The sequence below is a fragment of the Miniopterus natalensis genome, chromosome 9, assembly GCF_054644295.1.
Source record: "Miniopterus natalensis isolate mMinNat1 chromosome 9, mMinNat1.hap1, whole genome shotgun sequence".
NCBI classification, from domain to species: domain Eukaryota; kingdom Metazoa; phylum Chordata; class Mammalia; order Chiroptera; family Miniopteridae; genus Miniopterus; species Miniopterus natalensis.
The window spans coordinates 4,719,714-4,788,252 of record NC_142089.1 but is presented as its reverse complement, the minus strand read 5'-3'; the positions used below and the strand labels follow the sequence as shown (position 1 = coordinate 4,788,252).

Here is a 68,539-nt window from a genome sequence, read left to right as displayed (position 1 = left end):
CAGCCTCGCTGCTGACGTACCAGGTGGGCTGGAGCAAGAGCAGGGCTGTTTCTACTTAAGTCCCATCTGGAAAGCGGGATAGAGCAGCCAGAGCCTGCCAAACGCAGGCGGCACATCCAGGGAGAAGCAGCCCCTGCAGTGGATGCGGGGGGCTGGGAGGGCAGGGGCTGGAGCCCGGGATTTGGGCACCACACGGGGAGTCGGTCTCAGCCCCGCCCCTTCCCGGCTGGGTGAACTCAGGCTAGTTCCTTAACCTCTCTGAGCCTCACTGTCAGCCTTTGCAAAGTGAGGAGGCCCTTATCTCCCAAGGTTATTGTGGAGAGTAAATAATTCAATGTTTACATATTTATATTCATATATTTATGTAAAATATATAAATACATATATTATGTATAATATATATACACTTGAGCACATCTGTATATCATTTTGCATGTGGAGTAAACCCTCTGTCAATAACTATTACTATTACTACTGCTGCTATTATTATTATTAATATTATTATTACTATTACTATTACATTAAAGGGAACAGCAGAGCAGAGAGGTGAGGAAAATTAAGAATGGAAATAGTTTTTCCCTTGTGCTTAACCAACGTTTTGAACCCAGTAGACGGAGGAGGACCTTCTTTAGAACCTATTTAAAGCACAAGAAAATGGCTGTTTTCCAGAAAGAAAAAAAAGGCCCCATAACTTGTCACACACGCACACACACTTGCTTTCCTCAGAGTCCAGCCGACGTGCGCGCAGGCCGCCCAGAGCCGCGCCCGGTGCGCTTTCCGTGCGCCCGGCCCCTTGGACACGGCTCCCACCTCAGAGTCTAGAACCCGCCAGCGGGGAGCCGACAGCTCTGGAAATTGCAAGAACCCTGAGATGTGGGGAAGCACGCAGCTCCCGATTCCGTCTGCCTCCGTTTCTTCTCCAGGCACCACCTGGGACGGAGCACAGGGGTGTGCGTGGACGGGATGGGGGCATGGACAGAACAGGTTCTGGGCCCCAAAGCCCAGCCTCCCCCCTGCTGGATGTGTGCCCCTGAGCCAGTCCCCTGACATCGCCAAGCCTCCGTTTCCCCATCTGTAACGGGGGTCACAAGAATCTTCTTACTTCACTGGGCAGAAGGAGGCAGAATCGGGCAGGCCCGTAGGCCCTCCCTTCTCTGCTCTGCCTGTATTTACGGCACAAACTCCAAGCCCATCTTCCCTTGGGACCTTCCCTTTTGATTCTAAAAAAGTCCAGATGGTGACTACTCCCACCTCCTTGTGCTCCCTAATGCGAGTGAGCCCTCCGCCCGACCAGGACAAGGCGTCTACACGGGCCTGCGGGGGGAGGAAGTCACAGACATCTTATTTCAACGATCTAGATGCCCAAATCCGGATTTTTCTAACATTTAGAAATGATCACGTATTACTGATAGAATAAAGAAGTTTCGGAAATAAAGATGTAACATGCAAAGGCGAAATAAGAGGCAGCCTGGGAAGCCGTGAGGGACACGAGAACAAACTATGAATCAGTTCCCTGGGAAGGAGGGGTGGTCGGTTCGCCACTAGGTCCTTGGTGGGTCCCCGGGATATGTGCCATCCGGTGCCGTGGCCACAGGCCACGCGTGGCTACCGAGTACTTAAAGGGTGGTCAGCCCCCATCTAGATGTGCTATACGTGTAAAAACAGCAGACTGCAGAGTTGGTACAAAAACAAAAATCAGAAGAATGTGAAATAGCCCATGAATAACTTTTATATTGATTACGTCTCAGGTTAAAATGATAATAGTTTGGCTATATTGAGTTAAATGAAATATATTATTAAAATCGATTCCACCTGTCTCTTTGTGCTTTTTGCCTGTGGCTGCTGGAAGATTTTAAATTCCGTACGTGGCTGGCATCCTGTTTCTACTGCACGGCGCTGCCCTGGAGCATCCCAGGGGATGGGGAGGGTCTGGAATCCGAGTTTTGGGGTCAGAAAGTGAGTAGATTAAGGGGACATGAAGGGGAGTGGGGGGAGAAGGTGGCTTTTTCAGGAAATTGGCAGTGAATTAAAGAGGAAACGTGGTAAATGGTTTGAGGGGAAGAAAGGGCCCAGGAAATGTATTTTAGGATGGGGATCTGGGGATGCTGGCTGAAAACTGGGGTCTAAGTGGGAGAAGGCAAGTCTGCCAGAGAGAAGACGACTATCTGAGCCAGTCCAGAGGGGATGAAGCAGGGGGGCTGACGCTGAAGAGGGGGCCCCTCGGGGGCTGGTAACACAGTACAGCCTGAGCGATGTCACGCGTCATACACGCGTGGACCAAAGACTGGGGGCCAACGTTAGCACCCTCTGGGGAGCGGGATGACCGTTTCCCCCCGAGTGGGTTTCTCTGCATCTTCCATCTCCATTGTACGAGTATTGATCTTTATCATGAGCCAGATAATAATTTTTTTCTTTTACAAATCCAAGAGGCCCGAGAAGCTCCTGGTTCAGAGAGGGACATGCAGAGGCGTTGTTCTGAGAACCCCGGGACTCCCCCCAGGCTCCACCTGGCTTCTGGAATCTGAATCTTGGGGTGGGGGCTCCAAGCGGTTTCAAAGGGAGCCCTGCTCAGAGCCTCTGTGGCTTCGCAGCGCAGCCCATAAAGCTGCCTGGAGGCACCGCGAGGCTTTGAATACACAGATGTGGGCTTTCTTTCCAGGCCGTGGTGCGTCCGTCTCGGAGATCAATGGCCCCTCTGGGGTTGCTGGCTCAGCAGCCAGTCCTCGGGCAGCGCCAAAGAGGCGCGGGAGGGCCGCTGGGGAGTCTCCCAGCCGGGCCTGAGGCTGAGGGGCCAGGGTCAGCCACCACCCTGGCGGGCCCCGCACACCCCAGGCGCCCCAGAACTGCCTATGGCCGTCCATTCCCTGAGCCCTCTGACCTTAACCCCCGGCTTCTTGGCAAGAGCTGTCCTGGGTCATCGTGTTCCACTTTGAGCTCAGGGTCAAATGAGTTCATTCTGATGTAGGGCGCAGCGTGCGCCCGGCACCGAACGATTGCCGGACGAGCCTCATCCCCCTGAACCTTCAGAGCAACCCTGTGGATGCTGACCTATTACTATCCCATTTTACAGATGAGGAAACTGAGGCTCGGAGAAGTTAAGCCACTTGCCCACAGGAATGAAGGCCCAAGGCCAACAACAAAGAGGCAAAATCAGAACTCAAACCGAGGCGTGTTCACTGCAGAGGGACCCCGAGCTCTCTTAATTACCAGCCCCAGGCCGAGGCCTGCACACCTGAGAGTCTGGCAGAAGCAGGGTTTGGACTCTAGGGAAGAGCAGAAGTTTGCATTTCTCTCTCTCCATTACCCATCGGGAAGGGGGAGAGTGTCTGGGGCTGGCCTCCTGGAGAGGGAAGCTCAGGGGAGGCCCTTTCAGGGACGGGGCTCCTGAGGGGGGCCCGGAAGGTGCTGTGTTCCAGCAGCATCATTTCAACTTGTCGGAACTTGCCGAATAAATTACAAAATACAGCCCCAAATGACAGAATAATGAACCATTCATTTGAAATGTAAAACAAATAGGTAACTCTCTGGTGAGAAGGCAGAATAAATGGCATTTGGATGGCATTTGGTGATTAAATTAAGCAGGAATGAACTCGTGAATAATGTGCCCAGAGACGGCTGGGGAGGGTGATTTTTATTCCGGAGCTGGGGACCTCGAGCCCCAGCTGTTCTCAGGAACCAAGCCTAGGAGCCCCGCTGGGGGTCGCGAGCTCTGCGATTGGAGGTGGGCGACCCGCTCACCTGCTTCACCAGAGGCCCACCTGGAGAGAGGACCAGCCTTGTTCCGCAGGGAGCCCAGCCCAGGTCTGTGGGTGCCAGGGGAACCTTCGAGGACACCCAGTCCACTTCTGTCATTTCACACCTTGGGAAGCTGAGAGCTAGAAAGGTCAAGACACTTGTCCAAGGGTGACCAGCAAAACCAGGGCTGGGTCTTCTGACCCCCAGCGCAGAGACCTGCCTGCTGTAATTCCACATCTCTTCGGCCCTGCAGGAGGGGGTCTCCAGAGATGGACCCCCGTGACTTGCGGTTCACTGTAATGGAGCGCGATAGAAGCGATGCCGCTTGACTTGCAAGGTGAGGTCACAAGACCCCGTGTCACTCCCAGCCAGGACTCTTGGACCACTCGGTCCCGGGAAGGTCGGCCCCCGTGAAGCAGCCCAGCTCTCTTCCATGCCATGAGGAGGCCCAAGGAGCCATGTGGAGAGTCTGCATAAAGGAGCGATTGCCGGGCAGCCCCGGCTCCTGAGCCTCTCAAATGAGACACCAGACAAGAGCATGAAGAAGCCATCTTGGGCCTTGGCCGGTGTGGCTCAGTTGGCTGAGCATCGTCTCGTGCACCAAAAAGTCATGGGTTCGATTCCCGGTCAAGGCACGTGCCCAGGTTGTGGGTTTGGTCCCCAGTCACAGGAGGCAACCAATCGATGTTTTTCGTTCTCTCCCTCTCCCTTCCTCTCTCTCTAAAATCAATGAAAACATGAAATTTAAAAATTTTTTAAAAAGAATTCATCTCGGAATCCAGCCCTGTCAAGCGTTTGAATGACTCCAGCCCCAGCCACCATCTGGCTGTAAACACATTCGAGTCCCCAAGGGAGAGGCACCGAGCTGATTCTAGTCAACCCACAGAAATGTGAACGTCAATAATACCAATTCCTATAATAAATCTTCTTATATATATCCTATTGGTTCTGTTTCCTTGGAGAGCTGACTTATACAGCTACTAAATTTGGGGGCAGTTTCTTGCGCAGCAATTTATAATCATCATATAACTGGCTCTTAAAAGAAGGCAGAGGAGTTGTCAGAAAGCTAAAGCGGCGGGAGACCAGGGTTCGCAGTCCCCTCCTTCTGAGTTTAATGCGGGTTAAACTCGACCTCTGGGCTCCCATGGGAACCACCACTCCCAGGTCCGAGGGAGCCTGTCAGAGGTCCCCGAGAAGCGGATTCCTTGGCTCATTTACTCATTTACTCAACAGATCTGAATTAAGTTCCGTCGTGTAAGCAGTAAAGACACAACTGCGAGAAAGCAGGCGCTGACTAGGCTTTCGAGACCCACCATTCTGCAAGGGAAAGACACCAAGTCACCTTGAGGTCAAGTCACAGCAACGAGTGCTCTGACCAGAAAAACCAGGGTTCGGTGAGGAGGGGCACAGGCCACCCTCCCACGCCCCCATCCAGCCCTGATTACCTCAAAGGAGATGGCACATGACAAGGGACCTGGAGTCACTACAAGTGGGTGGGGCTTGGTGCTCAGTAAATGACACTGTGTTTAGTCTCATCATTACCGCTGTCGTTAACAAAGGTGGAGGGGATCTAGTTAAGGGATCTATCCAGCATCTTCTCACCGCCTTCTTTGTAACCCTGGCTGTGCCACTCACTAGCTGTGTCACAGCAATCGCTCTGTGCCTCGGTTTCCCCATCTGTAAAATGGAGATGATAGCAGTGCCAACTGCATGGAGTTGTGGTAAAATTAATTATGACTGTTGGCCTGACGAATCTAACGGAGAGGCGGACTGTGTCCCTGGTTGTGAATCCCATCACTTCACTTGGAGCAGCTGTCTCTCCCAGCGAGTGTCCAGCCCCCCTCAGGATATGCGGCCCGGGGGTGGGAAGGGCAGGATCAGAGGGGAGGCCAGCTGTGAACAGAGAGCCAAGGACAGAGGCTCCTGGAGAGGCATGACTAGGGGGACATCAGGACACCGGGTTGGGACAGCATTTTCAGAGTCACAGTCACCAAGAGACAAAATGATGCTTTCTTCTGGGCAGCCTGGAGGCCCTGTCCCCCAGCCCCACCCTGCTGACGCTACACCCGTTCATTCCCACCCACTGCCTTCTGTCCAGATGTCTGAGCAGAGCCCCTCCAGCCAAACCAGCTGTGGGAAGCGGGCTGGGCGACGGGGGATGGGCCTTAGAGCAAATGAGAAATGAGCCGAGCATCTGCCTGAGATTCGGAGCTGACAGCGACCTCAGTTTCCCCGAAACACCTGGAGGCTGCTGGGGAAGGAGGAAGAGCCAGAGCCGGGAGTTCGGGGTCTCTGACTGTAGGCCTCTCCACGCACTGAAGTCAACATTGCTTAACTGGGGGTGCTGCTCCTGTCCCCCACCTCTGAGTGGGAATGCTGCGAGGCTAAAATAACGTGACTGGGGCAGAAGCTTTCTGGGGCGAGGCGGTCCAGCTGCCAGGCAGCGTGGCATCGAGGTGCCGTCTGTGAGTCCTATCAACCAGGTGCTCCGTGGTGTGTCGCTGAACTCACCTCGCACCCTCCCCCCACGGACAGATAGGAAGGGGTTCCAGGGCAAACCCGGGGGGCTGAGCGTCCTGCCTGAGGGCTGGTGGGACCCTCCTTTCCTCTTTCCCTATAAGAGGCTCTTGACCTCTAAGCATTGGCTCCTTCTTGCACCTAGAAATTACAGGAAAGGGGAAAAAATGTTCCTACCAGTGAATTTTCCAGCCTCTATCTCTAGCCATTAGTGAGGGAATTTACCTCTCATGAGCATGGGAACCAGGAAGGTGCTCGCTTATTCTCATTAGCCCCCAAGTGTGTCTGTCCTGAGGTGCCATTAGCCTCCAGCACAGGGGCATCTGTGCACCGACCTCAGGGCCTTTGCATATGCTTGCCTTCTGCCTGCATGCTTTCCCCCAAGATATGCACACAGCTTATCTCATTCACTCAGGTCTCCATTCAGATGTCCTCTCCTCAAAGAGACCCCCACCCAACCTCCCTCCTAAAAATCACCCCCAGAGCCCTTTATCTCCGCGTCTTGCTAATCTTTCTTCCTAGTTCCCAGCACTATTCGTCATTACGTTATATATTTGTCTGTTTGGTTACAGCCAGTCTCATGCACTGAAGCCTTGGTTCCCAGAGGGCAGGAACGTTGTCTTGCTCCCGATTATTTCCAGCACCTAGAACAGAGCCGGACACAGAGTAAGCGCTCAGCGAATATTTTTAATGAATTCGTGAAATAGGTATTTATGCTTTTAATCATTCCTCAACAATTTTCTGAGTGGCTTCTGCCCCGAAGCACTGGAGATACAGAGATGTTGGCGTCAAAGCAGCAAATCCTGAGGACCAGCAGGGGGGCCGGCCTCACATTTATCAGCTGAGTTCATACCTCCAGCCCTGACACGCCTCTTGAGCTCCAGCCTCAGATATCCAGATGCCTGCCTGAAATGCTCCGTAGGATGGGAATTCAAAACAGAAATCTGCATTTCCTTCCACACCTGCTGCTCCTTCCTTGTTTCCCGCCTGAGTTGCTCAGGCACCGCCAAGTTTGCTCTTGAAATTGTCTGGCTTCCAGGCACCGATTTACCTGGCAGTGGGCTATGACTTCCCACGCATTCTCTTGCCTACCAGGGATTTCTTACCAGGGGAGAAAATACAGCCGACAACTTGATCTCGCGGGTAATGACATCTTTATTAATACTGAATGTAGTAATTCAGGCAGTTGACCTAATGTTACATTTCGTAGACATTTAACATTTATTAATTTCAATTTCACAGTTTGCTCTTCCCATGATGTAGCCAATAAATATTTTAAGGTCTCAGATATGTTTGCTGGATCCTTAAAAGCTTATAGGCCCAGGCCTGGCCAGTTTTGTTCAGTGGTTAGAGCGTCAGCCAGCGGACTGAAGGGTCTCGGGTTCGAGTCCGGTTAAGGGCACGTGCCTCGGTTGCAGGCTTGATCCCCGGCCCCAGTCCCGGGCGCATGAGGGAGGCAACCAATCCATGTGTCTCTTTCATATCGATGTTTCTATCTCTCTCTCTCTCCCTTCCATTCTCTCTAAAAAGCAATAGAAAAATATCCCCTGGTAAGGTTTAAAAAAAAAAAAAAAAAGCTTGTAGGCCCAAAGAACTAGCGTGGCCTTGAAGAAGGGAAGGGACTGAACTTCCCTGGGTCTCAGTGTCCCCCATCCTGCTCTCCAGGGGCCCACCCAGCCATAAGTGTACCCTGCAGAGCTGACCCACCCCCAGCAGCGGCGTTTTAGAACCACACTTGGTCAGGCCAAGGCCAGTGCCAAGCCCAACAGAGGCTACAGCCGGGGGTGGAGAGACGCTCAAATGCACGCGAGGACGGAGGCAGAGGCCTCCCTCTAGCCCGTGAAGAACAAAGCAATGAAAACTGTTATTCTGCCAGTCAGTTGAATTTCATTTGTGTGGTTTGGAGTGTACTTTCCAGGTAATGAACCTGCCGCGCTTATGACCTCCCTTCGTCAACTGGACGGACTCCAGGCGGGCAGGGGTGTCCCTGATGGACTCCAGGCGGGCAGGGGTGTCCCTGATGGACTCCAGGCGGGCAGGGGTGTCCCTGATGGACTCCAGGCGGGCAGGGGTGTCCCTGATGGACTGCGACAGGGAAGCCGGACCCCTGGGGCCTGCGATGGGCTGCAGCACGCCCGTGGTCAGAGGCGATGAGGAGAGGAAACCACAGAGTGAGCCTAAGTCCCCAGTTTCCGGCTGCCAGGGCCTCAAATCTCCCCCTTTTCACAGCAGCATGAGAAACTAAAGGCAGCCGGCAGCCGGGCCTCCCGAGGGATTTGCATTTTAAGAGGGATCAGAGCCTGGAAGCAAAGACCCGCCCCCATGTCAGCTCTGCCTTTTGAGGCTTTCCTTTCCCCTTTCTCCTCCGGCGCCCTCTTCTTCCCTTCCTTTGGCCTGCAGACCCAGCACCCCAGCAACTGTCTTTTGGGGTGATCACCATGGTAACCCCACATGGGGCTCCAGCCCCTGCCACTAGCCTGGAGCTCACTGGGGCCTGCACAGCACCTCCAGCCTTGGCTGAGCCGCACGGAGCTCAGTGTCCCCCTAAAGGCTATGGGGGGGCACTGGCCCTCTAGGACTCAGCTCTCCGATTTAGACGGAGGGGTCAGAAAAGGGGGACTAATGGATTAATACATCCTCCAGTCTGGTAAAACCTTCACATGGTAACTGGAGTGTCTAGAAGCAATGACGCCTTAACCCCAGGAGAGAGGAAGAACTGAGGCCCGGACGGGGCAGCCAAGGCTGTAGAACTAGCAGGCGTCCGGCCCCAGTCTGCATCCAGGTCTTTCTAGTTCCAAAGGGCGCGTGGCCACCTCTAGGCCATCAGGCCCCCAAAACACAAACACGTGCCAGGGCGGAGCAGGTGGGGAGAGGGGCGGCACCTGGCAGTGGGCTCTGCTGGGCGTCAGCAAGCACAGGCCCATCCGCACAGATGGCCCAGATCCTGCTCCCGTTGACGACTCCCACGTGGGAACACAGGCCTCAGGTGGTAACTCATCTCATTTTCCAGGGAGCAGGAATCCAGATTTTTATACGAGATACTCCGGTCTGTGAAAGTTACCTAAAGTACATTTAATCGGATGCCGTGTGGATGAAACCAGACAGACCTACCTCCAGTTTGCATGAGTGCATTCAATACATATTTAATGAGCACTTACTACCGGACAAGTAGGTGACCCTACCATCCCGGTGTGCCCGAGACTGTCCTGGTTTTAAGACCCAAAGCCCTGCATCCTGGGAACCCCCTGCATTCCCTAGACAGGAGCTGAGCTTTGACATTTTCTTGCTGAAATATCTCCCTGACTCTGATCAAGCCTCTGGATCAACCTCCGTTTTGTAGGGACAGGGACCGTGTTCGATGACAACCATTAAAGATGCAGCCAGAGAACTCCAGACAGCAGGAAACTCTAAAATACACACAACCGTTTCTTCACCGCATCAGTTGTAAGGAGAGAGGGAAATGGAGAGGGAAGGAGGGAGGCAGGGGAGATGGAGAGAGAGGAATGAGGCGCTAACCTACGAGAAGGCTCACGAGACGTATCGGCAAACTGCAATGCTCAGATTATCCTGGGACGTTATTTCACAAACTATTTACAAACTTTTAAAAGATGCATGACCAAGGCTTGGATGGAAGAAGAGGGCAGCAGACTCGTCACTATGGGAAATCAAACCGAGCCGCCCAAAAGGTCCTCCAAGGATGCAGAAGAGCTCAGGGAGGCGACAGTGAGAGAACCGAGTGATTGCAGACATCACTAACCCTTGAACCCAAATATAACGCGTGTTCTCAAAGAAAACGGAGCAAACGGGCAGAAGTCAGCACCAGGGGTAAAGTAAAAGATACTTAGCCGGAGTGAGAAGCCACCCGAATCGAGAGGGGCAGGAACCCACGGTGTTCCGAGTGAAAATGCAATAAAAATAAATGGAAACGTCGCTGTTAAAAAATAAATGTATGAGCCAGTGGGGAACATTTGAACAGTGACTAGATGTTGGATGGGATTGAGGGAATACAGTGTATTTCTCAGGTGTGACGATAGCACTGTGGTTATGTTTGGGGGAAGAGCCTCTTTATCTTTTAGAGATAGCGCTAAAATATCTACAGATCCAATGACAAGATGTCTGGGTTTTGCTTCACAATAATCCAGTGGAGGGGTGGGTAGAGCTATAAATAAAACAGGCTGGTCATGAATTAGTAATTGTTGGATCTGAGTGATGGATGGAGGGGAGGTTTATTATTATTATATTGCCTTTTCTATTGTATCTGTTTGAAAGTTTTTCGGAATAAAAACTAAAAACAAACCAAGAAAATGGGATTTAGGGTGAGAGCTTTCTAGGCAGAGGGTGTCAGCTATTACCAAGGCCCCGAGGCTGCTGTGAGGCCGGCCAGCCCGAGGAGGTCAGCGTGGCTGGAGCGTGCTGGGCGATGGCCACGAAAGCCAGGAGGGGTCAGGCACACAGGAGGTGGCCGGCCAAGGAGCCGGGGGTCAGTGCCACGAGAGGGCCACGGGCGGGACGTGGTAGCAGCGGACCCACGCCTCTAAAAGGCCCCTTTAATTAATAACGTGTGGTCCATGCACATAACGGAATACTACTCAGCCATGAAAAGGAATGAAGCACTGACACACCCGACGACACGGATGAGCCTTGAAAACATGCTGAGTGAAAGGAGCCAGACACGAAAGCCACAGCTTGTATTATTTCATTTACACAAAATACCTGGGTTGGCAAATCCATGGAGACAGAAAGCGGATTTGTGGTGGCCAGGGGCTGAGGGAAGGGGGGAATTGGCACTGACTGTTAACGGGTAAGGGTTCCTTTCCTGGGGTGGAATGTTTTGGAGTTAGAGTGGTGATGGTTACATAGTGACTATACTAAAAACTACTGAATTACGCACTTTAAAATGGTGAGTTTATGTTTCGTGAATTACACTTTTTAAAAAGACCAGATCTTTGATGGTGTTGAGTGCTGAGCTGAGGCAGGGAGAGAGCCAACCCTATAAATAGGGTTTAGCCTGGACCCTTCCACGCCCAAGTACTCAGGGCCACTGCAGAGGAGGAACCCAAAAAGTGTTTGTGGTATGCCATCCAACGGGTGGTCCCAGAGCAGAGGTGCAGGCAGGGGTTAAATCAAGTGGAAAAGGTACATGGAAGAAGCTATGTGCAGGTGGGAGAGGGAGGGAGAGAGAGAGGTAGAGAGAGAGGGAGAGCGAGCTCATTCCTCGGTGGTTTAACCCACTACGCACCAAGTTCTTCTATTCCATTTATTCAAGGACAACAGAAAAGCTGAGGGAAATGGACACTTTCCCCGAGCATCTATCTGTTCCACCCGATGCCAGAGGCGGTCAATGGCCAAAGGAGGTCTGTATTAGTCAGGGTCCACCAGAGAAACCGAGCCAATAGGACGTGTGTGAATATATAAAATATGAGATTTATTTAAGGAGTTGGATCCCATGATTATGGAGGCTGGCAAGTCCAAAATCTGCAGGATGGGCCAGCAGGCTGAAGACCCAGAGAAGAGCCCATGTTGCAGTTCGAGTTCGAAAGCACCTGCTACACAATTTCCCCTTGTTCAAGGGAGGTCGGTCTTTTGTTCCATTCAGACCTTCGACTGGTTGGGTGAGGCCCACCACGCCATGGAGGGCAATCTGCTTTACTCAAAGTTCGCTGATTTAAATGTTAATCTCACCCCAAAATACCCTCACAGAAACAGCCAGAATAATCTGGATCCTGTTGCCAACCAAGTTGACACATAAAATAAATCATCCAGATGCATCTTGTTTAACCCCCCCTTGTGTACAGATGAAGAAACAGAGGTCCAGAGAGGCCCAGTGGTCTATCCAAGGTCACATGGCAATGTAGCAGCAGAGCCTGGTTACCTCCATCCTGACTCCCAGGCCAGTGCTCTCTGAACAGTCCCCTCACTCCTGCTGTGGCTCCTGGGAACCCCAAGGGCTAGATGAGAGCGGAAGCCCCAGGTAGGGTAGCCACATTGCCAACCCAACACCCCTGAGTCATTAGCCCAGGAGAACAAACACTGGCTGGTGTGAAATTTGCGTATCATTTATATGCTGTTCCCTAAAGTTCAAAATTTACAGAAATTCCTCAGATCCACCTTTTCCCCTGCAGCCTCCTGGTTGAGCTGCATCTGTTTGGAAGGGCCGCAGAGAGCACTGGTTCTTCTGGGCAGGTCACCGCCCACCTGCCCACTGTCCTTTCCCCCCATATGTCTCCTGACCCCCACCCTGGGATGCCCAGGGGCCACAAGGTCAGGAAGTCCTTTCTTGGTTTCCTGCCATGTGGCAAAAGCACCACTGCCCAAGTGGGAGTCACTTCGGGTGGTGCACAAATGGATGTTTTTTTATTTTAATGCTCACGTGTTCATTTTTACGTTGCTTTGAACTTATGACTAGGGATGCCGGTTTGCCATTTATGGCGGTGATATAAAGTTTCCCTTTAAACTAAATCTAAGTTTTTTTAAAGTGAGCCAATGGAAATCAAAGTAGTAAGTAAATTAAAGAACAAGCAGCATGTCAATGTGGCCAAAACAGAAGTGAAATGACCAAGATTTTAGAAACACGGGATTAATCGAAATGTCACCTGCCTCTATGTTGACCCGCCTCCACCTGGCCTGTCCTCAGTGAAGGCCAAGGGGACATGTCCTGTGTGCTGGGAAGAAATGTGACTCCCCCACCTGTGTCTGGCTCTGAGACATGTGGCCCAGGCACCATGGCATGTCCAGCCACCTTGCCCCAGAATCCCTCTAGGCCCTGGAAAAGGTCCCAGCACCAGGTCATGGGACACAGTGTCCATCGAGCAAGCATCGCCACAGGACCCACTTCCTCTCAGGCCTCCCAGAAGTAGAACCGTGTTTTCCCACCTAGACCACCCGCCGCCACGGAAATAAGCCATTTCCCCATACATAACCGCCGGCGAGGTAATTAACATCCCGCTCATTTAACTCATCTGCAATACCCTCACCATTAATAAGCCAGCTAAGAGCTCCGCTTGAAATTAATAACTTGCAAATGACCCAGGAGCCCTGGTTTCATACCTTCTTTTAAAAAAAAACACAACAACACAGAATTTAAATAGTAAAGCAATTTTCATTTGTGAGCCAGTATCATTATTCATAACTGGAGAATGGCAAGGGGTAAAAAGCCTTTTGCACTTAATTAGAATCTTGAACATCACAGGAGAAGGGGGGGGTCACATCCAGCACAGGGGGTAAGGAGGCAGGAAGAAAGGATCCACGGGAAACGAGCCCCCGCCTGCACCCACACCCACACCCGCACCCGTGGAGCTGCCTGAGGAGCGGGACAGGGGCTGCGCACCCACCGGGGAATCAAGAGCTGCAGACACGCGGGGCCGAGGCTGGCAGGGAGACATGCAGGGGCGCCAGTGGGTCACATCCGCGCCCCCAAAACCACACGGGAAGCCAGGAGCCGGAGGGGAGAGCAGAGGCAGCGAGTGGAGACAGGAGATGGAAGCCCCGTGAGATACCCGTATTTTTGGCCAGGGAGGGGGGCAGGCTTGGGGAGGCTGAGGGCTTGCCCGGGTGGCCCACCAGCGAGCGGCAGAGCTGCCAGGCAGGTCCAAGCCCTCCGGCTGCGCACGGCCGGGCCACGGTGCCGCCGGCCCCTTCGGTTTGCACAGCCGCCTCTCTCGGCTCACGCTTCCCTCTGCCCCCCCCAGCCTGCTGGCAAAGAGGGCACCACGGCCACACGTCACGGGTTTGGAAACTGAGGGCCAGGCTAGCCGAGGGCCAGTCCTGGCCAGGGCCGAGCCTGGGACTTGAGCCCAGGCCTTGGGCTCCAAGTTCAGCGCCTGATTGATACCAGGACACAGACATGAGGAGGGCGGAGGGTTGGACCAAAGCATGCAGAGTTGGGCTGGGCCCGGGGCTCCCGGGGGGCCAGTACCCACCTCCCCCGCCCCGTGGAGCTCTATTAATACTAACACCAGCCGCAAGAACTGCTGTGTTCAGGGTGCCTCCAAGGCTGGGCGCTGTGCTGAGCCCTCTGCCTGGAAACTCACTGAGGCTCACTCCAATGCACCGGGCACTGCTACCCTTCAAGAAGTGGGAAGCGGAGGCAAGGGGAGGCCCGGCAATGACGTCACGGGGCCGTCAGCGGCTCAGCCTCCAGAGGCCTGCTCGTGACCACGCGGGACGCCCTCCTACTAATACAGCAACGCCAACAGGCCTAAGGCCTCGGTCCTCATTAGGACCCCGAGAAGGTGCTATTAACATCCCTCATTGCATATGGAGGAAATGGGGCACAGAGAGGTGGAGTGGCTTCCCCAGGATCACACAGCTGGGAGGAGACTGAGCTGGGATTTGAGCCAGAAAGAGAAGCTATGGGGTCTGTATTCTAGGCGCCTCCCCGCCATGGCAGTGACAGGGAATCTTGGAGTCATCCTGCGGTTTCTCCCATTTCTCCCGCATCACCCACCTCCCCTCCTGAGCGGTTGCTTTCTTACAGCCACCCCACCAGACTGGCTGGGGAACTCAGCTGCCCGCTGGCTCCTGTGGGCTGAGCCCCTCCCCCCTGCCCCAACTGTAGGCTCCATCACCATCGCCCTCCCCCCGGCTCCCCTCTGGGGCCCCTCTATCTGGCTGAGTCTGCTCTAGGGGCGAGACTAGATTCAGAATGCCCAAGCCATGAAAACCTGACAAGTCATCTCATGCCCAGTCTACAGGTGGCTGGGTGGCTGGACCTGGCTGTCCCGAGTTCTTTCTTCTCATTACCGCACCCCCTCCTCTCGGGCACCTGTGAGTAACAAACTGTGTTATTAATGGCTGTTGCCTCCTGATCTGTTGGTCTTGCCACACCTAAATCATAATAAAACTGTATTTTAAAGCACCCCTGAACCTCAGTTTCCCCATTTATAACCTGGGTTGCGTCCACCCACCCTGCCTCACAGGGTCTGGCAGGGATAAGACGTGATAATGCTGTAAAAAGCCTTGAACTATGAGGGCTCTACAGACGAGAGAAGGCGTATCCCAGCCCAAAGACTGTCCTTCAAAAACACCGCCATCGGATGGCCTGACGACATGGCTTTGGAGCAGGTAGGGCCCCAATGGTCATCCCTCTCTCCAGATAGGTAAACTGAGGCACATCAAGGTAAATGACTTACCCAAGGACGTACAGCTGGTTATCCAAAGATCCAGGACTGGAAATCAACACTTGGGAGAAGGTGTAATCCAGACGAGGGGGGGAGCTTGGAGGAAGCGGGGCAGCACGTAGACGGACACACGCCTCACACGTGCACATGCCTCAGACGTGCACACGCATGTATGCACACACAGGTTCACACCCTCTCTTTCTGGCAGCCCTGGCAGAATTAGGAATGCATGCAGTGTAGAGGACTGGCTAGACAATTACCCTGTCACTCCCACTCCTAATTTCTCCCTCTTGTCCTTGGACACAATTGGGAATCTCTTTTAGGCTCCTTCCCCAACGGGCCTTGTTTCCTCTCCTCGCCACGAGACTCCCCTCTCCTCAAACTTTTCCGTCGCAGTCCAGCGAAGCCAAACAAATCCTTCCAGCAACATGTATGTCTCAGGCGCACAACCTTCCCAAAGAAAATAAAAACCCTTATGAAGCGATTCCGTTGGACTCAAAGGCTTCTGTTCACAGCAGCATTCCCAGCATCTGCTTTCTCCCCGGATCACAATGATTTCTTGTGTACAGGAGCCATTCAGGTCAGGTCAAGGACAGCCAGGGAAGCTCATTGCTCCAAAGACCCCAAACAACTGGACCACAATGATTAGGCACCCCCACCTTCCCACCTTGAGTGCGTTGGGGGTCAGAGAAGGAAGCCACCTAGTCTCTCGTGAGGATAGAGAATAACAATTGTAGTTATTGTCAATACAAGTAATTGCCACTTACTACACGCCAGGCACTGTTCTAAGCACCTTGCATTTCTTAGCCCATTTAGTTCTTGTGCCCATTTTACAGATGGGGGTGCTTGCAAAGACTGAGGCCACCTGACAACCAAAATCAGCATCCTCACCTGGCATTGATCATATGAACAGAAAAATGGCTGCCCCTTTAGGTGAGACATGCACACTCCAGTTAGCCACAGTCCCCACCACCCCCTATTGTATTACACCCTGTCTGCCCGGCTCATGTAAGTGACTTGTTGCACCCGGCAGGTGTCTGAGTTATCAACTCCTCCACCACGCTGCCTCCTCCCCTGTGCTTCCTCCACCCTCACCTGGTTCTTAAGGACTCAGGATCCTTGAGACCAGCAGATCTGCAAAAAGCTCCACTCTTCTCCATCCTTTAAACCAACTCCTCCAGGAAGCCTTCCTTGTTTAATCATCAGCATTGCAAACGCCTGAGCTGAGCTGAACGGATTCTTGGAGGTCATCTGGCCCTGACCAGCAGTTACAGGTGAAGAGACTGAGGCCGAGGGAGCCATGAAATGCTGCTCCCCCCTCGCCCCGTCATTGAGCCCTGTCCCATCAACAAGGTCTCCACTCCCCTTCCTACCTGTGGGGGGAGGTAGGGCTGGTGCTGTTCTCATACCCATTTGACAGATGAAGGAACTGAGGTGGGACCCTGGGTCTTTGCAACTTACAAGGCTGCTGTCACTTCCAAGGTCCCCCTGCCCACGAGCCAAGGCCGATTCTCTCTGATTATCCCTCACTCTCCTATTAGCCCCTGAGCTTAGGCCCAGGTCTGGGCACCCCTCGCCTTCGCCTGGGCACAGGCCTCAGGTAGCCTGAGCCTGGTGCCCCGTCGACCCTCCTCCTCTGAGACCCAGGCCCTTCATTCTGGCCCCCCGCCCCCCCCCCGCCCACTTCACACCCACCACAGAGACACTCTCCGTCCGGCCCAGGCAGGGCCTGGTTCTCCCCTAATTTCCCAGCTGAAGAAGGCGCATCACAGAGGCTAAATGTGACCCAGGCTCACAGCTGCTCCTGGTAGAGCTGAGACCAGCACCTGACCCCTGACCCCTGACCCCGCTTCACTGTGTTTCCCGCTCCACTCTGCATTGTCCCCACACACACAGAAGCCAAGAAGGAACTCCGCGACGCCACTGGGACCATTCCCCTTGCTTGGCCCTCCCTCCGGGGACCCTGATCACCTGGGAGCCACCCCCAGATAGTCATTTTCTCAGCACCTTTAATATACAGGTCCTGGCGGATCCCTGAGTTCCCCTCCCCCCTTCCCTAGGGCCCTGCTATCTCTGGGTGCCACCAGCACTGCCCACCAGCCGTGCAGGTTGTGCCCCGCTCCGCTGGCCCAGCCGCGTGTGCAGTCATGACCGGCACTCGCTAGGCGTCGCCATTCGTCCTGCAGCGCCCGCCACTCCACCGGCCAGGGCGCCCCTCCTCCCGCCCCGGCCCTCACCAACTATGGCTGGACCTCCGGGACTGTCAGGAAAGGTCCCCCGGGCAGGGGGAGTCTTGCTCGGCTGTAATTAAACTCCATCACCACACAGGCTGCAGACAAAAGGGAATCCATAATAGGATTAGAATTGTCATAAATTAAAATCATAAATTCAATAATTGCCTTATCGGCCTCCTCTGAAAACGGCTGGCCCACCGCGGCTGCCTTTGATAGGCTTAATGGAGGGGCCTTGGGAAGGCGGGTCAGTGCAACCAGCCCAGGCTGACAGGGCCAGGTCACGGGTCCCTCTCCAGAGAAGGCTCCTGCAAGGACAGACCATGACAGCCCGGTGCTCCAGAGCCCGCAGTGGCTCCCTATCACCCCCACTATCTAATCCAGCCCAGCTCTTCACCAACTTCCTGCCTTAGAACAGATGACACACGCCTCTGCCGCCCACCACATGGGCACCCATTACATGGCCTTTGCCTCAGATGTATGGTGTGGGTGGATATATGTGACACGGCAAAGTTCTGGGTTTGAATCCTAGTTTATCTCAGGAAGACAGGCACGACCTCCGACAGGTATCTGTGTTCAGGAGTATTTGCCATCCCCCCCAGCCCAAGAGGACCATCTATTCACCCTTCCATCCATCCTCGAATTCTGCTCGTTGTTACGAACTTCAGACTGAGGGCCACTGTGCTAACCACCGCGGGAAAGAGCAGTGAGCAAGATCCCCAAGGTCATGGAGCTGGCATGGCAATGGGGGAGACAGACATGAGCAGGCAATGTCACGAATAATTGATTATAATTGCAGAGGGGCCACAAAGGAGAAGCCCAGGAGCCCAACCAGACTGGGGAGGGGAGTGTGCAGTGAGAGACTATGTATGTGAAGAACTAAAGCTCAAGCTGAGGTCTGAAGGATGAGCCAAGAGGTGAGGGTGAGAGAGGCATAAAGAGCTCTCAACATAGGAAAGGGTATGTGCAAAGGCCCTGGGGCAGGAGCAGCAGGGGGTCCTAGTTTTATGGGACCTGAAGTTTATACAACTTGGGTGGGAGCAGGGGCTTTTTAAAAAAGAATGCAAAAGATGCAAACTTGAATTCCTCATTCAAAAGAAGGCAAAATTGGCCTGAAACTCAATGTTTATTTAGAATAAAAAAGTGTTACAAATTACCCAATTTTTAAAGCTAAAAAAAATAGAACAGACATCACAATATCCAGGGGAAAATATTTTTATTAACTGCTGAACACAGCTCTATTACATTTTCTTCTTCCATTTTTGGCTGTGTGCTCTTGGATTCCCTCTCCGTATGTCAAGATTTTGTAGCATCATTTTCTACAGAGAAGGCAGAAAGGTAATGCCCACCCTGGTCAGCGGAATAGTGGCCCCCAGAGATGTCCATGCCCTAATCCCCAGAACCTGTGAACGTGTTAGGTTGCATGGAAAAGGGAAATAAGATTGCAGGTAGAATTAAAGGTGTTGATCTGTTGACCATAAACTAGGGAGATTATCCTGGATTATCCAAGTGGGCCCAATGCCATCACGAGGGCCCTTAAAAGTGGAAGAGGGAGAGAGAGGAGGGAGAAGCGGAGGGCTGGCAGCGTGAGGAGGATTCTGCCGGACATGGATGGAGGAAGGGCCACAAGCCAAGGATTGCAGGCAGCCTCTAGAAGCTGGAAAAGGCTAGGAGGCCTAACACCTCCAGAAAAGAATGCAGTCCTGACACCTAGACCTTAGCCCCTGATTTGAGACCCATTTTGAACTTCTGACCTCCAGAACTTTAAGATAATAAATGTGTATTGTTTAAGCCACTAAGTCTGTGGTCATTTGTTACAGCAGCAACAAGAAACTAATATACCTACAAACATACAAATTCTGATCAATCCTGTTTCACATGATTATCATGGAAAAATAAACTCACACAACACACACAACAATTTATTTGTATATGATACCTTCTCAAGTGTGTTTCTGACTGGAGAGAACACACTCCTATTTTGATAAGGCCTCAATGAAAACCAAATCTTCCACTTAAAAATTTCCACATCCCATGACTGGCTCCCACTCCTCATATGTCAAAATCTTCTGGGCTGGACACTGAAGGACACAGTCACTTGGCCCTATGTCTTCATGTCGTGACCTTGGGTGAGTCATGGGCAGGGGGTAGGAGTGCTTCTTAACCATGAACCTTGTATGTAAATCCCACTGAACCCTCACTAAATGAATCCCCCACTCTGCTTTGCCTTGGGTGGGTTCCAAAACTGCCCATGGCCCAAGGGCGGGGAAGGCAGAGAAGTCCGAGTGAACAGAGACAGCGGGCTGCAGTCTACATTAGTGGAGCCCTGAGCCTTGAGTGCCAGAGCTGGTGGCAAATCCACACTTGCCCCATGGAAGTCACTCAAAGCAGGTACGGTGCCTGGGGCACAGAGAGCCTGGGGGAGTGATGGAGGCAGAGGTGGGCCTGGGGAGGGGGGCAGGCCAGACCAGGCAGGGCCTTGTAGCTCAAACAGGGCCTCGAACCAGTCCGATCCACCCCATCCTGTCCACCAACGGCGAGATCACAGCAGCTGCTGGTGGTGACAGGCAGGAGGAGGAGCGCCTGGTGCTGGGAATTTACTGCAGTTCCCGGGAAGAGCCCCCTGGAGACTGGAGGGGGGGAGAGGGTGGGTGGGGAAAGCGAGAGAACCACCTAGAAGGCAGCAGCCACATGGTTTGCAGACAGGTTAGAGGTGGGGCTTGAGGGAAAGACAGTGTCAGGGGTGACTCCACACTTCTGGCGGAGAGATGGGAGGACTTGAAGGGGTGGGAGCTCCAGGGGCAGGAGCTGTGAGGGAGAAGAGGGGACCTGTGTGCCCACCTCCCCTCCCCACCGCAGCCCACGGGACAAAGGAAGAGGTCTTACCTCCTTCCCCTGAAGCCACCAAACCACCACCCGGGGATGAGACTAAGACCATCTGCCACACTACCGGGCTACCTGAGGCCTCAACCCAGGAGGCAGAGCAAAGAGCTGGCAGAAACAGAAATGGGGTTCTTTCCTTGTGGGCAGCACTTTCACAGCCTCTTGGGAACCCCATCCCCAAACCAGGTGCTCCCCCCCCTCAAACCCCACCCCTGGTCCTCTGGGGAGGTCTTCATCCCCTGCACACCCCGACTCCCAAGCCAAGGCCAGAGTGGTTGCAGGTGCTCATTAAGCCACTAATTAATTGAATGTTTCCCCCTCATTGCATGCTGTTAATTAGTTCCTTGTAGTAACAGAGACTGTGATTCTTGGAAGTAATAACTTGGTCCAGGGGCAATTTTCATATTACTTATAGTTGCTGGAGGAGCTGGATCCTGTGCTCAGGTGGGCAGGGCTAATTCAGGAAAGTTGACATGATTCTCTGATCTAAAAAAATGACTTTTAGTTTGTCTTAATGTTGCTCTGCATGTTCCAAATGTCCTCCACTGGAAAGCATTATTTTTATAGTATCAAAAGTAAAAAATATGTAAATAATTTAAAGCAGGGAAGACCTTAGAGTGCTCAGGAAACCTGTGCCTGGGAGAATGGAGCCACAGCGTGCTGGGCTAGGGGCCTGGGGGAATGGGCGACCTTGGCTCCCACAGCTTCTGTTCCAGGCTGTCCTTTCTGTTCCCTCCCCATGACCCCACAGCTAGTGAGCACCAAAACCAGGGTACAAGTCAGGGCTCTGATGCAGAGCCGGGGACCCAATGCTGACCCAAGCTGAGTGACAAACACAGCTACGAGTAACGTCTCCCCCAGATCAGGAGTCGGGAAACAAGATGCGTTGATGAGAAATGAGAAGCATCTGAAATTGCTTGAGGCCCTCTTGCCTTGGTTTCCCGTCTTCGTGGAGCCTGCATTCTGGTGAAAGAAACAAAGAAATAAGGAACCAAAACGAACTAAAAGAGAAAATTGTGGGGACAGAGAAATGCGCTGTAGTTAGGATGGTCTGGTCTCCTTAAGGGGATGACAGTTAAGCTGAAATCAAAAGGATGAGGGGATAAACCCCAGCCATACAAAACGGGAATCCAGAGGACGTGTCTGTGTTTATCTCCAAGGAGGGGCCTCAGTGCACACCCCACCCCCTGCCAGAATCCTGCCTCATCCTCACAGCAAAGCAAAGAGCTATTACTCACACCTATAAAAGCTCTGATTAACCTTGAGTGAGACCTCAATTAACTGCAAGGTCTTAACTCCATCATTAGCCTGGATGTGAGAGGGGAGGGTAGTGGGAACTGCACCTGATTCCTAAAACGGCCTGTGATGTTGAAAAGTGGCCAGACAGAGGCCGAAAAGCCCAACTCCCTGCAGTAGCATGCTGATAAATGCTTAACAACCAGCTCTCCAAAGGGGGAAAAGACCTGAACTGAAGCATCTGCCAATTTCCATGGTGTAAATACTCCCACCGTGGCCAATTTCAAACTACCCACCTGACGTCAGCTAAGGCCAAGCTGGGAAGAGTCTGCCCGGCACGTCACTGCTTTAGGTGTGACCCTGGGCAAGCTGCCTCATCTGTGCAGTGAGGATTGAATGAGAGGTGAGTAACCATCGCCATCTGGAAGGGCCTGACACAGGTTGGTGCTGATAAAAATAAGGGTTTCTTTCTCCCTCCGAGGAAAGCAGAGGAGTCCTGGTGCAAAGCTGGGAAATATCATCGAAGGACTTAGGCATTGGCTGTCTCGTTTAACCATCTGGGCAGAATGGGTGGGCTTGAGGCGGGGGTGGAGGGCAGGAAGGAGAACATAGGGATGAACTCCCACCCCCAGCCAGCGCCCAGAACAGTCTCGTACCGAGTGGTAGCAGAGGGATGGGAGGTGTAGCACGACTTAGGCTCCCGGGGCAGGAGCCGGCTCGCTCGGCTGGTCCACCCCTGTGTGCCCAGCCCCCAGCCCAGTGCACAGATGCTTAATGCGTGTTTGCCAAATGAGCGAATGAATGAATCGGGGTCCCCCCCAAATGGGGGGTGGTAGCCTTCTCCCTCTCTCAGCCCACGCACACGCGTGACAGGCAACCCGAATGGTGGGCTGCCAGGCAAGCAGCCCCTGGGACACTGGGGAGTTGTCTTGGGGCCTGCGATGAGCCTGCGGTGGCGTGTGAGCGCCGGTTAGAGACAGCCCTGTGATTAATCGCAGCAAATGCCCAGGAAACTAATATCACCGTGCCCTAGCCCTTCCCATCCCAGCCTCTAATATCCCTTCCGCTTTATTATTCAGCGCCCGCGGTGACAGCTAACGGGCAAGTCAGGGGCCTGGAGATCGCTCCCTGGGGAAATTGGATGTAGCTTCTGGTGAGGGCCACTCTGCAGGGGAGCGGGAGTAGAGTGACTGTGTGGGAGCAGGAGGGGGTCCCTTTGGGGCAGCAGGAGTGGGGGCAGGGGGCAGGTGTGGACAAGCTCCCTGCCCATCCTCTCGCTTCCAATGAAGCTCACCTGTTGGGGAGCCCACCCCCACCCCACCCCTGTCCTGTCACGGCCCAGGTTCTCCTCTGATTGGCAGTGCCCCCACCCCACGGCCCCCGAGGCAGAACCAGCTCACAGGTGAAACGCCCAGTTCAGAGGAAGCACCGCGCGGTCTTCGGGGCCCTGCCCCCGCAGCCAGGCCCCAAATCCTGGACCAGAATCCACCCTCCTAGGCTGGAGGGGCTGGAAGCCTATCTGCCCACCCATTGCAGGGGTAACAGACCGGAGTGTCGACACCTAATTCCTTGCTATTGGCCTGGCACATAATAGCCCCTCAATAAACATTTGTCGTGTGAGTGGGTGAATCAACAAAGGCACGAGCAAGTGGCGACAGGACAGAGCGGGCGAGGGCGCGCATTTGTCGTCCGCTTCTCTGCCTCGTCAGGCTCCTCCTTTTCCCAAGGATGCTCCCCCGCTTTTCATCGCAGCGGCAACGTAACTCACTGGCTCACACCCGTCTCTAGCCTCCTTCTTCAAGCCCCGCTCGGTGTCGTTTCCTTTCCTCCTGCCGTCAGGATGTCACTGCCCCGAAGTCCTCTCTCCCCGTCCAGACGGTGGGCATCCTGAGCAAACTGGCCGGGCCCGCTGACCTCCTGGCCAGCACAGTGTCTCTGCCTCCCCGCAGGCCCCCGAGGGAGCCTTCAGGGCCGGAATCCAGATGCTGGGCCAGCCAAGGGGACACTCTGGGGGCAAGGGGGCTCTCCTGTTGCCTTGAAACCTGACGGAGGAGCACATTTCCAGGGACACGTGCCTGCAGGGCTTTGCAGGGAATGGGAGCCGTGCGCTTGGTAAGAGTTTAAGGCCCAGGTCCAAGTTCTTCCCAAGGTCAGCAGGATACACAGTGCCGGCCCTGCTGTCTGCCATTCGGGCAAATCTTTCTCCTAATTATATCTGAATTATGCAAATCAATACCGGTGTCGATATATGATTTCCTCTAACAAGTTGAGGACGTGCAAGCAGTGAAGACCTGGGGAGACGGAAACCCATCTAATTAGGAATGAGTTTCTCTGTGTTGCTCTTGGCTGCGGGAACAAATGGCTCCACGGCGACCTGGGGAAGAGAAGGTGAGGGGCCTGAGCAGGCAGAGGGCAGACAGGACAGGGCGGCGGGCGGGTGTGGGCCGGAGGGGCTCGAGAGACTGGGGGCCATGGCCGGAGCATGGTGGTGCAGCGCCAGCCACGGAACAAATATGTGATCCGGGAAATTCTCTTTCCATGAGCAGTTTAAAATCCCCCCGAGCTGGAAGCTGGCGACCCAGGGACACAGAGCAGGAATGGTCTCTCCCCCTGGACATGGGTGAAGGAGGGAAGGAAGGAGGGAAGGAAGGAAGTAAGGGAGGGAGGGAGGGAGGTCTACCGTACCTCGGACCTCTGCTATGTGCCTCTGTGAAGCACTATGCCTCCATTTCTCACTGAATCCTCAGCACTCTTGAGTTAGGTACTTCTATGACCCCATTTCACAGATGAAGACAGTGAGGTCCCAGAGGTGAAATGTCCTGCCAGGGTCCCATGGCTGTAAGTAGGAGGCTGGACACCAACCCTGGCTCTCCCACTGGACCCCAATTCTTCATTCAGTGCAACTGGGGGATCACAGGCAGGGCACAGATAGGCAGAGAGTTGCCTATGGAGGGATGGAAGAGGGGACAAGGACTCCCACCTTGAAGCCATGGGGGCCTGGGGAAAAGGTACCCCTTCCTGCAGGCCCCTCATGCGAGGAGGAAGCGCCTGAGCTCCAAGACGGGAGGGTCATCCCGGGGCTGGCTTAAATCCCTCTGGAGTGTGTGCCCAATAGCTTTGTTCTGGCACCTCCTTCTGAGATAGAGACTGGACACCTGACAAGCTCCTCGTGCGCTCGATGAACAAACGTCCTCGAAGCTGAGGGCCCAGCATGAGGCGTTATAGCCTAGTGGCTAAGAGCCTGGCCTCTGAGGCAGGCTGCCTCCATCCGAGGCCCAGCTCCGCCACTGGGAGCCACCTGGCTTATGACAGTTACTCCCCATGCCTCAGTTTTCCCACTTCTAAAATGGGACTGATGACAGTGCATGATACATAGTAGGTGTTCAATAAATGTTAGCTATTGTGATTGCTCAGGGCAGGGCACCAGGTCTCAGGATGAGCAAGGCTCCTTGAAAGAGCTCATAATATAAAGAGAATGGGGAAAAGACAGCACTTTTTAAGAAGGAAATAATGGTGAGTGGAAAGTCAGGGAGGTGACTAAACGGCCATGGAAGACCAAGAAGGACACACTTACCCTTGTCTGGCTCTGCATGGGGCAGTCAGGGAAGGCTCCCTGCAGGTGATGCCGCTAGGGCTGAGTCATACACAATAAGTGGTGCTCTCCAGGTGGACAAGAGAGGCAATAGTGGCTTTGTAGGCAGAGAGCTCAGCCTGTGCAAAGGCCCAGAGGCATCCTGCAGATGGAAGTGACAGGAGCTGAAGCCGGAGAGGTAGGCAGGACCTTGCCTCCCTGAGGCCTTGAATGCCACACTCAGGGGCTGGGATTTCATCCCAGATGTGCCAGGGAGATCCTGAAGAGAGACAAAATGAGCTTTGCACTTTGGAAAGGTCGCCCTGAAGCTGAGTGGAGCCTGGAGAAGAAGGGACAAGGCAGAAAGCTGAGTCCTGGAGCCCAAGCCCCAAGCTCCTAGCTCCCAGCCAGACTCCCTCTGTGGGGGCTGCGGTGGGAGCTGGAGCTCAGCGGGACCAGAGAAATTATTAATCGCTCCACGACGCCACAGGCCATGGTCCATTTGCTGCTTTTCTTGGTCTGTTTTGAAACTGTGAAATGAGCCCTAGTCTTTAAGGCAGCCGTAATAACCATCCCGATTCTGACATTTAAATTACAGATGGCATTTTCAATTAAACAGGCGCGCTCAGCAGGTTTAATTTAGCTATCAGTTCTGGTCTGTTCTTTAAGTGCTGAAGAAAAAAAAAAAAAAAGGCCAGAAGTGAATTCTAGATCTCTTTCCAAGAAGAGAGAGGAAGGACTCTCCAAGATGTGACACCAACTCTCATCATCTGGCCCCCAAGGGGACTCACACACACTCCTGTAAACAGTCACACTCCACTGGGCTCACCCGCATGCACACGCCCAGAGGCACTCGCACGCCGCATGCCACACAGGCAAGCACAGACCAGACTCCTGTTTTTGGGGCCATCGTCGCCCCCAGCCTGCAGAGGCTGGGCCTCTCTCCCATGCGATCAGAGAAACGGTAAGAGATTCTGGAGTCAGAAAAACTTGGATCAAGGTCGATGCTCTACTGCTAACTAGCTGTGTGACCTGGAGCAACTTACTTAACCTTGCTGAGCCTCATTTTCTCAGCTGTCAAATGAAAGTGAAGATGAGGCTGAGCTGGAATATTAGTGTCCGGCACTGGCTCCGCTGATATAAACACCCCGTAACCCCGTGCCTTTCCTCCGTCCTGCCGTAGACTTGTGGACCTGCAGCTCTCCTACCCAGGATGTCCACTCCTGGGCTCTCTGGTCTCAGAGGCCCGCGGGGTGCTGTGCACAGTGCTGAACCACGCCAATCGCTTGCTCTCAGTCCCAGATGGGTTATCTCCCTGCCCCCAGCCCAGTCAGCTTGCTCGGGGACTCTCACCCCAGCCAAGGCAGCCACTGCAGGTGACCTGGGTGACAAAGGCCTAAATTTTCCCTGAAGGTTCTGCCTCCCCATATTCCAAAGTGAGTAAACCCTGGGGTGGGGTGGGGAGCAGAGGGACCCAAAGGAACAGCACGGCTGGACCCTGACCCCCAGCCCATGTTGACACAGAAAATCCCCACCTTCAGCCAAGTAAAAGCCTGGCTGCGGGGCTCTGAGAGGTTGTTCCTGAGGATTTTGTTGTTCCAGGTTGACCCCCCCCCCTCTCCTTTTTCGGCTCTGGACGGGGTGTAGATGGGCCGCTTCCTCCAGCCAGCGTGCGCTGGTTCCAGCATTCAGGGCAAGGTGGCTTTGGAGACGCTGCAAGTGGCCAGTTAGGGTGTATCTGCATGGGCTGCCTGCCCCCCCAGATCAGGTCCTGATTGGGTGGAATTAGGGGCTGAGAGAGAAGGCAGAGGTTATCACCCCCACTTTGCAGGGCAGCTAACAAAGACCCAGAGAAACTCCAAACCCATTCAGTGGGGGGGCAGGTCTAGAGCTCCAGCGGGCCCTGCGACCAGCAGGCCGGTGAGCGTCTCCAAGGCTGCGTGTTTGGGGCGTGGCCAGGCCTCCAAGGGAGGTTTATACCATAAGGGAGAAAAGTCTTCGACTCCAGCAGGACCCTGTCTGCCGAGCCCACTTTCTCAACCACTCGCCTCATTGGCTCTGGTAGCAGCTAGTTCTGTGTGGCGAGTGCTATGGTCCCATTTCACAGGAGGAAGCTGAGGCTCAGAGAAGTGGAGCAAACTGCCCAAGGCCGCCCGGGAGAAAGCAACAGCACCTGGGCATGACCTCTGGACTCGGGCAGTCCCATTCTCCCTGTGCTCACGCCCCAGGCCACCTTACCCAGGAGGGAAGGGGAGCTGGCAGAAGACAGGGAGGGCCGATGTCCTCTTAGGTGAAAACTACGGGGGCCTGAAGCTGAAGCTATAGGGATCCAGGCGGCCTCAAGAAGGCAGATGGGTGTGTGAACCCACACACTTTCCAGGCTGGGCACACCTGGCCTCAGGTGACGCGAAAGTGCCATCTTCCCAGGCGACTCATCTACTTTCATCTTTTCCAGCAGCTCTAGTCCGAGTCTCTGCCCTCTGTCTGCCAAGTCACAGCTTCTGGGGGCTGTTGTGACCAACAAGGCCCCAATTACAGCCCCCCCACCTCTCTACCCTGTGTTGGACGCAGTAGGGGATTTAAGCCCCTCCCTGCACATGGCAAAAGCAGATCAATGCCCAAGTCCTTAGTGAGCACCTGGGTGAATGCCCAATGCTTTATGTAGAAGGAACTTAACCCTAAGGGTAGGCATTATTATGTTCACGTAAAAAAAACCATTTTATTGAGGTGCAGAAAGGTAAATGACCTGCCCGAGGCTGCCAGGCTTGCTAATGGTAAAAGTCAAATTCGAACCCAGGTTCTAGCTGACTCTCTTCCAACTATGCTGACTCTCAAGAGGCACATTCATTCCCGCCCGCAATGCGGCCTCAGTTTCCTCATCTGTAACTGGAAAGGGGCAGGGGAGGGGCTGCCTGGAGAGCAACCCCTAAACAGGCCAGGCCAGCGGTGCCCCCATCTCTGGTGGGTGCAAAACGGGACACTCATCTTCTCCATTGTCTCCTGCTCCCTTTTTTTCGTCCCTGGGGCAGGTGGCCAATGGCTAGAGTGGGTGAGAATCTCTCAGTCGGGCGGGAGGTGGGCCTTGTAACATACAAAGGCAATCGCAAGATTATAACCTGACTTGATATTTGGGGGGAATGAGACAGCGTTTCTACAATACAGGCTAGAGATAACCGAGCTTGGCAAAACTGTCTTGGCCATTGGGGTATCGCCTACATGGGGTGGGTTAGATGATGGGGGCCATGAGGAGGGCAGGGGTGAGCTCCTCTCAGCTTAGGGGCACAGAGCCCCCCTTGCCCCCTCCTCAGGCCCCATACCTCTCCCCCTCTCCAGCCCCTACAGAAACCCCGCCTGGACCAGAAGCAGCCCGCTCCCCATCTCCCTCGGCCCCAGCTCATTAGCCCTGAAAACCTGCCCAAGTCCAGGAGGGGCTCCAGCGCAGGCTTCTTTTCCTCCCTTCCCCACATCATTAGTGAAAATGCAGCCTCCGCAGCTCCCGGGGCCACGTGGGCTGGCGAAGCCCCCTCCCTGGGGACCCCCAGGCAGGCAGAGGGCTGGAGGCTGGGACCTGGCCTCGGAGTAGGCTGGGGGAGCACATGAAGCCGGGGACCATGAGGGAGGCAGAGGGAGCCCCTCGGATCCTGCCCAGGAGGGCCCTGGAGCAATCGCTGTCTGTCGGGCCCTGGTTAGCTGACAGCTTGCCCTGTGCCAAGCGCTGGGCCAAACACTCTCTCATCCCTGCCAGGGGGACTCTGTGTTAGCTTTTTGTCCCAGCACCCAATCCTTCTTCACGCCCCACAGTGTCTGTCCCCTTCTCCCAGCCTTGTGGTTCTCACTGGGCAACTCTGCCCCAGGCCTTGCCCATCAGGGCGTCGACCATCCCTCTCACCACAGTAACGGTTCAGAGGTGGGCATGTGAGCCCACTGGACTTAACTCTGGAAAGACACAGGTCTGGGGGTGCCTGGCCCCTTCTGGGGGAGCCTACCTAGGATGAAGCCACACAGAGCTGAGAGACAAAGAGAAAAGCTGAGCTCTGAATACACCTTTGGAGCCTCTAGATCAAGCTGTACCTGAAATAAATCTGTACTGGACTTTTCTGTTACATGAGCCCTCAGACTTGCTTTTTAATTAAACCACTTTGAATTGCATTTCTGTCATTTGTAGCTGACAGAGTGGCAACCAGTATTAGGATTTTAGAAAACCCCATTTTTCAGATGAGTAAACTGAGGCCCAGAGAGGTTAAGCTACTTGCCCCAAGCCACACAGCTATGGATGGGCAGAACCAGTGTTCAGAGTGCAAAGCTCCCAACCCCAACTCATTTCACCTAAGATTCCCTCGTGGGAGGGGCGTCCTCTGAGGCCATTTTCAGCAGGACCCAGAGAACAAGGGACAAAAAGGTAACAGATTGCCCTGGTTACCATGTCACTGTGTGGCCTCAGGCAGGCAACCGCACTTCTCTGAGCCTTGGGCTAGGAACAAATGTCTCCCCCCTGCAGGGTGCAGGTGTCCCCTCGGTGGGCAGGACAGCTGCCTCTTGCCCCCAACCCAGAGGACTGTGAGCCAGGGGGCTCCCCAGCCAGGCGGGGGAGGCCCCGGGGGCAGTCAGACACCCCCACCAACCCACACGTTCCACCTGGCTCTAAATGTCTCTCAAAGACCAAATTCAATTTGGCCTAACTCTGCCAGCTCCGCAGTGCAGAATTCATCGGATGAGGAGCCTGCTTTTCGGGGAATAATTCATTTTTCCGGTGTCGGAGAGGAGAGTAATTGATCCGGGGGGCTGGTGCCTCCCGCCCGCCCGGGACCGGCTGATTCCAAATGCAGCCCCGAGACTGTTCGACCAAAGTCAGAGCAATAAATAGGAAGGGGCTTCTGCTTTAATATATTGGATTATTCCACTCGGTGGTGACAAAAAACAAGATTTAATTCCCGAGAAGGCCAGCTGAGAAAAATCATTTCCCTGCCTGCCTCTCCCTTCCCTTTTTTTTGCTTTTTGGCTTTTTTTCAGGCATCTTTGTCTTCGCGCAGCCTCTGAGGGCTCGCTTTGAGGCTTTGAGGCTTCCCCGCGCCTGCCCACCTGCCCAGGTCTTCCTCTGCCATCCTGGGACCCTCTCCGCCCAGCCCCCTCGCCCATGGCCCCCTGAGGACAGAGGCTTCGAGTCGAATTCAGATGCCACTAGGGTCCTTAGCACGTAGATAAATTACGTCACTAAGCCCTGGGGAAAGGCCAGTTAGTACCACAGCCGCGACTGATGGGCAGGAAGCTAAGGAAGCCTCCTTGGCTAGCGAGGCAATTTAGCATCCTACTCTTCCTCAGGTCGTGTCCACTCACTGCCTCCTCCAGGAAGCCTTCCCTGATTACAGTCCAGGTTAGATGCCCCTTCTTTGGGCTCCCAACATACAGAGGCTTCCCTCTCGCGGCCCTTTTCCTATGGGACTGCAGTTGCCCAGCTTGTTCATTTTATTTATTAAGCAGACTCATATGCAGCACTTTCTATGTGCAGACCCCAACCTAAGTGCTTTACAAATATTAACATACGGTGTTATGCAATAACGCTAAATGCATAACAACCTTATAAGGCGGCACCTGTGCTCCATCTACCCATTTTGTAGATGAGGAAACTGAGGCACTTCCTGGCTAAGTGACCTGGTCAAGGTCGCGCGGGCAGGGAGGGTCAGGCTGGGAATCCAGATCCGTCTCTTCCTTTAGCCTGTGAGCTGCCAGGGGCCAAGGTGCTCGTTGGCTCACTGTTGTATCCCGGGAGCACAACAAGGTGTCCCGGACACAGAAGGTGCTCAGTAAATGCCCGGGCACTAAGTGCTTTCACATGCGAACCGCAGGTCTGTCCCTTAGGCTGAGCTTCAAATCGCACGGGTCCCACTGAAACCTGGGGCCATGCCCTCCACCAATGCTCCCTCCCACAGGACAGGAGTCCCCGTGAAAGTCACGTGGTGCGGGGAAGCCCTTTGGTGTGGGGAGAACCCCAGGTCCGGAGCGAGACAGGCCTCGGGTGGACGGCAGCCTTGCCAAGTCCTAGCTGTGTGACCCTGGGTGAAACCGCACTGCTCTGAGCACTTCTCAGCTTGGTCGCAGCCTCTCAAACGGTGATGGTAACAGTAAATACCTGTGCTAGGAAAATTAAGTAAAACCACGTGTGAGCGGTGCTTTGAACACGCCCCGAACGCAGTGAGCACACAGTAGGTGTAAAATACAGATGCTGGGGATGCTTTTGCCAGGCTCAGGAAAGAACAAAGCCTTATCAGTCCAGGTAAGGGAGCGAGCTCTGAGATGTGGGTGGAAGGGTGGGTTTCTCTCAACAGTCGAGGCGGGTCGGGCGAGTGGCCAAGAATTACCAAGGAGGATTTTGCAAATCACACACAATCCACTTACTTCTGGGAGTTACCAAGATGTGGGAGAGTCTGACACAGGGACTTACTAGATCAGGACCAGCACTTGACGAGTGTTTCATTCCCACGTCCTGTGCATATTAAGGGCCTTTCACGTGCAGGAAGGGATCCGGGTTCAGGGAGGGGCTCGAGCCTTGGGGCCCCTCAGACCCAGGCCCCAGCGAGCTGGCTCTGCAGGTTACAGCTCTGTGACCTTGACCACTAGGCCCTCCTCCCCGAAGCTCCGCTTCCTCTTCCATAAATTGAGTTGACAAAATTGGGCTGCCATGGGGAGTCTATGACATCACGTAGACCGGGTGAGAGATCGCAAACGGGAGCCCCTCCCGCTGCCTCTCAACAGCAGCGCCCCCAGCCGTCAGCAGGCCCATTCGCCTCCCATCTTGTGCAGAAAACCTGGGAGCTGCATCTGGAACCCTGGGCACTGCTTCAGCTCCTGGGAACAGCAAAGCAGGTTGGCAGGGGGGCTGCAGATGGGACAAGGGGCAGAGCCAAGAAAAACCCCAGTGTTTCTGTCCCCAAATCCATGCTCTTAACCCTGGGCGTGTGGCCTCCCCGAGTCCTAGGAGAGGAAGAGAGGAGGGAGAGCAGGGTGCAGAGAAGGCTGGTTCATGGATCAAAGATGACCCTGGAGGGGGGCTCATGAGGCTGAGGCAGGTCACAGGGACATCCCCTGAGGGAGAGAATGCTTCAGAGGATGCCAGGGAGCCTGGGGCGGAGATGGTCAAGGTTAGGGGCCTCAGAGAGCAAATGCCCAGCAGTGCAGGGTTCGGGAGTTCCCCCCGGAGCCTCCCTCTGTGCATCACCTGGGGGGGGGATCCATGCTCTTCATGTCCCCCTCCCTGACCCCAGCGCCCTCCCTCACCCAGCAGTTCTTCCTCACATCTAGCTGGAATCTTTCCTGCTGCAGACCCCAGCCCCGCCTGCCCTGTCTGCAGAGCTCCTGGGTCAGGGCGGCCGTCCTGCTGACAGTCCCTCGGCCCTTGTTGGAGGAGGATACCATCTCCTCTTCTGGCTCAGCACAGTCCACACAAGATTAGGTTTAATTGATGGGGAAAATAGCAAAGTCATTACTCACCAGGCGATCAGGACTGGATCTGCCTGGGTGGCCTGCGTTCACCGTGGGCCTGGGCTCCGCCTAGGCGGGTGGACTGGGGTTCCAGGACCCAGGCCTCTTTGGGGCTGGGTCCCGGGAGACCACCAGCCCTTCCTAGTCATATAAGACGTAGACCTCGGAAGACCCATCTTCCTAAATGTTTCTCAGGGGCCTCTGGCGTAAGAGCAGCCCCAAAGCAGGGCAGGGGGCCCAGCCCTTGCAGACCCAGACTTAGCCCCAAGCAATGGGGGGCGGGGGAACCAGACTTTGGGTTCAAATTCAGCCTTCTGAGACCCCCCCTTCTCTGCGGAGAACTGGGCAGGACCAGCCCATTCTGGGTACTCCCTTGACATTGCTGCCACCTAGTGATATTTGGAGGAACCAGTCCTTCCTTCCTCTAGTTCCACAACCAAACGGTACCACACGTACAAAAACCCAGATTTACAAAGTAAACAATCCAGAAGGAGGAAAGGGGGCCTTTTTCAACTGCAAAATGGTTAGAAGACTCCACCAAAAAATATAAAAGGAAATTCTTCCTTTCCCCCCTGACCCCTTAGTGGCCCAGAAGCACGTAGCTCCTCCTCCCGGGGCAATAATATGCACAGATGCCCTAAAGCCCCGCGGTCCTTGCCGTCTCCAGCTCTTTCCACCCTCCTCATCTCGGAGCCCCTGCTGCCTCTGCTCTGTGCCCTGGCATGTGCCCATCTCTGAGCATGTACCATAGTGAAGTGGCTAGGACTTGGCTGGAAACCCAGCCTCAACTACTTACTCATTGGGTGACCCTGGACGAGTACCCAGCATCTCCGAGTCTTAGCTCCTTCACTTATAAAATAGGAATATCTGTATCTGCCAGAGAGGGCCACTGCACAGATTAAATGCGCCTGTGTGCTCAGCACAGGAATTGGCACCTGCAGGGCATCATCAAATGCCTGACACTGTCACCATCATCATTGGCATCATCACCATTCATCCTGTCACTCTTGGGAAATTTGATTTCATCAACTAGACTGTCAGCTGCTGGTATCTAACTCCCCATCCCAGCTCCTGTTAGACAAAGCGAGGTTTTTTCCTTAAAGGACACTGATATCATATCTGCTTCCTATAGCATTTATACCTGATAAGACAGAGCACACAGTAGGTGCTCAGGAAACTCTTAGGATAGCTTGCCTATATGTCCAACCTCATGCCAAACCATTCCCCAACTTGCTCACTGAGCTCCAGCTATGCTGGCTGCCTTTCTGCTCTGTAAATAAGTCCATCTCTACCTCAGGGCCTTTGCACTTACTGCTCCCACAATGCTCTTCCCCCAGTTCTCTGCATGGCCAGTTTCTCCTTATCATTTAAATGTCACTTTATCAGCCCTAGCCAGTATGGCTCAGTGGATAGAGTGCCAGCCCACATACTGAAGGGTCCCAGGTTTGATTCTGAACAAGCACACATACTTCAGTTGCAGGCTCGACCCCCGGCCCCGGTTGGGGCACATGTGAGAAGCAATCAATTGATGTGGCTCTCTCACATCAATGTTTCTTTCTCTATCCCTTCCACTCTCTGAAAAGCAATGGAAAAAAATATCCTCGGGTGAGGGTTTTTAAAAAATTAATTAAAACTAAAATTTTAAAAATAAAAATAAATGTCACTTCCTCAGAGAGGTCCTCTCTGATAGCCTTGCTTGCCCTCATTCTCCACTTTGTCTGCTGTACTATAGAGGTCAAGAACCTAAGTGGCTGAAGAGAATTCCAGTTCCACCACTTATTAGCTGTGTGGCCTCAGACAAGTTGCTTCACTTCTCTGTGCTTCAATTTTCTCATCTGTAAAAACTGGAAGTAATAACCGTTCCCACTTCATAAGGTTATTTTGATGAATTAATACGTATCAAGCTCCTAGAGTAGTGCCTGACATGGATATTACGTGTCATAGCATGTTATTAATTTTCTTATTCATTCATTCAGCCTCATGTGTTTATGTTTCTTCATCTAGACTGTATTCCAGGTCAGAGTCCTTGTCTGCTGTACCCTGCCTGACAGATAGTAAGTGCTCAATAAATACCAATTAATTGGAAAGGATCTCGGGGGACGGGCATGCCTCTCTCTCCTTACCCAGTGTCCATGGGCCATTGAGCAATGTGGCTGGATAACCTGTGGGCTATCTCTGGCCTCCTCACTCCCCACTGTCCCGAGAGGGTGCCCCCTGCTGGACAGTGTGTAGGTGTCCCTTGAAGGAAGCTGATGCCCGCAATCCTGTAACTATATCATTCCTGGGGGTCCATCTCTGCCCTCTAGAGCAGAGACCATGAAGCTGAGGGGTTAAGAGCAAGCTCTTTGGAGCAAGATGCATCTGATTAGACCTTGTGCTTCTCCAATTACTCTGCGTGTCATCTGCCAGGAAAGTCTTCCATCCTTAGTCTTGTCCGTGTGAAAAAGGGAGATGACAATGCCCTCTCCCCCTCCCCCACCTCCAGCTGACGGACTGGGGCAGTGTGACAGGGCGTGCCTGGGGCACAGGGAGTCTTGCAGGCCCACCTTCCCCCGCAGTGTCAGCCCTCGAGACAACTCAGGAGCAGCTGTCTTGCCAGCCTATCCAATGGTCCTTCCAGCGACAGAAACGGGAACAGTGGGTCTGGACCACCCCCTTATCTAAACCCCGAGGTCTCCTCTGCAGGCTCTCTGTGCATCTGGCTCTTCCTCTGAGAGCAAGCAGCTGGCCGGAGGCGGACGTGCTGGACTTGCACCCTCTTACCCTCCCCACCGCCCTCTCTGGCTGCTCTGTCTCCCCATCACGGCCCCTGAGACCGAGGTTTCCCTGGGCCCTCTGGGTCCTCTCCTGCCTCACTTCACAATTGTTCCCGGCCCTCACCAGTCCCTTGGCTTTGATTGCTGGCTACATACACTGCAACTCCTCTATCTCCAGCCCAGAACCCCAGACACCTCGTGAACCCCTGAATCCCCAAGGGGGAGCTCCCCTATCTACACCACCTTCCACCCCCCCAACCCAAATTCCCGCCCTGACATCCAGTCCTCGCAGGCACCCAGTCCTGGGCCCCTGCCTCAGCCCAGCCTCCTCCCACAGCCCAAGGAGGGCTCTGGTCCTCTCCCAGCTCATCCCCATCTGGCTCCCCACATGCCCATCCTAGTCCCTCACCCCAAAGCTTTGAATTGCCTGTTACTCCTATACTTAAACCTGGGAGCTCACGGAGTGACCCTCTTCCTTAGCAAGTCCTCATCAAACTGAGCCCCCAGGACAAGGTACTGCTCCCCCTGGCCGATCGGCAACTCAGGTGGGTGTGGATGGTGCCCTCCCCGCCAGAAATCTAGAAAGGACTGGGAGCAGGGGCTACACCTCCGCCTTCAGACTGGGCATTCTCCGAGGTCAGGGCTTTGCCTCCCCTTTCAGACTGAGGATGTCCCCAGAGCAGGGATTATACCTCCATCATTAGACTGGAGACCCCCCCCTTTAAAGGGTACCCCCTCCTCAACGAAGCCAGGATGTTAACTCTTCCTGGGACAAGGAGTGTCTCATTCAACCGCCACTTCAGGGCCCTGCACAGGGCCTGGCCCATGATGGGGACTTCAGCAATCATGAGTGAATGGATGAACCAGTAAACAAGAGCAGGCGGGCCCCAGCTTAAACCCCACAACCCCACCTAACTAGCAGGTGGCATCAGGGCTCAGAAGCAAAGGAAAGCGGGAGGAACACAGGGATTTTATTGGTCACACGGGAGAGAGCAGATGTCTCAGGACCTTCCACGGCCCAGGGCCAGCAGCTGAGAGTCCTGGGGAAGGGCTGGGTTTCAGAGCTCCTGGGAGGGCCAGAAAGAGGGTGCCTGGCACAGAGCCTGATACCACACCCTTTCCTCTTCCCTTCCCCTCAAACCAGGGCCAGGGGCCAGCCTGTGGGCAAGGCTTAGAAAATGACCAACGAGACCAGGTGCTAATGACTCCAATAGCAAGCCAGGGAGCAAGGCACAAAGTGGTCACGAACTGAAGAGGGACACCAAGCTGTCCTTTCCGTGCTCCCCCACCCAGGTCAGGGCATCCATCCCTGGGCCCAGGAGAACTGGTACCCTGAATGAGGTGTTGCCATCACCCACCATCCTGCCTTCAGAAAGAAATGAGAATGGAGATCAAGAAAGGCCTGGAGGGTGGCCCCCCACACAGACCCCCCCCCCCGGGCCCCCAGGCCCTGTTCAGGCCTCTGGGCAGCTTGGGTGTCAGTCAGGCGCCAGGCCCAGCTCCCCACTCCTTGGCCTCACAATCCCAGCCTTTGTCCACCAGCCCGGGCCTGGCTGGCTCTGCACCGGCCCAATGGGCCCTGGAAACCAAAGCAGCTGGAGCCCCACCAAGTATTTTTCCAGGCTGAGCCAGGGCCCTCGGGAGACAGGGAAGGATGCAAAGGAAGGGTGTTTATCCGTCCGTGTGTTCAGTCATGTCTTCCTTGAACAAATAATATTTATTGAACGTCCACTTTATGGCAGGCACTGTGCTAGAGGTGGGGAACTCAGGGGACGCCCCAGTCCAGGCCCAAGCCTTCACCTATCTTATTTTCCAGGTGCAAAACTATGCCAACAAAGCCCTTTTCTACCTGTGTGGGGGCTGGGCTTGGAGGAAGGGGCGAGGGTGGGGATGGGGGGGAGTGCACGGGGTGGGAAAGGTGAGGGGGCTACCACTAAGGCCTATGGACCCCCGGCCTCGCCCCTCCAGGGCAGCCGGGGGAAGCTGGAGGAGGGGTCACTCAGGGCTCCACCCACACGCTGCTGTTGGTCACGCGGGCCCCGAACCAGCCCTTCCAGTAGACGGAGTCCTGTCCCCCGTGCTCGAAGCGGACGAAGCGAACGCCGGGCCCGTAGTCGGTGAAAGTGTGCGAGACCTGGGGGGGAGGGGAAGGCTCAGGCTGGGCCCCCCCAGGCCTTCCCTGGGCACCGCCCGGGGCGCACTGACTCGCCCCTAGGCCCCCTGGATCCCTCAGCGCCCCACCCCCACCCCTTCCACCCCCGCTGGCCCTTCCAGCCCCGCGCCCGCCCAGGGGGCACGGTTTCCACCAGCCCCACCCGTCGCGCCCGGGAGCCCCCGCGCTCACCTCGATCCAGCCTCCGTTGTCGCCGATTTGCGGCACTGCCACCTGCCCGGTGCTGAACTCGGCCAGCACGTCCTCGTGCTCGGACAGCAGCCGCACGGTCAGCTCGTACAGGCAGCCGGCGTCGCTGCGGCCCGAGTACCTGCCCCGGGGAGGGAGGGAGCGCGCGCGGGGACAGGCCTCAGCCGCTGGGCCGGGCCTTCCACGGAAAGTAAACCTGCGGACCCGGCTGCCAGCGTCCCCATTTTACAGACAGGGAAACCGAGGTCAGAGAGAGAAAGAGACTTTTCCAAGCTCCAAACCCAAGGGCCGAAACCCAGGTGGGCCCGACTCACCTTTGGGCCCAAAGCCGGCCCACCAAGACATGTTTTGGTTTGGACTGTAGACGGACTAAAACCTAAACTCAGGAGCAAAGGTGGATTTCACCTTCTCCTGGAGGCCCGGCCCACGCGGCCACCACCACTGGAGCTGAGAGGCAGCGGCCCCTGAAGCAGGGTAGTGACTCCAGCCCCCCTCTGCCCCCTGCAAGTTGCCCGGGGGCGCTCACCAGTCCTTCACCACGATGGCCGGCTGAGTGGTGTCCAGCAGCTCCTCCCAGTAGCCCTCGGCCTGCAGGTCAATGACCTGCGCTTTGCGACACCACCTGGAGAGAGCGCGTTAGGAGAGAGTGGCCGCGCCCTCTCCCCCTCGCCGTCCACCCCCCGCCCCCATCTCCTTACTCAAAGGAGGAGGCGAAGAACTTCTTGACGCTCTCGTCGTGGACGAAGTCCAGCCCACAGTCCCCGGGCAGCTCCTCCACGCGCCAGCCGTCCCCGCCGTGCTCCACGTCGCACCAGCCCTCCAGGTCCTCTGCAGGGACACGACAGCCACGCTCGAGTCGCCCAGGCCCCGCTGCTCGCGCCCTGCCCTGCCGTCGGGGCTGGGCCAGCGGGCACGGCGGGGGTGAAAGGCAGGCATTTCCTGTTTGCCCCAGATTCTCCCCCCCTGGGAGGGTGGTGGGACGACCTGGGATAGAGACCCCCAAGGAGCAGGCGGGCGGGGAGATAATAATGCAGTTTATTGGGGCTATTCCGTGCTGGGCCTTGTGCCAAGCGCTTTATCTCGTTTAACCCTCAAAGCAGGCTGGCACTGCACGTGGCGCATTTTCCAGAGGGGGAAGCTGCGTTGAGCCCCTTCCCCCCCTCCCGCCCTAGCCACGGGGTAGTAGGGCCTGACCCTCACCTTCCCCGCACGGGTTGCGCAGCAAGTTGCGCCGCCTCTTGCTCAGGAAGTAGAACTGCTGCCAGTGGTCGCGCTCGTCCTCCGAGCCGCCCTCGGGCACCAGCCCCTCCTGCTGGCACTTGAGCAGCCACAGGGGGGCGCCGTCCACCAGCTCCTTCCAGCGCAGGCACACCAGGCGGCAGGCCTGCACCAGCTCGGAGGCGGGCAGCTCGGCCAGCACGCGCAGCAGCAGCGGCTCGGGCAGCTCGGCCAGGTAGGCGGCCTCCGCCTCGGCCTCCGCCTCGTCCCCGGCGCTCTCCTCCGCCGCGCCCGGGCACCCTTCCTCCTGCTGCTGCTCATCCGAGCTCGCCTCCTCAGGCTGGCCCATGCTCTCTGCGGGGGTGCAGGGGGGAGGCGGTCACTCCCCCAGACCGCCCCCCCGCAAGCCCCAGAACCGCGATGCATCAGGTATCCCCCCCGCCACCCACCCTCGGACGTTCAGCAGCTGGGGCCAGAGAGTCTCCGACCAGAAACAGGTGCCCAGTGGAGCAGAACCAAGGGGACCAGGCCCACAGACCAGCCCCAAGTGCGGAAGACCAGCCTCGCAGGCCTGTTTCCCCTGCAGAGCCAGGCCACCCCATCCCTGAGCAGATAACAGCAACCGGTAATAGTAACAGGATTGCCTCAGGTTTCACGCATAAACTTCTCTAATCCTTCCAAACACGCTCTGAGATCCCTGCTCCGGTCACCTCCTCATGGAAGCCCTCCTGGACTTCCCCGTTACATCCTCTCACCCCGAGTTCCAGTCCTTCCCAGGTTTTGTCCTAATGTGTGATGGCTTATAAAACACCTTTCTTGAGACTAGACTGAGGACATGGGGGCAGGAACAAGGTCTGGGAAACTCACTGCTTCGTCCCCAGTGCCTGGCATCTGGCACTCCCTCAGCATCGAATGTTGACTTGGGCACTTCGCAAGTATAGGCCTATTCTGAGCATTTTACGTTCATTTACTCTTTAAAGCCTCACGGCATCTCTGAGGTTTTTCCTGTTGCTGTCCCTGTTTCACTGATGAGGAAACTGAGGCACAGAGAAGTGAAACACCTGAGGATCACATGGCAAATGAGTGGCTGGAGCCTGGACTCGAACTCAGGTAGCCTGGCCCCAGAGCGACCTTTAGCCGTCACACATCAATAAAATAATTCATTGAATTAGGAGGCACTGTTATGATTTTGATTCTGCATATGAAAATGCTCAGGCTCAGAGATGTGAAGTGACTTGCCAAAGGTCACACTGCTAGTATTAGTAAAGGGGACATGGGAATCTGAGGCCTGAGGGGAAGGAAGGGAACAGGAGTCTTTGACTTGGGGATGGAGGAGGGGGTTCATTACAAGACACTTTGTGAGTGTGTGTGTATCAGACAGGGAGATGTAATAAGTGCTTGGGAAAGGAAGGGTATTTCACTCTTGGCCATCAGTTTTCTCGTCTATAAAATGGGGGTAATCCTGGTGCCGGGGCCATTCAGACAGTGCTGATGTTCAAATCCCCTGAGGAGGGGCAAGGACATTCTGAATTGTAAGGAGGTGGACAGATATCAGGAGCTACAGGCTGGGCTATCTTCTGGATCCCAGCTGGCCTCAGCCAGGCCATCGAAGCCTTGAGTAAGCAGATACCAAGTGCCCAGTGTCTCTGCAGGAGGGAGAGACAGTGGGGAGGAAACGGGGCCACTCTGGGTGATGGGGGATGCCACAGCTCTCAGACTTAGGATGGGGGGTTCCTAAGGTCTGAAACCTGGAGAGCCAAGGTGGTGGTGGAAATAGGCTAGGCACTTGGGGAGGGAACAGGCAGGGCTGGACCCAAGTCTGGGTGCTGCCAGGACCCCAGCCTGCCAGCCCTTTACCTCCTCACATGCAGCATTTTCTCCCTCCCCCCACACAGTCAGACCCTTAATAACTGCATCAGAGTTTACCTCTTCATAGCCCAGCGCACACAGTGAGTCCTCAGTAGATCTTATTTAGTGAATCTTACTATTCAGCATGGTCTGTTCCCTTCATTATTAACTTTTTGTTTTTGGTCACATCTTTGTTATGTGGGACTTTACCTCTCCCCTTTTGGCAAAGCGGAAACTAAGGCCCAGAGACCCTTCCTGGGTTCTCCCAAGTCACGCGGCAGAAGAGTGGTAAGTGAGAGAGGAAAATGCCAGGCCCCACAGCCATATCACCTGCCCATCCTGCGGCCCACAGCTCTCTGGGGAGCAGGGCCCAGTGTCCTCACCTCTCCACCCCTCCCCCTGCCCTGCCCTGGCCTTGGTGGACACCTGATGCTCCCCCGAAAGGTGCACCTCGCCCAGTCCCCTCTCTTGGCCCCAGGCCTGGCACTTGAGGCCCCAGATCTGATTACAGGCCCCCCCACCGGCCGCTCAAGCACACACAACTCCCCACATTGTTGCTGTCGGAAAGTTATCTGGCCCCTGGAAGCTGCCTCCAAGGCTGATTCACTCACCTGGATTGGGCCCTGGAGTCCAGGGAATAGCTGAGCCCTGAGAAAAAGCAGGAGCCCAATCTGGGGCCCTATAAAAGGTGTGGCAAGGGGGCCACAGAGGATTGGGAGCGGGGGCGGAAGGAGCTGGGGTTTTCGGGGCTGGAAGGGGGCTTGGTTATGTAAGCAGGCATCGGTGTGCTGTGCCTCCCCCAAGCAGTGCCCACTCTCAGACAGGCCCGCTGAGGAAGGGATGGGGGAGTCTGCAGGCAGGACTTGTTCCCACCCTGACTCAGCTGACAACCCCTACAGGCCCAGCCAGCTCAGAGGATGGGGAGGGGGGGTCTCTGGTGCCAGACAACATGACTGGGCAGTCTGAGGGCCCTGAGCATTGGCAAGAGCTGGTGCCCCAAGCCTCCCTCGCTGCTGGCCTGGTCCCCACTGGGCATCTGGCCACTCACATGAAGGGTGGCCCCTCCAGACAAGGGAACCCAGGAGGAAGGCTGGGAAGGGATGGGTAGAGGCCCGTAACCCCAAGAAATCCATGGGGGACTCAGGCAGCTCACGGACCAGAGCTGGGAAATAGAAGATGATGGAAGAAAAGGGCTTGTAGCCTCCTGTATCCCAGATGCGTCCCAGACCCCACCCCGACAGCCCCTCAGCAAGCTGGGAGGGGGCAACGTGGGGTTACTCCTTTGCTGTTTCCTGGGTAAATGGGACCCAGGAGACCTCCCTCCCTGGCTGTCACCTCTGGAGGCCTCCCGCCAGACCAAAACGCAGACGGAGGGCCGTGCTCTTTGGAGGCTGTCTCAAGGACTTTGCTTAGGTAAAAGTTTGCGGCGCTGGGTTTCAGCTGGCGCCCCCGCCCCCCGCATCTCCCAAGCGCTCGCTCGCGGGCCCCGGTCTCCCCTCCCAGGCGGAGCCCGTGGGTCCGGGCGGCGGCGGCTACCTGGGTCACCGTCTCCGTCCATCGCGGCGGTGGGCGATCGCGAGGGGGGAGAAGCCGGAGCGCTGCGGGGCTGCCTGCGTCCCGCGGCGGTGGCCAGTCTCGGTGCTGCCCGCGACTGGGTCGGGTCCCGGCCCGCGGCGCCTCTTAAAGGCCCCCCGCCGCCGCCCCGCCCCCGCCCCGCCCCCGCCCCGCCTTTGGCCGCGCGCCCGGGCGCCCCGCAGTCCCGAGCAGCGGGTCCGAGGCCTGAGGCGGCAGGTTCCTCCGCGGACCCAGGAGGCCGGGAAAGGTCAAGAGTCGGTTTTTGTTTTTTGTTTCCTTAAAGGGGGCGGGGGGTCGGATCTGAGCCTGCTCCCAGCTCCCTCGTGGGGTGGCCGCCGGGAGGGGGGGCAACAGGGTAGGGAAGAGTCTGGGTCATGCGGAGGGTGCGGGGCGAGCGGCCCAGCGAAGGGGAGGGGCAGAGGCTCCTCCCGGCACCCCCCGCCCGGGGTAATTTTCCTACCTGGCGATGGGGGGGCGCGTCCCAGGCTCGGTGCACCCCCGCGCCGCTCCGCGCTGGGAGGGCCGCGGGCTGGGCGGGCGGGGCTGGGGCGGAGCCATGCGGGCCGGGGCGGGCCCACATCCACCGGCGGACGCAGGCCGAGGCCGGCTCAGCTCCCGCGACCGGGAGGGACATCGCAGCGGCGGCCGAGCGCAGGTGACCGCTGGGCGTGGGCGCGGGGAGCGCGCGGCGGGGGAGGGGGCGCGGGCCTGGCGGGGGGCGCGGGGAGCGCGCAGCGGGGGGCGGGGGCGCGGGCCTGGCGGGGGGCGCGGGGAGCGCGCGGCGGGGGAGGGGGCGCGGGCCTGGCGGGGGGCGCGGGGAGCGCGCAGCGGGGGGCGGGGGCGCGGGCCTGGCGGGGGGCGCGGGGAGCGCGCAGCGGGGGGGCGGGGGCGCGGGCCTGGCGGGGGGCGCGGGGAGCGCGCAGCGGGGGCGGGGGCGGGGGCGCGGGCCTGGCGGGGGGGCGCGGGGAGCGCGCAGCGGGGGGGCGGAGGCGCGGGCCGGGCGGGGAGCGCGCAGCGGGGGGCGGGGGCGCGGGCCTGGCGGGGGGCGCGGGGAGCGCGCAGCGGGGGGGGCGGGGGCGCGGGCCTAGCGGGGGGCGCGGGGAGCGCGCAGCGGGGGGCGGGGGGCGCGGGCCTGGCGGGGGGCGCGCAGCGGGGGGGGAGGGGGACTGCGCGGCTAGGCCTCTAGCGGCGGTGCGAGCGGAAACCCGGGCTGGGGTCTCCGTCGATGCGCAGGGCTCCGAGCCCTGACTTTGGGGGTCATTTTAAAGTCACGACGGGGAATGGGAGGCCGGAGTCCCGCTAGGGGACCTGGAGCTGGAGCCCGGCCGCGGGAATCGGGGTGCGGGTACGAGGAAGGCCTTTCCTGCGCGCACCCCCGCGCCAGGCCCAGCTGGGCAGGTCATTTCCACATCGGTCTTGAGAAAGTCACTTGAGCCCTTTGGACCTCGGTGGGAGACAATAATTATCCCGGCCCCCAGCATCCCCCTTTTCGGGAGAGAAGGGACAAGGCACCGGCCTGGCTGGAGCGCGTTGCTGTTCCCTCTCCGGACACCGTCTGGCCTGTTGGAAAAGGGCTGACTCGAGAAGCAGAGGAGACTCGGGCTCCTGTCCGTGTGACTTTGGGCAGATCCAGCCACCTCTCCGCGGACCTCTGTAGCCTCCTTTAGAGGCTGTTGTGAGGTGCCAGGGGAAAAAAAAAATTAAAAAGACACAGAGCTCACGTTTTCCTGAGCTTCTGCTGTGTCACAAGCTCCTTGAACCCTGCCCGGTAGGTGGTAAGTGCTCTCCCTGGCCCCATTTTACAGAGGAGGACACTGAGGCTCAGAGAGGCACAGTGACTTTCCTGACAGTAAAGGACAGACCTGGGATGGGAACCTCCACCACCATGGGGTGCTGCGAATACCAGGTCCCGGGACAGGGCCCGGTCTGTAGCCTAGCTTTTCAATGCCCACAGGAGAGTGGCCAGGAGCGGGGAGACATGGCGGTGGGCAACATCAACGAGCTGCCTGAGAACATCCTGCTGGAGCTGTTCACACACGTGCCCGCCCGCCAGCTGCTGCTGCGCTGCCGCTTGGTCTGCACCCTCTGGCGCGACCTCATAGACCTGGTGACCCTCTGGAAGCGCAAATGCCTGCGTGAGGGCTTCATCACTGAGGACTGGGACCAGCCTGTGGCCGACTGGAAGATCTTCTACTTCCTACGAAGCCTCCACAGGAACCTCCTACACAACCCGTGTGCTGAAGGTGGGGTGCAGAGGTGCCCCCGACACAAACACTGTCAGGATACCAGCTAACATTTATTAAGCACTTACTATGAGCTAGGTACTTTGAATGGCTTAACAGCTTTAATCCTCTCACAATAATTCTAAAAGATAGGTACTGGTAAGTGTATCCATTTCTCAGATAAGCAGACTGAGGCCAAGAGTGGCATTTCTTCCTCAGCCCCTAAGATGAGTGCCCCGGTGACCTTTCCTAGGAGAGGGAATGTTGGGCAGTTAGGACTAATTCTGCCCCAGGCACAAGACCAGGAAGTCAGCTAGGTTTTGTTGGCCTAGTTCCAGACTCCAGGGCTAGGCCTACTAGGACAGTCCCAGAGGTCAGAGGGGGCTTTGCTTATGGAAGAATGAGAGATCCTGTCTCCTTTCCATCACATTTCAACAAGACTTCTACAGTCATCCATAGCTCCCTTGTTCCCTTGCTGAAACTCGTCAGCTAGACACTGGGATGGGGTGGGATGGGAGCCTCATGCTCTGTTATTTGGACAAATTTTGGAGCAAAATGACAACTCCAGGCTCTCTAGAGCTTTCAGATGCCCGCCTCACTTGACTCCCCAACAGCCATGTTTTGTGTTTTGTTTTTTTTTAAATATATCTTTATTGATTTTGGAGAGAAGAAGGGAGAGGGAGAGAGAGAGAGAGAGAAACGTCAATGATGAGAGAGTCATTGATCGGCTGCCTCCTGCATGCCCCCGACTGGGGATCGAGCCTGCAACCCGGGCATGTGCGCTGACCAGCAATCAAACTTCGATCTCCTGATCCCAGGAGCTAAGAATAGATTTTACTGTTTTAAAGGGTTATTTAAAAAAAAAATACTATGTGATAGAGATAGTATATAGCCCACAAAACCTAAAGTATGTTGGCCCTTTACAGAGAGCTTGCCAGTCCCTATTCTTGACCCATTTCTAGAGGACAAAACCAAGGCTCAGAGAGGGAAAGCAACTTGTCTAATGTCACACAGCCCAGTATTGGCAGAGGTAGGACTAGCCCCAGATCTCGCCAGCAGCAGAGCATGCTGAATCACAGGAGGGGTCTGGATTCATATCATCACATGTCTCAGGATTCCCAGTGGAAATTACTTACCATGTGCCTGACACAGGAAGCACCTACTTCGAGGCAGGCACTGTTGATCTGCAACATTCCACGGCACAGGGCTTGAGAGCAACTGCTAGGATCCAGGGAGAAGAACCGGGAGGAAGGGGCCCTTGGGAGAAGGTGACCACTGAGGGGCTTCCCTTTGATGTGAACTGTGCTTTCTTTCCTGCCAGAGGGATTTGAGTTCTGGAGCCTGGATGTGAATGGAGGCGATGAGTGGAAGGTGGAAGATCTTTCTAGAGACCAGAGGAAGGAATTCCCCAATGACCAGGTCAAGAAATACTTCGTGACTTCCTATTAGTAAGATCCAAGATCAGGGGATCTCGGGGTGAGGGGGAAGCCCAAGTCACTGCACCCTGGGGTCTCTCCTGCTCTGGGAGTGCAGTCCAAGCCTCCCAGTGCCCCAGTGGTGAGCCCCAGCACCTCCCACCCTCCACCCGCCCCCAGCACCTGCCTCAAGTCCCAGGTGGTGGACCTCAAGGCCGAAGGGTATTGGGAGGAGCTGATGGACACTACACGGCCGGACATCAAGGTCAAGGACTGGTGAGTGCCTGGGGCGAGGGTTTGGGGGGGGCCTGCCACTCAGGCGCCCCACCCCTACCCTGCCCCCCCTCTCCAAGGCCCTCATGGGCCCTCCCTCTGCCTGCAGGTTCGCAGCAAGGCCAGACTGCGGGTCCAAGTACCAGCTGTGCGTTCAGCTCCTGTCGTCAGCGCATGCGCCTCTGGGAACCTTCCAGCCAGACCCAGCAACGATCCAGCAGAAGAGCGATGCCAAGTGGAGGGAGGTGTGTGGGACAGGAGGGAGGCAGTGGGCTCATTGCCCAAGGCTGAGACTACAGCCAGACAGGCCTGGGTTCAAATCCCAGCTCTGCTGCTTCTCACCTGGGCTTCGGCTGCTCTGAGCTCTGAAAGACCTCAGTGAAGTGACGCTGGTAAAGTCACATTCAAAAAGGTTGAGCCTTACTAATTACTAATATTGGTTGTCACTCTTATCTAGACCAGGGGTCAGCAAACGTTTTCTTAAAAGGCCAGACAGAAACATTTCAGGCTTTGGAAGTTCTGCTGTCTCCGTCACAACTCAAGTATTCGACTCTGCCGCTGTGCTGAGAAGGCAGCTTCAGCAAGTGAATGTGGCTTTGTTACAATAAAACTTAATTTACAAAAACAGGCAGGGGGCCCCTAGGCCATAGTTTACCAAATCTGGATCTAGACCAGTGCTCTCCAGTAAAACTTCCTGCAGTTAACAGGTCTGTTTGCCTGTCTGGTGTGGCTGCCAGTAGCCACCTCTGATTCTCAAACACTTATTAAGAGCCAGTTCCTAGTGTGGCTGAGGAACTGAATTTTTAATTTATCTAATTTAATTAATTTTAACTTAAATAGCTACACGTGCCCAGTGATGACTGTATTGGACATCCTTTGGCAGCCTGTGAAATTTCCTTCAGTTGCTCTGCGCCACACTTAGATAATCCTATGGATTTTATTCCGTTTTACAGATGAGGAAACGAAGGCATAGAAAGGGGAGGTGGTCTGCCCAGATCGCAGAGATAGAACTAGAACTGAGTTCTGCTGGCTCCTGGTCCAGCACTAAGATAGCAGCCCCTTCCCTGCCCCCCTGCCTCTCAGGCAGCGCCACCCTCAGGGTCAGCTCCCCTGACCTCTCTGCCTCCCTCTACCTGCCCCTTCCCAGGTCTCCCACACGTTCTCCAACTACCCACCTGGCGTCCGCTACATATGGTTTCAGCACGGCGGCGTGGACACTCACTACTGGGCCGGCTGGTACGGCCCGAGGGTCACCAACAGCAGTATCACCATCGGGCCCCCCCGCTGCCCTGATGCCCCCGAGCCCCCATCCGCAGAACCCTGACTGGTAAAACTGTTGTCAGAGAAAGGCTGGGCTTGAGAAGGGGAGGTGGGCGAGGCTTCCCCAGACCTCCTAGTTCACCCTTGCCCCCCAGGCGCCCCTTTGGGGAGCCTCTCCGTTGGTGCAGCCTTCATATGCTCTGGACAGTCAGCTCTCTGCCCGAGGGCTTGACCTGAATAATGATGGGGGAGGGCTGGGTGTACCTTTAAGAGAGGGGGCCCCTGAGGTTAGGGAGGAACAGGATGTTCCCCCAGGTTCCTCCCCCCCCGCACTCCTCTGACGGGGGTCTCCAAACTCGGATGGTAACCTCAGTCTGCATTTCTACTTTCCCCTCCTGGGCCTTTCACCCTGTCTTTTTGGGGGGCCCTTGGAGCAGGGACAGTGTGGAGGACATCTGGCAAGCCTGTGGCTGCGGATGCTGGAAGGTGACTGTAGCTCAGGCAGATCTGGAAGTGGAAGGAGGGCTCTGCTGGCCTGTCCTCTGTCCCATTCTCTGCTGCCCCCAAGCTCTCCCTTTGCCTACCTACTCAGAGAGGTGGCTGTGGCCCAGAGGCTTAGGCCTGGTCCGAGATGGGCAGGCCCAGGGTGGGGTGGAGTCCATGCCAGGTCTGGACTGTCCTCACCAGCAATGAAGCCCAGAAGCCAAATGGGGTGGGGCTCTTCAGGAGACTTTGGGAATCCTGTGTGTGGTAACCCAGGGCAGGTGGGTGCAGGATTGGGCTCTGATTCTGAGAGCTACGATGTGTGAGCACAGGATGAGTGGGGTGGGGATTTTCAAGGACCCACCTAGACTAGGCTCCCTGTGGCTTGGAGAGCATTCCAAACCCCCACCCCATCCTTGGAACTGCCCTTCTCAGGACCTCCCCACCCTGCCCTATGTCTCTGCCCCCTGCTGAAAGGGCAGCAGGGCTCTGATCCTGCCCTGCTGCATGCAACCAAATAAAAGGTTTTCCCAGCCCAACTTGTGCCCTGTGGTTCTGGGGGGGGGGGGGAGACGTCAGAGGAGGCCCCAGACCTGCAGAAGGTTCAACATGTGTGGCTTCTGTCCAAGGTACAGAGAAGGGTTGACATTTCAGGAGCCAGAACATCGTGGAGCCAGGGCATGGGACAGACCTCTCAGCTGTAAACACCTTGCCCCAGCAGTCACCAGGTTGCTAGCTTCCTGTGTGGCTTGGCCGAAAGCCAGGCGAGGGCTGAAGCCAAGGCATTCAGAATGGTGCCCGGCACACAGTAAGTGCTCAACAAATACTGGAAAACTTAAACTTATCTTAACAGTGAGCTAGATTAGGGCCTCCACCAGGGCAGGGACCCCCACTCACTGGCTGTAAGGCAAGTTAGCAGAGGACACCCTTCCTTGGAGGAGACGCAGCCCTAACGAGTTCCTGGGACCTGGCCAGGCACAGCCTGCACCCCGAAGTACCAGGTGCACCATAATTAACTGTAGAGTGAAGAAAGGATTAATGAATTTAATGGGACAAACATGCAGAGATATTTTTACCTTTGGCCCGCCCTCGGTCAAGCCCTAGAGAGGGAGGGAGCCAGGCTAAGACTGACTCACGGCCAGCAATCGCCCTCCAGGGCAGGGCCCAGGGGTCCTTACTTGGGGAGCAGGTGGGGCGGTCGGAGCCGCGCTGGTGCAGGGGCGGGGTGCTGGGGCTGGGTTAGGAGGAGCCTGGGCTCCCCGGGGCAGGGGGGAAGCACGGGGAGGAGCCGGTCCCGGCCGCGGAGCCGCACGCCGCCTGCGGGAAAGGCGGGCTCGGGGCCAGTCCCGGGCTCCAGGCGCGGCGCGGTCCCGAGGACTCCGACTCCCTCGCGTGTCGCTGAGCCCGGTGTCCTGACGTCAGTGCCGCTAGGCCGTGGCGCAGCTTCCAGGGAACCGGCCGAGGGCCGCGCGTGACCGCGGGGCGGGGCGGGGCGGGGCGGGGCGGACGGCGGACCAGGCCCCTGGCTCGGGGTAGACGCGGAGATCCCGTCCCACGGGGGTGTCCTGCCCGGTGCGCAGGTCGCAGCCCAGGTGAAGGACGGGCGGGGGCGACAGGCGCGGGAGGGGGGAGTGTCCAGCGCCGGGCGGGAGGGGACCGGGGCATTCCCTGGGACGCCGTCGCGGACGGGCCGGGACTCCCGAGGCCGCGGGGTGGGGTGCTTCGGGGCGCGGGGCTGTCCCCGCGCCGCCCTGGAACTCGCGTCGCCCGGCCGGCTCCCGGGGTGGGGGGCGGGGCGCGGGCCGAGGAGGGGCCCACCCAGGAAGCGCGGGCCACACCCTCGCTGGGGGGCGCTGGGAGCTGGCACCCTGCCTTTGGCCCGTCCCCAGCCTCGCGCTCTGCCCTGGAGGAATGGGCTCAGTAAGGGTTTTGAGGAGTCGTTGGGAGTCGGGGCCCGCGCGCGACTCGGGCCAGGCGCGCGGGAAGCCCGGTCTCGGGGAAATGTCCCTCCAGGGCTTGGCAATCTGCGCTACCGGAGCCCCCCAGGCAAGATCCAGGCCGCTGCCGGGGTGGGCTGTAGATTCTTCAAAACCCTCCTACAGTTTAGATGTAGAGGGAGTAAAGCGTAGGCGACTTAGATTCTTTCGCTTTTGGTTTTGCTCTTGCTCTCCAGATAGCACAGTAATAACATCCTGTGCTGAACGCTGTCCTCAGCCACCCCAGCCCCTCCGAGGCTGGGACAGTTATCACCTCCCTTTCACAGCATCCTGGGCCCTCAAACTGCTTTTCAGTTTCTGGGCATTTCAAAGTGGGCTCTGGCCCTGGCCGGGTGGCTCGGTTGTTGGAGCATCCTCGGATAGGCCAAGGTTGCCAGTTCGATCTTTGGTCAGCGTGTATACAATAACCAACCAGTGAATGTATAAGCAAGTGGAACAGCCAATCAGTGTTTCTCTTTTTCTCTCTCTCCCCCCTCCTCTAATATCAATAAGGAAGTTAAAAACAAAGTGGGCTCTGGCCTGACACCCCCCCCAGGACTGGGGGGAGAGGGGCTCCTAATTTGGTTGTTTCATCACGTCTGGCTTCCAGGCCAAAGGAAGCAATTTGGAGAGAAGTGGTTCCTCAATACAAGCCCTAAGTTGTAATAGTCTGGGGATGTAATAAAGATTTTTATAACAGTGAATTGACACACTAAAATATCGCCACAAACCCTTACAGAGCTCACAGACAACACCGTGGCCTGGATTTTACTGTTCACCAGGCCCGCCAACTGAAAACTAAGCAATTATTTTCTGAATGGCAGAAAACGCCTCTTAAAAAATTAATCTGTATTTTGAGGGCCTGCTGTGTACTGGAAAGATGCTCAAATGCTTTTTGTCTTAACCCCTCTTGTTTTACAACAGAAGCAGGATTAAGAAGTCCTTGGCCCAGGACCCTGAGGATCTGACTCCACTTCCTTGGTAAAGGCTAATAACCACTGTTGCTGCCGCCCCCAGGCCTGTGTGTGCCCCCCACCCACCCCAGCTATGGCCCTGGTCAGCATCAATGAACTGCCTGAGAACATCCTGCTGGAGGTGTTCACATACCTGCCCGCCCGCCAGCTGCTGCTGCGCTGCCGCTTGGTCTGCACCCTCTGGCGCGACCTCATAGACCTTGTGACCCTCTGGAAACGCAAATGCCTGCGTGAGGGCTTCATCCCGGAGGACTGGGACCAGCCTGTGGCCGACTGGAAGATTTTTTACTTTCTATGCAGCGTCCGCAGGAACCTCCTACGCAACCCATGTGCTGAAGGTGGGCTGCTTCCTTTCCTCCCTTCTTGGAACCCCAGGGCCTTTGCGCTTTCTGTGCCCATGCTACCTGGAATGTTCTCTCAAAACCTAACACCCACCACGCTCCCTTGGTTCCACCTCATTCTTGTGGCCTCAGCTCAGAGACCTGCCCCAGTCCATCTAAAAACAGTGCTCCCTACCTCAGTCCTAACACTTAGTTCCTTCATAGCACTTTCCATAACCTAGAACTACCCTTTTCTCGTTTTACGTGCAAGTTCCAGGGGCCTGATGGATCTCACTTGCCACACTATATCCAGTATCCACAGTGATACCTTCACATAGCAGGTGCTCAATATACATTTGTTGAATGAATAAACAAACTGCAGGTCTACCTTTCCCCCTTGAGCTCAGTGCAAGTTGCCTGTCATTTATAGAGGGCTTCCTCTGTACAGGCCAGGCACTAGCCTGAGCTCTCCACAAATGTAATTATCCTCCCATTATCCCAACTAGACAGACGAAAAACAGGATTTTGAGAGGCAACTGCAAGCACATCATTTAAGGCGCCTGAGTAGCTCAAGTTCTCTGGTATTTGCCAGGGTTTTTTCCCTTTGTTCAGTACCTACTAATAGCAGGCACCCTGCTCCTTATTGGGGCTGTGGCAGCAGCTGATTAAGAGGCATTGTTTGTAATATTTAGAACCCTGTCTATTTTCTCTTTAGCCTCATATGAATCCCAGGAATTGGCCAAATGAGTAGGGTTAGCTCCATTTTATAGATGGGATTGTTAGGCCCCAAGCAGAATGAGTGTTTTGTCCAAAGATCCAGAAATGCCCAGCTGCTAAAGGCCTGAAGGCGCCTCTCAGAAGCCCCATAGTCAGATATCTCTGCTGGCCCCCGATTCCCCTCAGAAGCTGCCCAGCTGGGTCAGACACAGCCTGACAGAGCCCCCCTGCAGCCGCGTACTGGGCACTGGGCCCATGCTTGGTGCAGCCCAGCTCCTGGATTTCTGTATTACCCACCTGGTTCCCTACTGGGGGACCGTGGGCACCCTGGAATAGGTATGAGCTCCTTGTACAGGGGGCAAGGGAGTAAATTGGAAAAGCTCCCCTGGTGATTGTTCTGGAAAGCCTTGATGAGAAACTCTGCTGTTTTCTAAGGTCCTCTCATCTCAGTCTGAAGAGGGAGGCAGGAACCTGCTGAGCCAACCTGGTGGGGATCCTCCCACAAATACGGGGTTACTACACATCACCAACCAGAAGGCGCCCACTCTCCCAGTTATTACCCCTCCCACCCAGGGCAGAGGTTCCTATAACCACCAGCAAACCTGTGAACGGTTCTCACACCCCCTCAGATCTGTTACATAGTTAGGATGTTCGGGGGTGGGGGGATGTCAGTTGTCTACTTACTTAGTGGTCCCCATGGGGACAAATTCACATTAGCCAGTAAGAATGGAAGTACCATCACAGGCCCTTCATACTTCAGTGTTCTGAGAACTGAAACTTGGGTATTTCCCAGAGATCCTCAGCAACGGGGAATGAGGAAGGGTTGGTTTTTTCCCCAGCTCACGTTAGAAGTCAAGCTAGTCAGGGACAAAGTGGGAAGGAAAGGTCAGAGCTGATATGGTGGGGACGGGTGGGAAAGGGTTGGAGGAGTTGAACTTTGTCGGGGTGTTCCAAGGCAAGGCTGGGGTACACACCTTGGGATCTGAGCATGAGCAAGCCCTGTGTTTCACCCTCCATCCCTCCCTCCCTCCCAGGGCCAGTGGGGAGGACCAGGCTGTACACTTATATTTACTCGGCTTCTATTTTTCCTAGAGGGCATGAGATCCTGGAAAATCGACGAGAATGGAGGGGACTGTTGGAAGGTGGAGAGCTTACCTGGAGCCCATGGGAAAGATTTTCCTGACTCCAAAGTCAGGAACTACTTTGTCACATCCTATGAGTAAGACAAACTGAACGAGCACGATGTGTTGGAGGAAGAGGGTCAGGACACCATCCACCAAATCCCAGGCCTACCTACATCAGGGCCTCGGTGAAGCTCAAGGGAGATGGTTCCAACACCAGCTCAGAGGCTACTGCCTCCTGGGGCAGAAGTAAACTCAGTGACTGGGGGGTGGGGATCAACATAAGGAGGCTGGGAACCCATGGGGCAGTTAGGCTCAGGGTGTCCACGGGCTGTCCATAACCTAGGCACGGAGTTCCTTGGGGCCCAGGAGACGGGCCTATGGACTGGGATCAGGTGCCACCCAGGCACAAGGGAGTCAGACTCCCTGCATGTTTCTCATGGGCCTATACTGAGGCAGGAGCCAGAGTCAGCACCAGCCAGCAGCTGTCCTACAGTGGTCAGGGGACACTGCTGGGTCCCCTGAGCCACCTCCCTGGGTCCAGGCTATGCAGAGCCCACCTAGGAATACAAGCCTTTCTTTCTGGTCCCCAGATTATGCCTCAAGTCCCAGATGGTGGACCTCAAAGCCAAGGGCTACTGGGAGGAACTAATGGACGTGTTCCGGCCTGACATTGTGGTTAAGGACTGGTGAGTGAGACTCGGTCCCATACTCCGCATCCTTCCCTTCTCCTGCAAGCACCTGGAAAGAGTGCCTGCTCTGTGCCCAGCAGTGTCCTAAGGCAAAGGTGGCTCTTAAAGCCAGGCCAACCCAGCTGGCTCTCCCACCCCCCTGTGGACAGACCCAGCACTTGTTTACCCAGCAGCACCTCCTGGCTTCCCCACCACCGTATCAGCAGGAGACCTTAACCCCAGTTTACAGATGGGGAGACTGAGGCCTACAGATGAGTTGTCACGAACAGGCACTAGGCCTACAGACAACTTAAGACCTAGGCTTCTTGGACCTCACAGATGTGCACATGCCTTCTCATGTACCTCCTCTGCCCCCTTTCACCATTCATCCCACGGCTATTCCTCAAGCTCCTCTCTGCAGAGCTGTGCCAGGCTCTGCCTCGGCCCATGGCAGAAGCAGGACCCTGGTTTCAGCCAGGGCCACGATTCAGGGTGGAGGGGTGAGGTTTAAGGGGTATGCAGAGCTTTGGGAGGGGGGACAGCAGGGCTGAGCAAAGAGTGAGCTCTGTGCCAGCCCCTGCCACACAAGCCACCCCTGGAATCTCCCACTGAATCCACAGCCCGGGCCTTTATCTCTGTAGAGAGCCTTTTTCTTTTTAAGGTGAAATCTCTGAAATACCCAAAAGGGTTACCCTTTTCTCAGACAGAGTAACTGAGGCCCAGTACAGACAGACTGCTTACCCTGGGGTCCAGGGAGCACAGAAGATGGGCCTCAGAGGCTGCACAGGAAAATGAAACTCAGCTCCAATTTGTAGGCCTGCTGCCTTCCCACTGCCAGGGCCACTCTTTGCCTTGGGGTGCACAGTCCTGAGCCCCAGCCTCCCCTAGGTTTGCCGCCAGAGCAGACTGTGGCTGCACCTATAACATCAAAGTACAGCTGCTCTCAGCCAACAACATCCCCTTGGCCTCCTTCGAGCCACCACCTGTGACCATCGAGCAGTGGAGCGATGCCACGTGGACAGAGGTGAGGCCTTAGCTGCTGGCCTGCCATCCGCTGCCCCCAGGGCCTGGAGTGCTGCCAGCTCTCCCACCTGGGACTCTTCCCTTCTCCTCTCCAGCTGAGTGGTCACCCCCTCTCAGCCCCCCCCAGTCCTGGTGGTCACTTCCTCTCCCCTCCTTCCAGGTCTCCTATACCTTCTCAGACTACCCTCCAGGCGTCCGCCATGTCTTCTTCCAGCATGGGGGCAAAGACACCCAGTTCTGGGCAGGCTGGTATGGGCCCCGCGTCACCAACAGCAGCATCATCATCAGCCCTAAGATGACCAGGAACCCAACCAACGCCTGCCATAGCTCAGCGGTGACCCTGACCGATCAGGAGCAGGAGCGGGGGCAGGGGCAGGGGAAGGGGAAGGGGGAAGGGGAAGGGGAAGGAGTGCACTGACTACTTGCCCTCCGTGCTTCATTTCTACAAACGCTTCTAGGGGCAGAGGCAGGGGAAGGAGCAGGAGGATGACGACCTACCCTCCCCACCTGATTTCGACACCCCCCCCCCCCCCCCCCCCCCCCCCCCCGACAGTATCTGACAGCCATTCACCTGTCCTCTGTCCCTGCCAGGCAAGTGCCAAAGGTCTCCTCCAGGCAAGCGATGAGCCTATGGTGGGGCAGGGAAGCCCCCTGCCCCGGGACTTCTTGCCACAGTTCTAACCTTGGGCAAATGTATCAGCTGATAGTAATTTACTGTCATGTAGCTCTCACATCTCGTCATAATAAATGTTTTCAGTAAAACCAGCCTGGGGTTGGGCTAGGGGTGGGGTTAGGGTGTCCCGGGCCCTTTAGTAGAGAAGCAGCCCTTTCCCAGGGTTAATTTGGCTGCACCTGTCCCTCCCACTGCAGTTGGTGAGAGCCCAGATCAGCCCTTGGGGCCCTTTATTGAAACAACTCACAGCACAGTATTGGAGACAGTGTCGACCAGCTGAACCCCGGGAGGCTGAGAAATTGAGGTCCCAGCACCCTTCCTGCCCTCCTGGGGGGGAATTCCTCCACGAAGGCAACCAGACCTGAGGAGCCCTGGGCTGGAGGGTGAGCAGTCCGTACACAGAGGCAATAAGAGCACTTGGAATCAGGGTGGCCCTGCAGCGCTGCCCGAGGCTGAGGACCCCCAAAGTCTGACAGTTGTGGCATCCATGGGGGCAGACACACACTCAGCTGCTTTTATGAGCTCGTTCTTCCACGTAGAGCTGCATCTAATGGACAGGAACAAACGGCCATGTCAGGTGGACAGTCAGGGCACCTATGGAGGGCCCGCGAGCCCCTGGCAGGCAGATCTCTGCCAAGGGTTGGGTTGCGTGGCCACAACCAGGTATTAAGGGAAAGGGGAGGTGGTAGGAACCTTACGCCAGGTATTCCCTGGTAATCCCCTCCCAAGCCTTGTCCACAAGGCCTCAAGTACACCCTAAACAAAGCAGACCTGTTCCCCATGCAGCTCACCTTTAGAATGTCCGACGTCATGGTTTTGAGGGGTATGAGCCGGGGGTCATGCATGTGGACATCCTGCTCGTCTGCCAGGATCCAGGGGAAGTCCTAGGGATGGATCACGGTGACTGGGTGGGAGGAGGCTGCACCCTGGCCCACCGGCCCTGTGCTTCCCCCTCCCCCTCCAGAGCCGGCCCTGCGATCCCCTCCAGACTTTGGGGAGCATCAGAATCACCAGGGAAGGACAGATTCCCATCTCCTGCTCTAGACAGGCCCAGTCTATAGGTCAGAGCTGGGCTGGGCACTAAGTAATTTAATACGCCCCAGCACTGATTCTGAAACTGTGGGGAAGGTCTCTCCCTGGAGAAGCTCCACTGAGCTGGCAGCCCCAGCACACAGCCCACCCTCCTCAGTGCTGAGTGCCCAGGGGTAGCATGCATGGCTGACACACAACAAAAACCTACTGGGTGCCAGGCACTGTCATAAGCCATGTTATGAGTGCAGTGGCCACAGGCAGCACCCCTGCCCACTTGGAACTGTGGCATCCGCTTATCAGAGCCTCCCAGCTGTCTCCCTGCCCACCAGCCCTGACCAGTCTCATCTCACCTTGATGACCTGGATCTTCTCCATGTTGCGAGTGGCAGCTTCCCTCGTGTGCACCAAAACTGTGAAGGTACAACCTGAAGAGGCAAGAGTTTGGTCAAGGCTGGGCCACACCATGCCTGCCACCTCCCTAGCTGGCTCAGCAGCCCCACAGATCAGAGTATAAGCCAAGTGTTAAGACAGTCAACAGGGTTACTGAAGCCAGGGTGGAGTCATCAGGGAAGCTTCCTGGAAGAGGTGGACTTTCAAAGTTCTAAAAGGCAGGACGAGATGAAGCTCAGTGCAACCCAATAGGAACTTGAGAACACAGACCAACCCAAGGCAGCAATGGAAACGCCCAGGGAAGAGGTGGTAGAAGGTGAGCACACCTGGGGGGTTGTGGTCCAGGACAGCATCACACACACTGATCTTCAGGATGAAAGCTCGGAGCAGCTGCTCCACATGAGACAGCAGGGAGTCTGAGCTAGGAAGGAGAGGAAGGTCTCCCATCACCTGGTGTCCCCTTCCCACCAGCAAGCAGTCAACCCTGGAAGCAGACATGAGGGTCCCAAGCCTCTCAAGGCTTCTGAGTGTTGGCTTCTAAGTGCCGCTACCTATCGTCTGGGGAGTTTAAAACCAATGCAGAGCCTCATCCCAGACTAGTTAAGTCAAGATGGGGGAAAGGGGTAGAGGGAGCCCCTGTGGGTGGTTCTAATATGCTAACGTCCCCCCCAGTCTGAGAACCAGGACCCCAGGCCTGAGGGGAAAGGGTTTGCCCAAGGCCATGTGGGGACAGATTCTATTGCCCTGATCTCATCAAAGGAAGCTAGCAGCTGACCAGCCAACATACCTCCCAAGGTCAACTTCTAATTGACTATGGACTACACTGCTTGACTGGGAAGTTAGGACACTTGGGGGGTCGTGTCCTGGCTCTGCCATTTGGGTGACCCTGGGTAGTTCACATCACATCTCTGGACCAGTTTCTCCATCTGTATAAAATGAGGCTGGGACTAGCCATTCACCGGTGCTGTGGTTTTCCAAGTGTGACACAGGAGGGTCTCCATGTAACCTGTGTGATGTCCAGAGGAGACCACTTGGCGGCCTGTTAGGTTGGCACACCTTGCATTTCTCCAAGGTACTCTCAGAGCTGCCTGAAAGGAGTGAAGGTGGGGTGTTCCTAGGGACCTCACACCATCTAACAGGCGGATGGCAGAGAGGCAGCTCACCTGATGGACAGCAGCGGAGGCTGGGTGATTTCAAAGACGAATTTCTCCACTGGGCGGTGCTCTTTGTCCAAAATTACCACCACCACCTTCTCCACGTCATTCTGCAAGGACAGGAATCCCTTCCTTACTCCAGAACTGGGTGCCCCACCCCATCCACCATGCCCAAGGAAGGATGGGAAAGGGCACACTCACAACCCTGCTCAGCCTCTAGGCCGAGGGTCCCAGAGAGCCTGGGGAGAGGTTTGAGTTCAAGTAGGCGCTCCCAGAAATGAGTGGCATAGGCTAAGGGGAGAGACTACCTGGGCAGCCTTGGGTATCCCAAGACATCCCAGAGAACAGGACTAGATAGGAGGAGGAAACCCTGAGGGCCCAAGCCCAGACAGGGGTGGGGGGAGAGAAACAGATGTGAGAAGAACCCAGAATCCTTCCGGGCAGGCCCCACTCATAGAACCATCCACTAGCCAGGGCTCCTGGGCCCAGCACACCTTGCACGTGGCCCACGTGCCCTAGGGCCTGTCCCAGGGCAAGAAACAGACTTCAGGATGTGAGAGTCATAGGGAGCTGCATGGTCCCAGCATCCCCCATCCCATATCAGGTGTGAGGTGGGCCAGGGGGGTGGGTTCAGGGCCCCGTGCCCTCACCTTCTCCAGGAGCGGCTTAACACAGTGCAGCGTGTCCTGGATATACTGGTTCAGCTCCGGGTGGCAGGACATCTGCAAGCAATGCCGTGATGGCTGGTGAGGCCAGCAGCACTGATGGGGAAACCACCCAACGTCCCCTCCAGGAACCCAGCCCTGTCTGCCTTTGCATAGAGGCCCAGCAGTTTCCTAGGCCTTCCTACCCAAGCGACCAACTTCCCATCACAGAGCTCAGAACTCTGAGTTATCCACAGAGGGGGAGAAGTTAGAAGATAAGAATTCAGGCGCAACATCAGCACTTACAGCATTAGGGTTTCCTAATGTGGGGGGCCTTTGGCTCCTTCAGAATCTGAGAAACTCCTAAGTTGTGTTTACTTGAGTATATTGGCATTTTTCAAGAGAAGGGATCCAGAAATTTAATCAGTTTTCAAAAGTTAAGAATCTGGAACTAAGGAGCATTAGTTCCTGGAACTAAGGAACTAAGAAGGCACATCACTTCGCTGAGCTTTAAATAAACTTCATCTGTTAAGATCTCAAAAAAAAAAAAGTGAGGCTTAAATGAGATATGTACCTAGCGGTTGCTTGGTAAGTGCAGTTTCTTCCTTTCCCTGTCCATTCCCTAAGCTTCCACCACCTTCCCGTACTCAGCCATTTATTCTAATGTTTACTGGGTGCCTTGTAAGGGGCAGGCCCTTCTAGAGACTGGGAACAGAGTAGCTTGTGGCCTTGTCTCCCTTTTAACCTACAACTGGGGAGAGTGAAGGCAGAGAGAAGGTGCCTGAGGTTTACAGAAATCCCCTTCCCCAAACAACCCTGGACCGGCTTCAGGAACTCTTAAAATACAACCATGCCCAAGGGGCAACTCTAACCCGAAGGCCTGGTCCCTAACTTCTGGAGGGAGACTCTCCGTTCAGACGGGATGGAAGGAGCCACTGCAGTGAGGGGTGGGAGACTGTCATGCTCCCAGCAGCTGCCAGGGCCTGGGAGGCTGGAGAACGAGGGGGCTGGGCCTGAAGGTGGAATCGAGTTTTAAAATCCACTCTGTGATTCGGGGGTGACGCAGTGGCCCCAGCCCGGCTGCGGGGGGGGGGGTTCACCTGGACAGGCACGTTGTACTTCTTACGCTTCTGGAAGATGCCCACCGGGTAGACCTCGCGCACGTAGAGGATCAGGTGCACCGCCACCTCCAGGAACTCGCAGAGCACGTCGGCCACCACTGCGGGGGGCAGAAGCGGGTGCGCTCCGCGAGGTCGGCCCGCACGGCCCCTCCGCGCGCCCTCCCCCCTCCCCCCGGGCGCGCGGGCCCAACCTCCCTACCTTGGCCAAAGTTGAGGTCCTGTCGCGTGAGCGTAGTCATCCTTCCCGCCACCTAGGGGGTGGGACAGAAGCGAGGGCTGGTTCCAGAGGTCCAGGCAGCCACGGGGCCCGCCCGCCTCCGCCGCCCCTCCTCTCCGCCGGGGGGGGGGGGGAGATCGGAGCAGGACCCCCCCCTAAACACAGAATCGGGGCAGCTGGGGACGACCCCCCACGCTGGCGTCATAGCTCCGGGGCATCAGCTGCGCCTCGATCAGCCTCTGCTCACTGGCCACCTCACCCGATGTCTCGGGGGGGGGGGAGTTAAGGGGGTGCGGGTAGAAAAGGCCAGAGCTGCGCGGGCAAAAAGGGCCGCAAAGGGAACAGCGGACGCGCAGGGCCGGGCGCGTAAAGCCGTGCGCGCGGTCACAGAAACTAGGCTGGAACGAGCTCAACCCCCTGGCTGGCTGGGTCCCCCCCTGCACCCCTCCCCGGAGGGATCCCGCCCCTCGCCCCTCCGATCGTACCCGCTCCGGCCTCGGTTCCCGGCTCGGGGCCCGGCCCCCGCGCGGGGAACCACGGACCCGGCCCCCGGCGCCTCCAGCTCAAGCCGCGCCGCTTCGTGACGTCCGCGCCGCCGGCGGTGCTAAGTGCCGGCTCCGGGCCACGCCCACTCCCCCCCCCAGCGGCGGGAGCGGAAGCGGGAGGGAAGCGGCGCCGAGGGGCGGGGCCTGGGAAGGGGCGGGGCTTGGGAGAAGGGGCGGGGCCGGGCCTCCGCGCAGGAAGTCCGGGCTCCCGGCGCTGGGCCTGCGCCACGCGGCCGCTTTCCAGTTTCGGGTGCGCGCGGAAAATCAGCCAACTTTGGTTTGCACGTGGGATCGCGACGAATCTCCCTCCCCGCGGCATTTCTCTCGCTTCAGGAGGCGCGGTGAGGAGGCGGTAAGGGTACGCGTTGCTGGTGCGGAGCAGGTGGAGGTCGGAGCTGGGAACTGGGGCCAGCGACACCTGCTGCCAGCTCCGGGGTCACGGTTTCCGGGCTCAGCTGCCCGACCGAGGGCGAATCCGCCGGCTCCGGGGCGGGGGCGGGCGAGGGTGCACCTGGGACGTCCCCACCCCCCACCCAGAACCTCTACAGCCTGGCTTAACCTCCTAAGAAGTTAAAACCTCCCGGGCCCACGCATCCTTACAATAGGTGGCCTTAACAAAGGTCCGTCCGTGTGCCAGGCGCTGGGCTAAGTGTGTCCGTGGATTATCTCACTAAATTCTCACAACAGTTCTACGCGACAGTTACTGTAACTGTCCCCCTTTTACAAATGAGCCAGAGAGGTTTAGAGGGGGGAAGTAAAACGTCACACAATTGTTGAGAAAGGGGCAGGCAGAGGTGTCTTCTGCCACTAATAGGATTTACAGCTCTGGAGTCATCCCCTCCCTGCCCCCCTCGGACTCTGGAAGGGCTGAGAGACCCCAGGGAGATAATGATATTCATACTAAAATAATTACTAGCATGGATTGAGTACTGATTATGTGTCAAGCATTGATTTCTTTAATTCCCTCATTAACTCTAGGAGCTAAGCGCCCATTATTCAGCCCCACTTTATAGATGGTAAAACAGGCACAGAGGTGTTCTCCAGTTTGCCAAAATCACACCTGTGGTATACAAACCCCGTTCTGACTTCTGTTCTGACTCCAGGACTTCAACTTATTTTCAGCCCCTTTATTTTACAGGTGGGAAAACTAATGTCAGAGAAGTGGCTGTGGAGTTATGGGAAACAAGTCAGGACCAGAAGCCGGGAGACTTTGTCGATGACCTCCAAGATCTTGTCAGGAGTCATGCTCATCTGTGGGTACACAGATCTAGCAAGGAATATTGGAGACCTGCAGCCCCCCTTCACCCCAGAAGCCTTCAAATCTTCATTTACACACTTCTGATGGGGTGGGGGTAGAGGAGAGAATACCTAACCTGGCCCATTAAGCCAGGAATGCCAGCAGAGCAGGTCTCTAAAGGAGTCATGGGAAATCTGCATCATAATCCCTGGGGAGCCCATTAAACACTGGGAACCATGGCCTCCCTGACCTACCAGATCAGCCTGTGTGCACAGCATGGTACTGGCTTTTTAACAAGCTCCCCAGGGGCCCTGATGCCCAAGAAAGTGTAGGAATCACCACAACCGGTTTAAACTGTTCCCTAGGAAAGTCTGCATTTCATAAAATGGGTAGAGAAGCTCAGAGCCCAGATACTGCTGTGGGGTGGCCTCCAGGGCATAGTGTGAGCAGCACAGGGGCTCACACCAGGCCCCCTTCCCTGAGAAGATGCAGTGCAAGCCACCCAAAGGTCTCCTGACACACAGCTAAAAAACTCCAGAGACCTTGGAGGACATACAACCCAACACTTATATTTCTCCAACTGGGAAACTGAGGTGCCAACAGTCTTTGTTTGACACTGGGGTACCTGCTTGGTCAAAACCCATAGATAAAAATGCCTGGCTTGCCCATCCAGGCGTGCCTCAGTGGTTGAGCATCGACCTAGGATCCAGGAGATCGCGGTTCGATTCCCGGTCAGGGCACATGCCCGGGTTGCAGGCTCAATCCCCAGTCGGGGGCGTGCAGGAGGCAGCCGATCAATGACTCTCATCATTGATGTTTCTGTGTCTTTCTCCCTCTCCCTTCCTCTCCCTGAAATCAATAAAGATACATATTTTTTAAAACAATGCCTGGCTTGGGGCTTTGGATTCAGAGTCAGCCATAAGCAGAGGAAAGCAGGTGGGAGACAGATGAGGGAGCCGAACTAATCTGACCCCTAACCCCAAAAAGGCCTCTCCTCATTTGTGAAATGAACAGGCTGGACAGATATTCCCTAAACCTCTAGTGGGTTCCATGGGGACCAAGAGGCTGGGATGGGGCAGGGGCAGGGGGCTGTAGGGGAGCTCTATGAAAACTCATCTGTCATTTCCATCCACAGGGCTCTGCAGCATCTGGTTTTTCATACCTTAATCACATCAGCATGATGGATGGTGGAGGGACCCAGATTACATTATGGGGTTAATTTGTTACATTTTTTGAATACCCATTTGTTGGGAGACTTTTTCAAAGTTATTTGCATATTTTTCACCATAACAATATGTAGGAGGGTGTCTGGGAGGGAAGGGTGGGTGTTTAGGAGGAGGGAGAGCTTGTTTGCCAACTGGAGCAGGTCCCTGAGGGTCTGCAATGGGGACAGAGAGAAAATCACTCCCAGGGGACATTTAAATGGAAACTAAGAGAAGGCAAGATGCAACAAAGTCTTGCAAAGACTAAAGCCTGCATGGGCACAGGGGGGTTCCTGGGGTTCACCGAGCAAGCACACAATGAGTGAACTGGGGGACACCACAGACAACAGTGTCCAGACAGCTGCGAGGCTCCCATAGCCACCAGGCTCTTCACAGGCTGAATCATGGAGCCAACCCTGCCTAAGGTTCCCAGGACACCAAACACAGGGAGGTGGGGGGGTCACAGAGTCAGCCACATACAGCCTGGTGACAGTGTCATGGATACTGCACTGCTCAGGGACCCAGCCAGTTGGGACAACCCCTAAGCAGAGACCCAGCTTCATTCGTAATTTTAGCCTAGTACTTGGCCAAACCCGGACTCTCAGTGAGTGTGTGTTAAATGAGTGAATGAAAGAACCGAGGAACCAAACAATGGCAGACAGTGGCTCAGTGCCACTTACCTGACTCAAATCCTAACAGTATGGATGGGGAGTGAAGACCTCTGATGTCAGTGCCTTAGCGTGGGGCACAGAGAAGAGCTGCTTTTGAAAAGAAGCAAGGGGCCCAGCTGGCGTGGCTCAGCGGTTGAGCATCAACCTAGGATCCAGGAGATCGGAGTTCGATCCCTGGTCAGGGTGCATGCCCAGCTTGTGGGCTCGATCCCCAGTAGGGGGTGTGCAGGAGGCAGCCAGTCAACGACTCTCATCATTGATGTTTCTCTCTCCCTCTCCCTCCCCTTTCCTCTCTCTGAAGTCAATAAAGATGTATTTTTAAGAAAAGAAGCAAAGGATGTGGAATGCTCGTTGCGGTGCCCCCAAAGGTCTGCTCATGTACCAACCTGCTGTTTCTTTCCCACCACTGCCCCTGAACCAACTATTTGGCCCTCCTCTCTTTGAACCTTAGTTTTCTCATCTGTAAACTGGGAGAGCAGTAGTACCGATTCCATAGAGTAGAGCAGCAGTAAATGAAATGATGTTTGCAAAAATATAAAGTACACAATACCCGGCACATAAATGCTCAGTTAATGGCTGTTATGACGGTGATATTAAAATTGGTACACACTATCGAAGCCCCTAAAGCACACACTCTGGACTAGGCATCATGATTTTCAAAACTGCATCCAAAACAGCCTTAGCTGTGCCCCCACCTGCCCCATTTTCATTTCCCAAGGCACCAGGCAGCTTTCAAGTTGCCCTAGAGGAGAACATGCATGTCGTGGCCCAAGGTGCCTAAGCAAGGGACTGCAGCAGACAGACAGTTCCTCTCCTCCCTCGTCTGGTCTGAGGCCTGACCTGCACAGCTGCCCCACACCCTGGGGTCCACTGCTGACCTCAGACCCAAACCAAAGCCCAACTTAGGCCAGTAACACTGGGCGCTTCCAACACTTCAGCCCGGCCAGAGTGCAACCTGCCATTCCCTCCCCAGGATTCAGCTGACTCCCCAGTGTCCTTGACCCCTTGTTGGTCAAGATGACCTTACAGATCATCTCTTCTTAAACTATGAACCTCTGCCCAAATGCACAGAGACACTAAATATCTTCCACAATTTTAGGAGTGTCCAGGCCCTCTGAAGCCATCCTGGACCACAGGGTAAAAACCTTTGATCCGGCTCAACTGCCACTTTTTAAAAAATAACTGCTTTATTAAGGTACAATTCACAAACCATAAAGTTTGCCCTTTTAAAGTGTGCAGTTCAGTGGATTTTCATATAGTCACAAGTTTGGGCATCAATCACCATCTAATTCCAGAACATTTTCATCACTCCAAAGACAAAAAACTCCACATACATTAGCAGCCACTCCCCAGCCTCCCTCCCCACAGCCCTGGCAACGGCAGGTCTAGTTTCTGTTTCTATGGACTTGCCTATTCTGAGCATTTCATATAAACTCAGTCATACAATATGTGGCCTCTAATGTCTGGCTTTTATGTCTTAGCATAATGTTTTCAAGAGTCATCCAGATGTGGTGTGTATTGGTACTTCATTCCTTTAGATGGCCAAAGAACGGCCCATTGTATGCATATACCACATTTTGTTTATCGATTCATCGGTTGATGGATGTTTCAGTTGTTTCCACTTTGGCCATTCAACTACCACATTTTACAGATGGGGAAACGGAGGCCCATAGTTACTATAACCTGGTGGAAAAGGAGTCCGGGCCTCCCCTAACATCCACCTCTCCCACTGCATCGCTCTGGGCAAACACAAGGAACAGAGATTCTCAACCTGGCAGAAGGTTCCCTGCTGGATCATAGCAGCAGCACTCAAACCAGTCTGAATGCCTGGCCACAGCTCATTCTTGAAAAGGAAAATCGTGGCCACTGTTCCTGTCCCAGGCCCAAGTCACCATCACCTCTTCTCTGCCACAGTTCCTAACTGGTCTCCCTGCTTTGCTCCTTGCCCCACTACAGTCTATCAGAATGAGGCACTGTTAAAACCCAAGTCAGATCACGTCTCTGCTCTGCTCATAACCTTCCAATGGCTCCCATCTCACTCAGACCAAAAATCGAAGTCCTTACTCTGGCCTTTGCATGCTCCCACCATCCTCTCCTTTTCTGACGTCATCTCTCTGTGCTCCAGCCTTGCCATTCTGCCTCAAACACCAAGCACTCTCCTGCCTCAGGACCTTTGCACTGGCCCTACCTTCTGCCTGCATCACTCTTCTTCTCACAGCCACGTGGCTCATTACCTCATATTCTTTGTTAAAAAACTGCCTCACCAAACGGGCCTTTCCTGGGAACCTTGTGTAAAACAACTCTTCCCCTTCATGTTTTCTCTCCTTACCATGCTTTTTTTTTGTAGCACTCATTACCACCTGACGTGTAATATAGATATCTGTTCACTTGCTTATCTGTCTCCTTTACCAGAACGTAAGCTCCATGAGAACAGGGAATCTGGTTCGTGTTGTTCATTACTGTAGCCCCAATGCCCAGAACGGAGCTGGCACATAGTAGGTGCTCAATAGGTGTCTATGAGTTAAGGGATTCAAACAGGCCGGTGAGTAAGCAGTCTAGCCCTGACGTCCATCAGGCTGAGAATAATACCGTAACAACAGCAGAGGGCTTTTCTAGAGCATTTCCTATGACGCCAGGGCTGTACACAGGTCGTCCCACTTAATCCTTGAACCCTGAGAGTCAGGGATACTAATGAGCTCGGGGAGGTTAAGAGACTTGCCCAAAGAGACGCCGAACGGCATCAGAAGGAGCCCAGGCATGCAGCCTGACTAATGAGCAGAGCTCTTCCACCTCGGAGCCATAACTTGCCGTACTCTCGAGAAAGCAAAAAAAAAAAAAAAATTGGAATGGAAGCGGCGGTGGAGCTCGGGCGCCCGGCGCGGCTGCGGCTTCCCGCCGCCAGTCCCACCCCACCGCTCTTTGATCTCGGCGGCGCCGGTGGCCCCGCTGACCCCGCCGTGAGTTATGGGGGCCGCGGGACCCATCACGCAGCATTCCCGGACTCCCGGGGTCTGCAGGACTCGGCGCCCGCGCGCTGATGGATGAGCCGGTCCCAGCGCCGGCTTTGTCCCCGCAGGGCCGGGCTGGGAGCATCAGGCAGACTTTGGACAGGGCGTGGCGAGAGGCTGACAGTGTGAGAGTGTGTGTGTGTGTGTGCGCGCGCGCGCGTGTGAGTGTGTGTGAGTGTGTGAGTGTGTGTGAGTGTGTGTGAGTGTGTGAATGTGAATGTGAGCGTGTGTGTGTGTGTGTGTGTGAGTGTGCGCGTGTGAGTGTGTGAATGTGAATGTGAGCGTGTGTGTGAGTGTGTGGGTGTGAGTGTGTGTGTGAGTGCGCGCGTGTGAGTGTGTGAATGTGAATGTGAGCGTGTGAGTGTGTGGGTGTGAGTGTGTGAATGTGAGTGTGTGCATGTGCGCGCGCGTGTGAATGTGTGTGTGTGAATGTGAGTGTGTGCGCCTGTGCGTGTGTGTATGAGTGTGTGTGTGCGTGTGAGTGTGTGGGTGTGAGTGCGCGCGCGCGGGTGTGAATGTGTGTGCGCGTGTGAGTGTGTGCGCGCGTGTGTGAATGTGAGCGTGTGTGTGTGTGTGTGCGTGTGAGTGTGTGTGAGTGTGTGAATGTGCGTGTGAGTGTGTGTGTGCGTGCGTGCGCGCGCGCTGGGTGGAAGGATTGTCTGGCTTCCTTTCCTGGGGGGCGGGGGCGGGTGGGGGGAATTAGTGCGGCCGTCAGCGCCCCGGAATCTCACCAGGTAGCGCGTTGAGGACCCCCACCCCTACACCCTGGAGCGCGCTCCTAGAACCCCGCCTCCCGCGTCCCCTACTTTCCAAGGCTACAAAGCCCCGCGGCGCCGGGTCCCGCCCCCGCGCGCCCTGCAGCTCTTCCGTCCCGTCTGACAGCCTAGGCGGAATAATCCTTTTGGGGACCCGCCGGCCGCAACCCGGCCAGATGCGGCAGCAGCTGAGCGCTCAGTTCAGATCCATTGTTGGGGTCCGCCAGGGACCCCCTGCCGTGACCCTTTGTCCCCCGCTCCCCGCGGGGCCCTCCAGATGCGCCACCGCTGCCCGCGCCCCGCCCGTCCCACGCGCCCCGGGCCGCGCCGAGGCGGCTCTTACGCACCGGAGGAGCGGGCCCGCCTCGCCCGGTGCCCGCACGGCCGCCGGGCTGCGCCCGCCTTTGTCTGCCTCCTTTGTCTGCCCCGCGCCCTTGCGGCGGCGGCTAGGCCTCTGGGGAGCGGGCCGGGAACGCCGAGTGCAGCTGGCGAGGGCGCGCCGGCGGAGAGCGCGCGGTGCCCGGCCAGGCCCGGGGCTGCCCCTCCGCGGGGGGCCTCGGAGCCCGCTCCCGCCGCCCCTCCTCCGCCCCCTCCCCGCGCTCCCGCCCCCTTCCCTCCCCTTCGCCCCCGCCCCCTTCCCTCCAGCCCCGCGCAGCCTGGGCACATCCTCCTGACAACCGCGCACCTCCCGGCTCCGCGGTTCGGCCCTCGGCTGCGTTCGGTTCCCGCAGGCTCTCGGCCCAGCGCCCCCTGCCCCCGCCCCGCCCCGCCCGCCGGACAGGTAAGGCTCGGCCTCCGTCCGCCTCCGGCCCCGCCCTCAGCCTCACCTGGCGGCGCCCGGGACAAAGGTGGGCTACCTGGCGCGCTCCGCGCAGGAGCGCTCGTAGGACTCAGGCTGGAGGTGAGGGC

At 56.1% G+C, this 68,539-nt stretch overlaps 4 protein-coding genes across 5 annotated transcripts; 2 read left to right on the top strand and 2 right to left on the bottom strand.

Moving 5' to 3' along the window:
* Nucleotides 1-37,227: 37,227 nt before the first annotated feature.
* Nucleotides 37,228-42,547, bottom strand: FBXO2 (F-box protein 2). The gene is made up of 6 exons (XM_087820108.1): nt 42,489-42,547; nt 39,087-39,458; nt 38,585-38,714; nt 38,413-38,508; nt 37,869-38,007; nt 37,228-37,658 (listed from the first exon to the last, which is right to left on the bottom strand). The coding sequence occupies exons 1-6, from the start codon at nt 42,508-42,510 to the stop codon at nt 37,524-37,526; spliced, it is 894 nt and encodes a 297-aa protein (XP_087676234.1). The 5' UTR covers nt 42,511-42,547; the 3' UTR covers nt 37,228-37,523.
* Nucleotides 42,548-43,109: 562 nt separating this feature from the next.
* On the top strand, nt 43,110-48,746 carry LOC107541000 (F-box only protein 44). The gene is given in 7 exon segments (XM_087820107.1): nt 43,110-43,182; nt 44,482-44,770; nt 46,071-46,197; nt 46,345-46,440; nt 46,547-46,682; nt 47,585-47,710; nt 47,712-48,746. Coding segments are annotated over 6 exon segments (807 nt in total). The 5' UTR covers nt 43,110-43,182; nt 44,482-44,505; the 3' UTR covers nt 47,769-48,746.
* A 1,320-nt stretch (nt 48,747-50,066) lies between these two features.
* On the top strand, nt 50,067-55,500 carry FBXO6 (F-box protein 6). Its single transcript, XM_016217900.2, has 5 exons — nt 50,067-51,468; nt 53,260-53,386; nt 53,882-53,977; nt 54,848-54,983; nt 55,143-55,500. The coding sequence occupies exons 1-5, from the start codon at nt 51,204-51,206 to the stop codon at nt 55,398-55,400; spliced, it is 882 nt and encodes a 293-aa protein (XP_016073386.2). The 5' UTR covers nt 50,067-51,203; the 3' UTR covers nt 55,401-55,500.
* Nucleotides 55,501-55,856: 356 nt separating this feature from the next.
* On the bottom strand, nt 55,857-68,001 carry MAD2L2 (mitotic arrest deficient 2 like 2). Of its 2 annotated transcripts, none has more exons than XM_087820782.1 (9): nt 67,978-68,001; nt 60,195-60,246; nt 59,975-60,093; nt 58,881-58,952; nt 58,240-58,340; nt 57,403-57,497; nt 57,038-57,111; nt 56,447-56,539; nt 55,857-56,202 (listed from the first exon to the last, which is right to left on the bottom strand). In XM_087820782.1, exons 2-9 carry the CDS (start codon nt 60,232-60,234, stop codon nt 56,161-56,163), a joined length of 636 nt encoding a protein of 211 aa, XP_087676908.1. In that variant the 5' UTR covers nt 60,235-60,246; nt 67,978-68,001; the 3' UTR covers nt 55,857-56,160. The 2 variants fall into 2 exon arrangements, with proteins under 2 accessions (XP_087676908.1, XP_087676907.1); XM_087820781.1 differs by lacking the exon at nt 67,978-68,001 and adding an exon at nt 60,698-60,735.
* Between the last annotated feature and the right edge of the window lie 538 nt (nt 68,002-68,539).

Bases quoted from the DNA above. Each gene is read 5' to 3' on its own strand.
- FBXO2 (XM_087820108.1), bottom strand. From the start codon at position 42,510: ATGGACGGAGACGGTGACCCAG. The intron at 38,509-38,584 runs GTAAGGAGATGG...CGCTCTCTCCAG, and splicing joins TTCTTCGCCTCCTCCTTTGA to GTGGTGTCGCAAAGCGCAGG. The intron at 37,659-37,868 runs GTGAGCGCGGGG...CCTCCCCCCCAG, and splicing joins ACAACGGAGGCTGGATCGAG to GTCTCGCACACTTTCACCGA.
- FBXO6 (XM_016217900.2), top strand. From the start codon at position 51,204: ATGGCCCTGGTCAGCATCAATGAACTGCCTGAGAACATCCTGCTGGAG. The intron at 51,469-53,259 runs GTGGGCTGCTTC...TATTTTTCCTAG, and splicing joins ACGCAACCCATGTGCTGAAG to AGGGCATGAGATCCTGGAAA. The intron at 54,984-55,142 runs GTGAGGCCTTAG...CCCTCCTTCCAG, and splicing joins GCGATGCCACGTGGACAGAG to GTCTCCTATACCTTCTCAGA.
- MAD2L2 (XM_087820782.1), bottom strand. From the start codon at position 60,234: ATGACTACGCTCACGCGACAGGACCTCAACTTTGGCCAAG. The intron at 58,341-58,880 runs GTGAGGGCACGG...CTGTCCTTGCAG, and splicing joins TTAAGCCGCTCCTGGAGAAG to AATGACGTGGAGAAGGTGGT. The intron at 56,540-57,037 runs GTGAGATGAGAC...ATCCATCCCTAG, and splicing joins AGAAGATCCAGGTCATCAAG to GACTTCCCCTGGATCCTGGC.